The sequence below is a fragment of the Pseudorca crassidens genome, chromosome 14 (genome assembly GCF_039906515.1).
Source record: "Pseudorca crassidens isolate mPseCra1 chromosome 14, mPseCra1.hap1, whole genome shotgun sequence".
Classification (NCBI taxonomy): Eukaryota; Metazoa; Chordata; class Mammalia; order Artiodactyla; family Delphinidae; genus Pseudorca; species Pseudorca crassidens.
In genome coordinates, this window is record NC_090309.1 from 25252326 (window position 1) to 25324414 (window position 72089).

General features: G+C 39.2%; 1 long non-coding RNA gene and 1 pseudogene across 1 annotated transcript; one reads left to right on the forward strand and one right to left on the reverse strand.

Annotated features, from left to right (window-relative positions):
- Nucleotides 1-6149: 6149 nt before the first annotated feature.
- On the forward strand, nt 6150-14454 carry LOC137205797 (uncharacterized protein C2orf78-like; annotated as a pseudogene).
- Nucleotides 14455-14467: 13 nt separating this feature from the next.
- Nucleotides 14468-28196, reverse strand: LOC137206039 (uncharacterized). The gene is made up of 6 exons (XR_010934413.1): nt 27978-28196; nt 26495-26570; nt 25382-25512; nt 21976-22100; nt 19102-19148; nt 14468-18416 (listed from the first exon to the last, which is right to left on the reverse strand). It is a non-coding gene; the product is annotated as an uncharacterized lncRNA (long non-coding RNA).
- Between the last annotated feature and the right edge of the window lie 43893 nt (nt 28197-72089).

Consider the following 72089-nt stretch of genomic DNA (forward strand, 5'->3'; position numbering starts at 1 on the left):
AGCCAGGGCTCTATATGGCGAATTCAGATTTCTGGAAGCATACGGTATTAACTTTTGCTCACCTTTTTTAAAGGAACTTTGAAAGCAAGGAAACGAGTCCCAGGCATCGGCTGTTCAACTGGGAGATAGTCCTTCCACCTGTTAATATATTTTTTGTTAGGCAAATTTTATGTTAGGCTGTCTCCCTGCATAGGATGGATGTGCCTTGAAAATGGAAATCATACCCCTGTAGGGTAGGTCCCTCTTCTTTCTGCTTTGCATTTTGCTGCTCCACTTATTCAACCCCACCTAGTAATAACCTATACTTCCCTTGTTCCTGTTGTCCCATCTTGAAAGCAGATAAAAGGCAACAAAACAATGCAAAGGTCTCAACAAATAAGGGATATCTAAAACCAGAGCTGGCCAGAACTTCTGTATCTCTGATAAAACCTAGCCCGGTGCTGACTACTAAGGTATCATTAATACATGCGTGTTGACTGAAATAGTTTAAACTCAATTCTTCCACTTCACAGTTTATTTTCAGTCCTCATACAAAACCTGATAATAAAATTCCTTAATGCTAGGAATCACAGTGAAAAATAATATCTGAACTGACTTCTGTAAGATGAGTTAAACTAAGGTTAATTCAGTGAATCTGAAGCATAAAAAGTGAGGGCAAAAGTGGCACAAGGTGGGGTCATAGAAGCAGAGAGGATTCTAGACCACGCACAGTCTTAAAGGCCAACGGTTTGTTTTCTATTCTCAAAACAATGTTTTTGAGCGATGTTTATGAGCAATGTTCCAACTTGCTTTTACGGTTTCTTTTGTGAAGAATGGATTGGAAGGAAACAAGATATATGGACACTACTTAGGACCTAATTGCAACAGGCAGGCAAGTTCAGTATTAGGATGTTGAGGAAGAGTTGACAGATTCAGAAGAAATTCAGGAGATAAACTGAAGCGGGCTTAATGGGGTATGAGATGGAGGAAAGGAAGATCTTAGGAAATTAAAGCGTTTACCGCACACATGAGCAAAGTCTCAAAATTAATCATTTGAACGTACAGAGGTAGATCTCTCAAATGACACCGGTTAGGAAGCAACAGTACGCCCTTTATAATTCCGAGGGGCACACAAATCAACTGTTCGATGGAAAATTCGGCGGTACCGGTGCATTTTTTTCACTCAAACTTAGTTCCAGTTCCTCTTACTCACATTTTCTGTGCCAAAACAACACAGCTTGAGGAATTGAAGGGGATTCCATCCTGGTAACTAAGGAGGGTCCCCAACACTGACAGTCCCATCTTAAAAAGCAGTCCCTCTGCATTTTACCCGAGGAGCAATGGCCAGAGCCTCCCATTTAAAACGATGGGGGGAAATCAGAACATCACACACTGTCCCTTTCACCTACTGGAAACTGATCCGTGAGACGACCAGTACCCCCTAGCACAGCGCGGACGGGGCAGCGCGCGGGAGCAACAGTCACAGGAGACAGCACAGGAGACGAAGCCCAGACCCAGGGGTTCTGAGCTCCAACGGCAACGCCCAGGGGCCAAGGCGTATTACCTTTCCGGGATGTGCTTTCTGCCCTTCCTCCTGGCCGACGAACGTCCGGAAAAGCCGCGACGCTGACCCCAGCGCCCACGGGCACGATGCCGCCCACCCAACGCCAGGAGTGCCAAAGTCGCCAACCCGGCGCCCCCGGTGCCAGCACAAGGCCCCGAAACACAAGCGCCTTGGCACTAGCCCACGCAGCTCGCTGACCATCTTCTACTGCGCATGCGCCACCGCCAGTCCAGATGACGTCCTCACACCGGCCGACTGAGACGCTTCATTGGTAAAGAGGAGTCTGACGCCTGCAATTCCCTCCTTAGCCGGAAGATGGTAGCAGAGGTCCATTAGTTCGTGTGTGTACCCTTCAGAATTCCAATCATATGGGACATGGAAAGTTGTCCCACTCTCCCAGTATCTTGTGTGGTTCTTTCAGATATTTCCCAAGTGCTTACATTCACACTTGTATCTTGTATGTAAGTATTTCTACCTAATGGAGATCCTGTATTTTATACAAGAGCAGCGTACTATACATAGTCTACCATCTGTCTTGGATAGTGATTCTCCCAGTCAATTTTTGCGTACATCCATTCCATTCTCTTTAATAGCTGCGTCACATTACATAATTTACATGGCCAGTCCAATATTGATGGACTTTTGGTTGTTTTCAGTTTGGGGGCATTTTGTTTGTTTTTGTTTGTGTCCTCTGTTACAGATAGGCTGCAATGTGAACCTCTTTATACATGTGTATAGCTATATATAAATTTCTAGACATAGAATTTCTGGAATGAAAGAGATGCAAACTTAAAATATTGAAAGTTTTTCAAACAATCTAATCTGCCTGATCAACCTCCAAAAATATTCTATCAACTTATACTCCACTCACAGTGAAACATTTATTGGGTTCTATTATGAGCCTGGTATCAAGCTGGAGGTTGACAGTATGTATTTACATTTTAGACAACACCAAAAAATGCCTGAGAGAGATAAGAGTGGAGCTTAAGTATAACATTTCCTCACAGTATCAGGCATAGGGATCTGCACCTGTTAGAAAAACTATGAATCCTGCCACAAGTGGAACAGCAAAGAACAGCATGTCCTATAGTAGGTCTGAAGGTATAATAGCATACTAAATTCCATTGTTATTTATAATAACAAATGTTTTTTGTTAGTTTTACTTTTCAGTTTCTAATTTCTTAAAGTATCTTACATACACTGTGAGTAATCTTCACAACCATTTGAGCTGGGTTAACTGAGTCAGGAAGGTCAGAATTATTGAATGAATGAATGAGTGAATGAGTAAAACATCACTAGCTTTAACGTACCTGGGACAGTCATAGTCTAACCAAGTTTCAATCCACAATCATTTATTTACAATTCTGAAAACTTCCACAGAATTACAAATGGGACAAGAGTAGTAAATTACTATTTGGATAAAGAAAAAATACAAGTTAGCACAACCTAGTTTACAAACTTACAATTAGGCACATTCAATTTGGTGCTAAGTCATAAAATATTCTTTTGCAATTTATGAAAAATATCCAATAGGCATGTAATGGCCAAAAAGTACTAATGATACAAATATCTATAAACATGACAGTGTACAAATTGTGACATAAATCTATCAGAAACTAGAAAATCTATGTTGGTCCTATAGTTCCAGCTTGTTAAAAGATACAGGCTTTGGGTGGGAACACAAAAAAATCCAGACCTGGCCATAACAGGGTTGGCAGAAAGTATGGGAACTAGCAAAGAGTAGGCCTCTGGATGGGAGTGGGTCCAACATGAGATAAAACAATGCATTAATGGGTATGTAGTAGGCTGGGATGGAAAATATAGGAGCAAGGGATATTTGGAGAATCTGACAGCTAAGTATTTGACACTAACAAAATCTACCAGTATCCCATAGGGCCTCAGGTACCATGCAAGGGTTTGAGGGATTCCAGTATTTAATTAAACCAAAATGTGACAATGGGAGGAATTAAGGACAGCCTCAGGGGTAGATGAACTGGGGATGTTACACCAAGACATGTCTCAGTTAACCTGATGGGTTCAAAATGCAGGAAGTGGGTATACGGGACAAGACAATACCCTAACTGTAAGAATAAAGGTTTAGGTCAGGGTAGGGCCTGATGTTGCTAAGTGTTGAAATAGAGCTCTTTAGTTTCTTCCTCCTACATGTAAGATTCTTTAGAGGTTAAGATGATGCTCAACCTGCAAGCTAAAGTTAAATGGCTGGAACTAGGGAGAGAAAATAAGTTACATAGGCTCGGAACCAGGAAAAGCCTAACTAAGGGTTTGCCTAAATAGAATTGAATGTTGGGACTGAATATTTTAATATGTAAACATTTTACTGATACCAAAATGTGTCTTACCACACTTCCCCCAATCTCACACCACCCATCCTAACCTGCAGTAGCTATGGGTCCCTTGATTTCCATGGAAATACAGAGAAAAGAGACACTGATCTGGCTTGCAGGTATTTAGTAAGTTGTTAGCCTCACATCACATATTAGTATCATGTAAGTAGGCTATCTGAAGTAGGAAGCTCAGGGGAAAAACCTTGAAAAACACTTAAAAGCTTAAGCCACATCTCTGTACTACAACAACTTTCACAATTTCTTCTCAGGTAAGCATCATCCCCATCAGTGAAAAAACTCATATCTCATAATAGGAAAAACAGGCCTAAAAAATTAAATGTGTGTTTTTGGAGGTCCCATCTATGGGATATCTTCCTGGTACTAGAAAAGTCCCCAGAAAGATCAATCTTTTCACCCCTCCCTGAAAGCTTACCACCAAGGAAAATGACTAGATCCATAGATTTCCTCCCTCAAACCAGCTTACCTCACATATAAATCATTAGCAACTCAGCTCTTACTCACATCACCACAGTCACAAGAGTGGTTAGGGAGCAAAGCACCAACCACGGGAACTAAAACAGAGGCAACCCAGGCCAAGCTGGGCTGATGGCAGATGTCTGCTCCTTACGCTTGGGTGCATAACGCGACTCACCGCAATGCCTTTTTCACAGACCCTTTTTAAAGTTTCTCCACAAAATCCAGCAGGTCAAGTTCGTTCATGATGCTTCAAGATAAACGATCGTCAAGAGAAAAACATGCAGTATGTCTTACAATGTTTGAGTCCTTAAAAATATGACAAGGAAATAACCATGCAGACAAAACCAGAGCATTTTAAAAAATCTGTATTCTACAAACGTACCAGTGAATGCTATTAATAAGGTACTATGAGAGAAAACAAAATGAGAAATATATTTAAGACTGTTCCCTTTAGTGTACAGAATTCATGGCAGTTGCCGCACTATCGAGCTACTTACATCTATGACTGTCTGTTCTGGTAATACAAAATGAGGCCAAAGTGTGTCAACTTGTCTCCCACAGAAACCAAAAAGTCTACATGAATCTCTTTTCTCCTGTGCCCTTTCACCTTATCTGCTCCCAGTTCTCCATGAAATGTCCTCTTCCTTCTCTAATTATTCTCCTCTTCATTTTGCTTGGCCTTGCACCCAAGCATGCAAGACAGAGAATCCTAGAGGTCCAAGATTCTAGAGTGGCTGTTTGCAAGGGGGAGGAGATTACAGTAACTGCCACACTGTATATACTTCTGTGCAAAGAAAAAGGGACAGTATTCAGAATGTCTCTCACATATAAAGGAGCTGGATGGCAGGATACCTGTGTGGCCCAAGGAACTTCTAGTTAGCAAATTATGGGGAAAAAATTGCAGTCAAAGGCTGGAAGAGGAAAGGTTTGCAACCAGCTCTGTCTCCTAGCTCGCTGGTATTTGCGTCCAACGAGCAGAGTCTATTTTGTGAAGCATCAAGCACTGAAAAGAAGATTCCTGCTGCAGGAAGTTGACAGGAAGTAACATCCATGAGGGTGAGAATGCAAGATCAAGGCTTGTCCTAGAAACAATGCCCATAATGGAAAAAAAAAAAAAAAAAAGGAAAGCAGAAGAGAAATGTAAGTCGCAAGTCCAACCTGGCCCAGCCTGGCCCAGCCCAAGGAAGGTAGGAGTCAAGGAGACGAAACTGAAAGAGAAGAGCCTTGGACCACAACACTCTCCACAAGGTACACTCAACAAAGTTCACCCTACGCTTCAACCAAGTTACAAAAAGAGCTTCTTAATCCCTACTTTTGCTCCTTAAAAGCTGCTATAAGTTCACTAATTAGACAGGTATGATTTCAGAACAACTGTAATAGTTCAAACTAGATGGCTCTTGCCTTCCTAAGGATATTAATTAAATAAGATATATATATATATAGCTCTAAGTATATGATACATGAAATATAATACTCTCCAGGATATAGGTAACTGTTAGTAAATTATATTAATGAACGTCTGTAAGAAATGTTGCAATGATTTCCCTCATGTAAGAGCCTGGGGGAGGTAAATCTGTCTTCTAGGATTTCCTCCCCAGAGCTCAGAAATTTAGGTGTTGTTTTAGCTCTCCTACACTCTCTCCACCCAACCCCGCCTTCCTGTTGGGGATCGGACCTCCCTATTGGCTATCTCATACCTTGAAACTGCCTGCCTCGTGACATCATTCTCCTACATCATCACAAGTGACCAGTGAGCAGTAACCTGTGACCTTTGTACTGCACACATGCGCCGTTCAGCTGCAGCCACTCAGACATCCTCTGGTGTTGTCTCCTCATCCCTTGTATCTGCAGTTCATGTTTTCTCTTCTTCTCTGACCACGTCAGGTAAGAAAAGAAACTTTTTAAAGTTTTTCGTTAGGTTTATTTTGCCCCTAAATTTACTAGTAGATTCACAATAGCATGGAATAATGAGGGAAAGTACTGAACTAGAAGTCTGGAGACCTAATTTCAGTTTTGACTTTGGCATTTACTATCTGTGTCACTTTGGACAAATCATTGACTGTCTCACAAAGGCTGATATTTTCCTTATCTGTTACGTTAGGATACTACATTGGTTGATCACTCTGATCCCTTTCTTTTCTAATATTGAGCCTTAAAGGGTACCCATGTAGAAAATGAAATCAGAGACTTCTCAAGAGTGTTTCAACAGAAACACAGAAAAGCCAGGTGACACAGAAAACTAGCAATATACAGCAAGATGTTTCATCTCTAAAGGTCTCCCTCCACTAATATGTCGACTAGTTGAAAAGAGAAAATAGGGAGAGAGGATGGAGGGTACTGGGCTATAGGGAGGCACAGAGTCAAACGTAAAGAAGTTTAGGATTGTTTTCATCAGCACAGGCCAAGAGGAACCAAGAGATAGGATAAAAATATAAGAATGAAGAGGGAAAGCATAGAGGAGCTCTCAAGAAAAATGTAGTTTGCAATGGAATGTTGATGGGAAAAAAAGATTTTAAATTAAAGCAGAAACAGCATAGAGTGAATTCTGCTCAGAGCAGGGCAAAACAAAGTTGATTGTAGCAAATCCTTATTTTAACAGACTAAGAGGAAAGTAAGGACAGAACAGGGTATCACCAGGAAAGGCAGCTTACCAGAAAAGTCATACTCAGTTTTTTTTCTTTTATTGCCTCTCTGAATACAGTTGGCACTTGACAGTTTTGAATATAAACATTTTAGAAATACGTCCCAGAAATGATGCTTCCTATATACAAGAAACCAAAGTGGTTATCTAGGGTTCTGCTTTTCAATGTTTGATTCTTTCTAATTTTTCAACTATGTAGACGTTTTACCAATTAAAATTTTTAAATGATATCTTCGAAATTGAATCAGAAGGACTATTTCCTTTGTGTGATATGTAGCTTCTAAGGCAAGGTTGCTTTTCATCTTTACAGTTCTTTCCTTCCTAACACAGAGAGCACATTGATCAACAGCCATCGTTCGTTTTTAGATCTTAGCTACCTAAGAAGAAAAAGAAAAATTCAAGCGCCACATCTCTAATTCCAAATTGAGGGAATTCGCTGGCAGTCCAGTGGTTAGGACTCGGTGCTTTCACTGCCAGGGCCACGTGGCACGGCAAAAAAAAAAAAAAAAATCCACATTTATCTAGAACAATATTGTGGAGTCCTTTTGATGTTCTTACATTCGAAAATCTTTTTTAATTGGATTCTAGTGATGATGGTTTTTTTAGGTTTTGGGATGTCATCTTCGTGGATGTTGAAGATAATAATAAGATAATCTAAGTTCTAGGATAAATACAAAAACCTTCTTGATACTTTTTAAGCTTCCTTTCTGCTTATTGTATGTTTCTATTCTTTGAAATATATATTTCTACCAGGCTTAATACCTGTTATTGCTGGGTAAAAATATGAATGAGAACAATGATGAAATTCTTTTACACTTATTATTTTGCTGTCTGCTTTGTACCAGTTTTCATTGAAATACTTGTCTGCATATATTGTGGCCCCCTATACATTCACGTTGATTGAATTTTGTTGCTTGTTATGCATTTTTACTGATATATCTTCTCTGTCTGTATGTATTGGCTTGGAATTCATTCAAAATCACCTTCTATCGTGTTTTTTGGTTAATAGTATTCACTAAAATACAGTGGGCAAAATTCACTGTCATATTATTGCATGTATGGTACAGAATGTCATTTGTTAGTAAACTCATTATGCTTTGACACTTGCCACATACCCCAGTTTCCATAACTATGTATTTTACATTATGTAATATGTTTTTCATGATATTTCTTTGTCTTTCTAGAACTTATTGTATCTTCCTCCATATAAATCATACGTAATATATCAGTTTATTCATGTATTAATTATTACTGCTATTATTATTGGTGGTGGTGTTATAAGCACTTTACAGATGAGTAATCTGAAGTAATCAGATAACTTTTTTCTTTCCAAAAGCACTTAAGAAATTCACTTTCAGGTAATCATTTTGAGGTGGGATAAGAAACCAGGTTTGAAGAGGGTAAAAATGACTCTTTAAATTTACCAGTTGGACTGAGCTATATGTGAACTCTAGGTAATAGCGTGGGAACTGCACAAGCAAAGTGAGACACTGAAGAATACAATGGTAATAGCCGTACTGTTTTCTAACGGACGAAAAAAATGCCTGTATTATAAGTTCTATTTCTCTCGCTTTCTGGCGGCATCATGCTCAGAGTAGTGTCCTGGAGAGCAAGTCAGGATACTTAGGTTCTGAAACCTGGTAAGGATACTAACATAATGAGAGAACTTGAACAAGTCAACCCGACCTCTCTGCGCCTCAATTGCCTTCCTCATGAAATGAGATTGTGAAAACAGAGGTTCTCTAAGGACCTCCTAGTTCTAAAATGCTCCCAGTCTACGAAACAGCATAGAAGTCCATACTAGTGCAGGCTGAAGGGAAAGGGACACCTAGGGACACCTGAAAATGGGATGGAATCTAGCAGTGGTTTTGCAGACGTTACTACACTGGTGGAGGATATTCACCTTCCCCAGCTCTTTAATTCTTTGAAAGATCTTGATCAATCCAAAGGTCCCAACGTGACCAAAGCCAAAGACACCAGAGCCATTAAGGTGAATCAGGTGCAGGAAAAGCCAAGTGTCATAAAGGTTCCCTCTGCTCAACCCAGGAAGAACAAACATAAAGCCTCTGAGCCTATCATGGTGCTCCCAAGGCCAAAATCCAGCCAAAGAATCCAGAGTGCCTGTTAGGGGGAGAAGTGCTTCTATGCCATGCTGCAGTCAGGGACAGCGCTCCTGTGACCACGGCCAAGCATTCCAAAGGCAAACCTCAGAAAGCTGCATCCAGAAAAATCAGCAAAACGAAGAGCCACGGGCAGGAAAGGACCTCAAGGACCAGACGAAGGAAGAAGGCTGATGAGAAAAAGCAGTCAGGGAACAAAGTCAAGGCAGAAGAGAAGCCAACAATTCCCCAGACGAAGCGAAGGAAGCAGCAAACTGAGCTTATCCAAGAGAGCTTTAAAAAGCCTCGAACCTCCCTAGGCATGTGCAGGCTGGAGTCTGTGAAGGTTTTTCATGCACTAGGGGAGAAGAATGATAAAAAAACTGGGCTCTCTTCCTGTCGGGTCTTGGGAAATTCAAGCAACCCTAAACACCCCCAGCTATCCAGCCATGGAGGCATACCCCACCTGAGGGTAAGAGTCCTGAGAAAACTCAAGTCAAAGCCCAGAAACCAGACAGCAGTGCTGAAAAAGAGTGTCCATCTCCATCCCAGTAGGAGCTGCCGCCTCCTGGGAAGGTCAAGTTGATACCTCTGCCGTTTTCTGCCTGGGACAAGCCTCAATCTCGACCTGCTCCTCGGAGGCCACAGTCTCTGGCCTCACATCGGCCTGCTGTGGCTGAGTGTGCCCAGCCTGTTTCTACTAACTCAGCTCAACCTCCAGGATTGAAGAGGGTAGAAATGACTCTTTAAATTTACCAGTTGGACTGAGCTATATGTGAACTCTAGGTAATAGCGTGGGAACTGCACAAGCAAAGTGAGACACTGAAGATTCCAATGGTAATAGCCGTACTGTTTTCTAATGGACGAAAAAAATGCCTATAAATTCTATTTCTCCCGCTTCCTGGCAGTATCATGCTCAGAGTAGCGTCCTGGCAAGTAAGTCAGGATACTTAGGCTCTGAAACCTGGTAAAGATACTAACATAATGAGAGAAGTTGAACAAGTCAACCCGACCTCTCTGCGCCTCAATTGCCTTCCTCATGAAATGAGATTGTGAAAACAGAGGTTCTCCAAGGACCTCCTAGTTCTAAAATGCTCCCAGTCTACGAAACAGCATAGAAGTCCATACTAGTGCAGGCTGAAGGGAAAGATAGGGCAGGGAGAAGGTTGCTTCCAGCCTAGAGAACAATGTCTGAACCATACCACTTGGGTCTTCTGCCCATCTGTGCCCAACATGGAAGCACAGGCAGCTAATACAGAAGAGTGTAAAACTGCTCAGTCCTTGCAACCATCATAACGGTCTGATTTTTGGTTTCTCAGTAAGTATTGACACTAGAGGTATCCGGATAGCAAGAAACTTAAGATAATGCTGTTCCTCAAACATAGTGAGAATTTATCAATCTCCCTGATGTTTTCATTACCCTCTTGTTCTTACAGAAAATTTCCAAAATCCATCTCGACTTGGAACTCTGAATTCTCTGCAGCACTCTCTTCCTGGAGTGAGCAATGCAACTTCCCTAACAGGAAGTGTCTGCAACTTCTCCAGAGTCTCTGCTCCTGCCGTCAGTTCGGCATCAGCTACTGGTACCTCTTTCCAGACACTCATGGGTAGCGCCTACCTTCACCAACAGTCTAGCACAACTATGTTATCTGGAGTTACTGACCAGAGCCAGACCTCCACTTCAGCTGCTTCCTATCCGGGTGTTCTTGACTGGGACATCACAGGAAGCACTGAAAAGAATTCTCCTTCACTCGGAGACTGTACTCTGGCAGTCACTGACCAGCACACAGCTGCTTCCTCCATGTTTATGGCAGCCCAGTATGATAAAACTGCAGACACCAATAACATGGTCCCTCTATATCCATCACCTTCTGCCAGGCTTGCTCAGGGAACACCATCTCAGATTCCAAATCAGGGACACAGCCTGTCACTTCCCTACCAGGAAGGAAGCCAGGTATATTACTATAACCAAGGCACATTGGGGTCTTTACTGAATGGAGAACTTGGCTCCTGCCTGCAATCCTATGGCTCTGTGTCATACACAGGAAGTAAGGTCTCTGTGCAACCAAAAGTGGTTATGGTACTAAAGGAGATTCAGCCCACAAATATCCAACCACCAGCTTCCACTTCTGGAATCTACTACCATGTGTCTGCTCAACCCGTCACAGAAACAAGTTTTCAAGGTGAGTACAAACAGCAAGAAAGTTGAACAATGAGGTCAGCATTCAAAAGTGGGGTCAAATCTACAGCTGGGAAGTGGTGTACAGACAGGTAGAATTTAGATCCTGAGCCTTTAATAACCACTACCTTCGCTCAGGGCTCTCTGATTTTAGACTCTATATAAGAACACCTAGGGCTTTCCTGGTGGCGCAGTGGTTAAGAATCCGCCTGCCAATGCAGGGGACACGGGTTCGAGCCCTGGTCTGCGAAGATCCCACAGGCCGTGGAGCAACTAAGCCCATGTGCCATAACTACTGAGCCTGCATTCTAGAGCCCGTGAGCCACAACTACTGAAGCCCACGTGCCTAGAGCCCGTGCTCCACAGAAAGAGAAGCCACCGCAATGAGAAGCCCGCACACTGCAACCAAGAGTAGCCCCCGCTAGCCGCAACTAGAGAAAGCCCGTGCACAGCAATGAAGACCCAGTGCAGCCAAACAAATACATACATAAAATAAGTAAGTTCAAAAATAAATAAGTAAAAATAAATTTTTAAAAAAGAACACCTAATTCAGGTGGGAAGGTGGGAGGGACACTCTAAATGTCATCTATGCTGCATGTACAAGAACCCCGAGAGCATACCAACAGGTACCACATTTTTCACTGCTGTAGCCGATCGTTCCCCCTCTACTACCACACTGTATCACTCCCTTCCCTGATCTACTGCTACAGTCTCTTTGGAAGGTGTTTCAGAATTCTTGTTATCATAGTGACAGTTTAACTGTCCTCACTTCCCTAATTTATACCAGGATTTAAGACCTTGTGGTCCGGGATCCTGTCCAGAGCAAGCAGGCTAAGACTCTGTCCTTGTTTATTTATTTCATCAGGAAGGGCTCTATTCCCTCTCCTAGTTCATGGTGTGAAGTGTTCTTAGCCTCTCAGGAAAGTGGGGAGAATTGAAAGGACGCTATAAGAGAATGCTAGGCTTTGTAAAATATTTCGTTTCTTTAAAAAATAAGACTCATTTTTTATTTGACTTTGAACAATCCTAGGAAATACAAAGAAAGCCAAGAATCGGTGACATGAAATGATCACCAGTAAGAATTACAACAGTCACCCCTTATCTCGTAGCATAGGGCACTGTCCGTGATCCTTAAGAAGAGTTACTAGAAATGCCTTGCCCATCTTGCCCCTAAACACCAACACATCAATCATGTACCTTGAAAGGTAAATGAGTGCTGTGTTGGAGTTTAGGGGGAGCATCTCACTTACCAGGGACTGACTTCTACCTTGATTCCTTTGTAGGGATGGAGACTTCCCTGGTGACAAAAAATTCCCTGGGATTGCAACCTCCAAGCCAGACATCTGTGTGACACAAACTCAAGAACTCCCCAGGTCCTGCAGGAGCAGAAATATCCAGATACTTGAGAGTAACCCACCACCTGAACTTGGGGACATTTCAGGGACAGCTCCAGTCCAGAGCGCCAGTAGTCTCCTGGCCCTGCCTCCAGCTCCAAGCCAGGGACAAATAGAGAGTGAGCACTTGGAGGATATGAAAACCAAGCTTTCAACGCCTCTGGATGCCTACAGGTCCCAAGAGAAAACCAAGAGCCTCCACTACTCCCTTTAGAAATCCCTGATATTCACCAGCTCCTGGCCTGCACGGATGTATCCCCTTAGCCCAGAGGAGCAGCCTGCTTCTGAAAATGCTGATCTGGGAAAGAACAGCCTGAGTCTTGAGGACCTAGGGACACTTGAAAATGGGATGGAATCTAGCAGTGGTTTTGCAGACGTTACTACACTGGCGGAGGATATTCACCTTCCCCAGCTCTTTTATTCTTTGAAAGATCTTGATCAATTCAAAGGTCCCAACATGATCAAAGCCAAAGACACCAGAGCCATTAAGGTGAATCAGGTGCAGGAAAAGCCAAGTATCATAAAGGTTCCCTCTGCTCAACCCAGGAAGAACAAACATAAAGCCTCTGAGCCTATCAGTGGTGCTCCCAAGGCCAAAATCCAGCCAAAGAATCCAGAGTGCCTGTTAGGGGGAGAAGTGCTTCTATGCCATGCTGCAGTCAGGGACAGCGCTCCTGTGACCACGGCCAAGCATTCCAAAGGCAAACCTCAGAAAGCTGCATCCAGAAAGATCAGCAAAACGAAGAGCCACGGGCAGGAAAGGACCACAAGGACCAGACGAAGGAAGAAGGCTGATGAGAAAAAGCAGTCAGGGAACAAAGTCAAGGCAGAAGAGAAGCCAACAATTCCCCAGACGAAGCGAAGGAAGCAGCAAACTGAGCTTATCCAAGAGAGCTTTAAAAAGCCTCGAACCTCCCTAGGCATGTGCAGGCTGGCGTCTGTGAAGGTTTTTCATGCACTGGGGGAGAAGAATGATAAGAAAACTGGGCTCTCTTCCTGTCGGGTCTTGGGAAATTCAAGCAACCCTAAACACCCCCAGCTATCCAGCCATGGAGGTATACCCCACCTGAGGGTAAGAGTCCTGAGAAAACTCAAGTCAAAGCCCAGAAACCAGACAGCAGAACTGAGAAAGAGTGTCCATCTCCATCCCAGTAGGAGCTGCTGCCTCCTGGGAAGGTCAAGTTGATACCTCTGCCGTTTTCTGCCTGGGACAAGCCTCAATCTCGACCTGCTCCTCGGAGGCCACAGTCTCTGGCCTCACATCGGCCTGCTGTGGCTGAGTGTGCCCGGCCTGTTTTTACTAACTCAGCTCAACCTCCTGCAGTGAGTTCATCCCAGCCAGCTCCTGCCTCTTTGCCAGGTCCTGCCAAACCATCTCAGCCAACTATGACTAACCAACCCAACCGGGTTGGACCGACCATACGCAGCCTAGTGTCCCTCAGTCTGCTGCTCCTAGGCCTGCACCCTACGGAACTTCATCTTGCACTTCTCTCCAGCGGGAGCCTATTCCCCCTGCTGTGAATAAGTGCCAGTCCCCACCCAAGCTCCAAACCCCTTTCTACTCCAAGACTTCAGCGAGCAACCAGTTCCATGGAGGGAACCCAATGTTCCTAAGCCAGTAATGTCAAAGCCCATTGAACACGAGCAGAGGCCAGAGCGGGAGGCCATGAAGAGATGGGCTCAACAAGAACGTATTGCTGCCAAATACACCTCATTGGGGAAAGTGCAATTTTTCATTGAGAGGGAAAAATGGAAATTGCTGACTATTACGGATATGTAAAGTCAGAGCTGCTAGGAGTGTTGGTGCCACCTTGGGGACCAGCTGCTCTTCCATATACAGATAAGACAGGTATAAATTTCTCTATTTATTTTATTTTAAAACAATAAAACTGAATAAATAAATGTAATAGAATTCATAGGTGAGTAATAAAACTTTTGAATTTTGAGATGCTGCTAACTGTGGTGTTTTTTGTTTTTGTTTTTTGATGGGGTTGGAATCAAAGTCTGCATGAGAAAGGAAGGACTGAAAGTTGGATGGGAGAATGAAGGAAAGGGGTAAAAACAGAGGAAAGAGAAAGGAACTTGGCCCAGGGCTAGGAAGGCCAAAAGACATTTATGGATTTATAAAAGGAAGCAGGAGTGGGGATGAAATGGCAGAAGTAAAAAGCATGGTGAGTGGTCAGGGGTGAAAAAACAAAATTTGAGTAGAATTGAAGATGACAGAAGGTGAGTCTAGGTTTACTAGGAGAAACAGAAAAAGTCTCTTGGGGAGGTTGGCCTTAAGTCTCACAACCACCAGATAGGTATTTAAGAAAACAGGAGGTTCAGCACACATCTCTGAAAGGTTTGAGTTGCCTTATCCAGGTGTGATTATAGTGGGGGATAGGGAAATCTACCAGAGAGGTGGCTAGGGCTCAGAGTTATCCTAGGGGCAGCTGACGACAGGGGCACAGCCAAGGAACTGCTGCATCAGGAGGCCCACGAGCAGGGCCTGGTATGTAAATCACCATGTACTCCACACCTAAGCACCAGGGCAGCTAATGCACTACTCAGTTAATCCTGGCAACGACAGGCAAGGCCAGTATTCCTGTGCCACTTCACTTAGAGAGGTGCAGCAAAGGGCTGAGGTCACGTCGCACGTGGAGGTACAAGGCCTCAATTGCAGGCCCAAATGCCTCCAAAGTCCTCAGTATCTGCAAGTGCCCGCAGGCGGCCAATCTGGCTTTCAGAGCACAGCATCCTGAGGTTACTGGTGGATGAGATCAAACTTCTGGACAGGCCTAAATATTATCTTGAGGGGCTTCCTCCATTGACCAGGGCAATGCCGCCTTCTGTAAACATCACCATCAACTGAAACGCATGAGAAAAATCCGACGGAAGCGTCCACTCTCACGGGTGAGAGCGGTGGGGGCACGCACACTGGGCAGCCGCTCCAACAGCCACAGGACCCAGGTGCCCAGCGGTTCACGGGCTCCCTGGGAGGCCTTGTGGGGCAGGTCGAGGGAGTGAGGATGGGAGAGAGCGGCAGGGGTGGGCGTCAAAAGGAATGCAGTGGGGAGAAGGGAGAGATGGAGACAGTGGATAGTGGATAGTGACCATGGGAAAACTGGCAATTTTCATTTTCAACATTAATTTTTTGAGATGTCATTCACATGCCATAACACTCACCGTCTGAAACTGCAAATTCAGCGTCATTTCGTACATTCACAAGCCTATGCAACCATCACCGTCATCTAACCCATCACGTTTTCATCACCCCACAAAGAAGCCCCCATAACCATCAGCAGGCCCTCTTCATCCCCTCCTCCTTCAGTCCCAGCAACCATTAATTTCCTTTCTGTTGCTATGGTTTTGCCTTTTCTGGACATTTCATGACATAATACAAATGGGACCACTGTGTGTGGCTTCTTTCACTTAGCATAATGTTTTCAAGTTCATCCATGTCGTAGCATGTGTCAGTACTTCATTCCTTTTTATGACTGTATAATATTTCACAAATACACCACATTTTAAAAATCCATTCATCCATTCATGGGCATTTGGGTTTTTTACACTAATAATCTCCATTTATTGACAGTTTATTCTGTGCCAGGCAGCACCAGGCTAAGTTACTGATCTTATTTCACAGATAAAGAGGCTTGGAGAGTGTGAAGAGTTTGCCCAAGATTAAGAGCTAGCAACTGGGGGAACTGGGGTTTGAACTCAGGCGAACTTCAGAGGTAATAAATTCACATGACAGAACATTAGAAAAGGTCCACAAGGGTATTCAACGAAAAGTCACCCTTTTCCCCACATGCCCCAGCCACACATTTCCCTCCTCAGAGACATCAGCTTTTGCCATGCTGTGGATCCTTCCAGAGAACTATTTATACCTCAACGTGTATGTATCACAATTTATTGACTAACCTGTCCCACTGATTTGAAATGTCACTTTTATGGTATAATAGATTCTTATACATATTTATATTACTTTTCTCAGAGCTGTCCTGGCTCGTTTTTGCCTATCTTTTATGTTTTCCATTTCACTAAAATCCTTTTTATCTTCAAAAAAATTTTTCCTTTTCCTGTTTGTTTCTCTTAAGGCATTATGTTCATTCACTCGTATGATTTTATTTAAATGATTTACTTTTGGCGGTGTCGGGTATTAGTTGCAGCATGTGGGCTCTTCGTTGCAGTGCTGGGGCTCTTCCTCGCGGCTCGTGGGCTCTCTAGTTGTGGCGCGTGGGCTCCACAGCACGTGGGCTCAGTAGTTGCGGCGTGCGGGCTTAGTTGGCCTGCGGCATGGGGGATCTCAGTTCCTCAGCCAGGGATCGAACCTGCATCCCCTGCATTGGAAGGCAGATTCTTAACCACTGGACAACCAAGGAAGTCCCCACTCTTGTATTATTTTAAATTTAGTCCTCATTTCTGAATTTTTTTTCTTTTATTTTGAATTCTGTCCTGAGTTCTATCATCTTACCTAATATTCTGGTTTATGCTGTTCGTTCACCTTTTTTTTTATTATGGTAAAATATACATAAAACAAAATTTAGTATTTCAACCATTTTCAAGTATATAATTAAGTGACATTAAATACACTCACAATGCTGTGCGACTATCACCCACTATTCAAATTCAAAATAATTATGTCTAAAGATTGAGCAGGACCTCAGAAAGATGGAGGCAGCAGCATAGTTTCTGAATCTCTCCAAACCCTTTCATGGAAGAAGATCAACTAAAACCAAACACCCATAGGTGGCATTTATCAGCATTTACCTTTTCCAGAACTTTTTCACCATCCCAAACAGAGACTCTAGAGCCATTAAACAACAACTTCCCATTCCCTCCTTGATCCATGTTCTTTCATCTTTTCCACTGTTTTTCTTAGCATCTTTTAGCCCACTTTGAAATAATAGGTTACAGTTTTGATCTGTTTTGTGGACCTGTCTTTTCCAACTTGATTTTATTGTCTGAAGAGATGCTATTCTGCTCCTTATTCTCTTTTTTCTTACACTACCTCTGTATGGGATATGATCCCAATCCTTTTCTTTTATTGATTTTTGGATGAAAAAAGTTTTAAAGCACTTTGAAAAGGAGGTGTGAGGCCATGTGGAAACGTGTTCCTCATGGCTGTTTCATCAATGCTTCATTTATACTGTTTTGAAATAACTCTTTTCCAGGAGGCATAAACCAGTGGGCTTTATCATTGGACAGAGTGCAGAGAAAGGACCCCACGAAAGCTGATCACCTTAGCAAAAATGATTTAGTTATGATTTCACCCAAGATTGGTCACCAACCAGCCTGGGAAACTCAATGAACCAGAGACAAGGTATAATGCCATCTTTCCTTCTCTCTGCCTCAGCTCTCACGGATTGGTCACCTACATGTTATTCGTAATTATTAGTTGGTTTCTGTTCATAATTACTATCAGAAGACACAGCACTTATGAGTCTAATTACATTGCCCGGCTACGCACCATTCTTCTTCATTTTGGCTTCCTGTTCACCAGCAGGAACCTGATTTATTTTTATTCTCCCTTCACCACAGCCCAGTAATTTTTGTGAATGACTCTCAGTCTCGCCAGAGTCTGTATCTCTCACTCTGCCCCAACATCCCACCCCATCATTCGCTCCCTGAAGTGTACTCTAGAAATTTAGGTATACTGGATATTTTAACACTGTTCACCATCTGTTATGAAACCAGAAGAAGAGCAGCTCTCTTATGGAACGACGGAGAATTTGTAAGGATAAAACACCAGTCTGCAGGAGAAAGGGAAGAAGAGAATGATGGAAATAGTTTCCGGAAAACTATTTTTACATTATGTTTTGTTTGTTCCTGGTAAATAAATTGAAATCTTCTAAACATTAAAAAAAATCTAAACCACTAAATTCAATAATACAGGAATATAACTTTTAAAACATTTTTCTTTGGCTGCGCAGCATGTGGGATCTTAGCTCCCCAACTAGGGATTGAACCCACACCTGCTGCACTGGAAGCGCAGAGTCTTAACCACTGGACCACCAGGGAAGTCCCAGGAATATAACTTTTAGAGGAGAAGTTATAAACCCCTTGGTATATGAACTGGAGATTTTTAGTAAGAAGTCATATATTTTAAATGACTTGGAGCTTTAAAGAAAGGAAGGAAGGAAGGAAGAAAAAGGGACTTCCTTGGTGGTGCAGTAGATATAATATCAAAAATAAAGTAATTAATTAAATAACTTTAAAAAAGAAAAAAAATGCTGAAATCCACTGACTAATTATTCAGGCTGTTATATCTCGCTATTTCCAGATACATCCCTTTCAACACTTTTGGTAAAACGTTATCTTATGTCAGAACAAATGAATTACAAACTTTTCTCTTTGTCCAAAATTTGAGAAATTCTCCTACACGTCTACCTTCAAATTTTATAAAAAGGGAAAAGTAGTGACAACCCTTCTACTTACATCCAATTGCATCATCTGGCCACATGCCTTCTACATCAATCAAATATCTACAAAACAACAATATTCGAGTCATTTGTAAATAAAAAGAAAAGAAAATCAAGGTTTTGCAAAAAAGGTCCAATATCACTTTACAAATATAGATATAAAAATCCTAAGAAAATATCAGCACATCTAATCAATAATTATTAAAGAATGATATACACCAGGACCACAAAAAGGCGTTATTCCAAGGATGCAAGGATAACGCAACTTTAGAAAATTTATTAATATAATTATTTACATTGATACAACAACTTAATTAATAAATGAAAGAGAATAAAATACAGGACCAAACTGGCAGATGTTAAAAAGTTATCTGATAACGTGCAACAGTCAGTTTGGGTGAAAATGCTCTGTATGCTAAAAACAGGAGACTTAATATGACAGAGTATTCATCAAGAACCAACAAATAACAAAAGATAGATCAGGACAAATATTAACATCATATCTAAAAAACCCTATCTAACCAACCATAGGAGCCAGAGACTTAGGAATCACCATCACTGACAGCTATTTCTCCCTCACCCTCATCCTCAGCCCACCACCAGTGCTAACAATGATACTGCCTACATACCTCTAGAATCTGTCCACATCTTTCCACCAAAATGACCACCATACCCTGGTCCAAGCCATCATTATGTCCAATTTCTACAAAAGTCTCCTAACTTGTTTCCTCGCTTCCACTCTTTCTCCTTGCAGTCTATTCTCCACTTGGTAGCAAAATGATAGGTTGAAAATGCAATTGGGTATGTTCCATGCACTCACCTTCAACAACAAAGTTCAATGGTTTTCTATTAAAGTCTGAAACCTGAAACATAAGCCTGCACGATTGAGCTCCTACCCATACTTGTAGCTCCATTATAATCACATGCTCCCCCAACAGCCCCACCTTCCTGGCCAGTTCCTCCAACACACCATATGCTTTCCTCTTATAGGGTCTTTTGATATTCCTTATGCTCAGAAATCTCTCTACAGTGTCCCTATCTACTTAATACCTACTCATCCTTCAGATATCAGCTGAAACATCCCTAAATAAACCTTCTCTAGTCTCCATGATGAGATCAAATCCTCCCTAAAATATGCTCTCATGGTACCATGTTCCTCGCCTTGGCACTTGTCAGAGATGTAATTCTACATGCAGCATATGATTCTTGAATATCTATTCCCTCTCTGGACTGTTAGAATTCACAAAGGGCAGGTCAAGTCTTTTCACTCACAAAATTTCACAAGTCTTTTTGTTAGCACCCAGCACAGTGCTTAAACATAACACATGCTCAATAAGTATTTCCTGCATGAACAACCATAAATTGGTACAGTGTAGCAACAACCACAAAAAGCATAAGGGCACCAACTCTTTGATGCAGAAGTCCCATTCTGAGTGAAGTTAACTGAGACAAAGCATATATATTCAAAGGTGTTCACACAGCAATGTTCATTACTTCGACATTTTATAGTATCAAAAACTTCAGACTTTTATATGTTCATCAGTGAGCAAAGGAACAGTGCAGCCTTAAAAAAAATAAACAAATGGGACCTAATGAAACTTAAAAGCTTTTGCACAGCAAAGGAAAGTAGAAACAGGACAAAAAGACAACCCTCAGGATGGGAGAAAATATTTGCAAACAAATCAACAGACAATGGATTAATCTCCAAAATATATAAATAGGTCATGCAGCTCATTACTAAAAAAACAAACAACCCAATCAAAAAATGGGCAGAAGACCTAAACAGACATTTCTCCAAAGAACACATAAGATGGCCAAGAGGCACATGAAAAGCTGCTCAACATCACTAATCATCACTCAACATCCTGCTGCACTTGATTCTTTTACCATAATTAACCCACTTATAGTCACTACATGTTTATCTTCCTAGATAAGTGTAAGTTGCTACTGAACAAAGACTTCTACTCACCACTGTATCCCCGTGCCCTAACAACAAACCTATAAGCCTCTCGGTGTTTACTGAAACAATTTATTTTCTGAGTCTCTACCAATTCTAGGGAGTGGATAGTATAGTCTCCTCCTCATTATCAGTGAGCCTGACATCTGTGGGAGGGGCTTATAGCAGAGGAAGTCACCAATGGATCATAACTAAGGTCCTGAGACTGCAATGGCAGAGAGCATGGTGAAGTTAGTCCACTACATGCAGAAGACCCACAGAGGAGTCAGCATATGCACTGGACTACACTTGGTATAACATGTGAACAATCAAGGTTTACAAACGTGTTCTCATGCACTAGTAAGGATCTTCTAGCCCACACGGAACAGACAGAACACACACAAAGGAGCCTGGAGGAAGTGAGTAGGCCAGCAGCTGCGCCCTAACATCTTAAGAGGTAACATTTCTGTAACTACAGTTTACACAAATCAGATCATTTGCCTCCTTTCTAGACACCCTGGTTATCACAGGCAAGGCCAAGCCTCTCAAGTTTTAAACCTAAAGTACAGGGAAGATTTGTGAATAGGGCTGCAGATATTTAAGAGCTAGTACCTGCATTAAGCAACCAGGTTATAGAATGAAAAGTCATCTTGAAATTCCAGTCTCTCCCTCTCTCTCTCACCTCCTATCCCCTATCTTCAAATTTTTAGAAAAGAGATAAGCTAGTTCAGTTCATATATCTCACAAAAATCACTTTCCAAACTAAACTAAATTGTTAGTGACGATAAATAGGAAAAGCACCGTACTCTATTAGCACCATCTGACATTTCCACCTTAATGTTACCAAACACAACAGGCCTAATGTCAGAACTATTAAAAATGTTCAAAATCCCCAACCCCACTCAAAATGCATACCAAAGTTCAGGTAAAGGAAAAAAACCAAAAACAACTCACCATTATCTTTATTTTCTTTCAGAAACCCATTTAAATTCCCACTGGAATTTAACACTAGTGTCGTCATCTGGCACCTGATGCCCAATTGTACAAATTTTTAAATAAGGAATAGTTGCTGGTAAGTCCTATAAGGCAAAACCATGACAATATGTATTATTTCCTTTGTAGGGAAAGACTAAAAAATTAGAGAAGGCAGAATACAAACAAAGAGAGTACATTAAACTTAGTATGTCAGTCATTCTGATAAGAGCCATTTTTCCAAAGCTGCTTTAACCAGTAATTATCACTTGATTTTCATTAAAACTGCAGAATGGACAGTTACCAGGCATGCAAAAGGAAAAGCAAATCTATGTGAACGAATGGACATGTAACTCAAAATGATATAAACAGTTCTACCTACATTTATGTTCTATCTTACATTTCAAGGGCCATAAAGAGGCTGTGATTTAAGCAGAAGAGTAGAATAGAGTCAGAAGAACTTGGATTCGAATTAGGAAATAGAGGCAATTTCAGGCATTGTTGAGAACTGGTATTCTTGGGGTGGGAGAAAGTAGACTATCAATAGAAGACAGAAAAGGATAAGTGAAAATTCTCTAGTTCTGAATTTAAATGGAAAGTAACAGTATGAACCTATGACATATTTTTAAAATATTAAAAAAAAACATAAATATTTCCTAGCTCTGACCACTGAAAAAGTCTAGAAACAACTGATGTCATGTTAAAAGTACTCAGGAGTCACTGAGAAGCTCCAACTGGCCAAAGATAGGGCTTCAGTTAGAATAATAACTGTAACGCAGTCCACGATGATATGAATAAATAAATTTTACGAAATTGGTCACCACTGAAGGATATTTGTGAATCAACTCATTAGTTTGAAAACTCTTAAATAAAAGAAGAGAATCATGCCTCTATAACTGGGCAACCAAATAGTTGATGAGGGGAATCTTCTCCTCATACAAATATACCCAGCTAATAAGTGAAAAAAAGAACAACAGAATTCACCATTCTTTGAAGCCTCAACTGAATTAATGGATGAAGGTATGAATCATCAATGACTGCTAATACCACAGAAAGACACAATTATATATGTCTCCATGGAAGAACACATCATCACCTATGAAACTGTCTTGCCAAAACAAAACATGCAAGCTTCATACTGATCAACTACCAATTTACAGGAAATAAAAGGACTGAAGAATATGTTAACAACACATGGACTGTAATCATCAAAATCTAGATGGAACAAATTACCTGTTTTCTTTAAAAAAAAAATTCAAGGAGGAAAAAAAAGTGAGAGAGACATGGAGGGAGAACCTAGAGATTAAATAAGACTTCAGAGACCTAACAATCCACGGCAAAGTGTGGACCTTATTTGCATCTAATTCAAAATTCTTAAAAAGAATTTTTTATGACATTTAGGAGACAACTGCAAATTTGAGCACTCACTGGGTGTTTACTATTAAAAAATGATATTAAGGAATAAAAGTCCTATATTTTAAATATACATACCAAAAATGTATACCTGGGGCTTCCCTGGTGGCACAGTGGTTGAGAATCTGCCTGCCAATGCAGGGAACACAGGTTCGAGCCCTGGTCTGGGAAGATCCCACATGCCGCGGAGCAACTAGGGCCGTGAACCACAACTACTGAGCCTGCACTCTAGAGCCTGTGCTCCACAACACGAAAGGCCGCGATAGTGAGAGGCCCATGCACTGAGATGAAGAGCGTCCCCCGCTTGCCGCCAGTAGAGAAAGCCCTCGCACAGAAACGAAGACCCAACACAGCCAAAAATTAATTAATTTTAAAAAATGTATAGGTGTAATTACATGTTGTCTCGGAGCTGCTTCAAGATAATATGGAATGGGGTGAAACAGGTGGGGGTATAGATAAAACATGACAGCCATCAGTTGGTAAATATTAAAGCTGGATGAGTTCGTGGGTATACAAGGAACACTCACAGTATTTTGTATACTTTTGTATATGCTTAAGATTGTGATAATTGTTTATAAACAAGACAACACTGTAGAAAACAGTCTGGCGCTTTCTCAAAGGTTAAGCGTAGAGCTACCGTATGATCCAACAACTCTGCTACTACCTACGCTGCACATCTAACAGAACTGAAAGCAGGGATTTGAACAAATATCTGTACACCAATGATCATAGCAGCATGATTCACAATACCTACAAGGTGGAAAACAACCAAGTGTCAATCAACCGTGGAATAACAAACTATGGTCTATATACACACAATGGGATTTATTAAGCCAAAAAAGGAATGGCATTTTGTTACATGCCATAACATGGATGAACCTTGAAAACACTAGGTTTAGTGAAATAAGCCAGACATAGAAGGATAAATGTTGTAGATTCCACTTACACGAGGTACCTAGAATAGGCAAATTCATAGAGACAGAAAATAGAATAGAGGTGTCTAAGGGCCGGTGGGAGGGATAATGGGGTTGTTACTGTTTGATGCTTACAGAGTTTTTGTTGAGGATGATGAAAAAGTTTTGGTTATAGACAGTGGTGATGGTTACACAACACTGTGACTGTATTTAATGCCACTGAACTGCATATTTATAAATGGTGAAAATAAATATGATTTATCTATATTTTACCACAGTAAAAAAACAGGAATAACTGAGTTGAAATTTCAATTCTTCCTTGTCCGAGAGTCAGTTTTATCGTCCATAAAATTAGTAATTGTAGTTGTCTATCCTCTGAGCTTAGTGCAGAGTAAGCCCTCAGTAGGAGGTATCAGTACTACTTCCACTTCAGCAGCAAAGGATTGTTGTGAAGATTAACAAAGTCAATGGATATGAAAGAACTTTCTAAATGGCAAACTGCTATACAAATCTTAACAAACATTAGGTGTTACTGTCTCTCAAGGCCATGGAACAGGTCAGAAGAAGGATAATTATTTTGCACTGGTATGTCCTACATGGGCCAAGAGAATGCATGTGTTTCTGTATTATATCAGAAGATATTAGGAAAAGAAAGCATAAAACTTAGAGAACAAGTGTCTTTTACCCTGATGCTTAAACATGCTCAGGCAACTGCTTAAAATAAGTGCTAAAGACATAATGAACATACCTTTCTTTCCTTTTAGGCTACTACTATTCTACCTAAAAGTTTATTTCAATTTTAAAATATAGAACATGGAAGCTTATAGAATTTCTTAAGCATATCTAGAGCCTACTGCCAAATACTATAGTTCAATTCATATCTTTAATCTCATTTTGAAACAGCAATTACAAATGTGTATTTATGGAAACCACTAGCTTCCCTTTTTGAACCCACGAGAGAAGGCCAGGATTCACCTTAGCATAAGATGATAACTACTGAATTACTCTCAATTATTACAGTATCAGAAAGAAGGTCATTTTCAATTACGGGTTCCATTTACCTCTGGCTTATAATAGCCGCGAGTATATGTTAAGTCAATAATCAGCCCAAGTTCTTCATTTTGTTCCTGGAGTTTGTTAAAAACGATCCAAGGGGGAAAATCATTCTTCTGGAGCAAGATTCTTTTCAAAACTGTGTCAGAAAGAATAAAATAAGAAAGCACATGTGTTTAAAATCCTTTATTATCTTATCCATTTATTCAAACCCTGTGATGCTAACATATGAGATTCAAAGTAAAGTTTCCTCCTCTGGAGTTTACAAGCGATATTATGATCCTTTCTTCCAGAGAGATTAGACGGAAGAAAATAAGTTCACTTCTATACATTTATTTCTATGTTTGTTTATTTCATTTTGGTCTCCTAACCAGACTGTAAACCTCCAGAAGGCAGGGACCACATCAATTTTGCCTACCACTGTATTGCCAGCTCCAAGCAGAGTGCCTGAAAATAGACACAGAAATAAATACTTCTTGAATATCTACATATAGGAAGGATGGCTTTCACTGCTAAATATTCTTTCATGTATTTGGCTTATACATGTACCCTGTTCCATTGATCTCTTTGGTTATTCAAGTGTCAGCAACACACAGTGTTTGTTAAATTAGTAGACTAGTTTTAGAGCAGTTTGAACTTCACAGCAAAACTGAGCAAAGAGTACACAGTTCCCACTTATACCTGCTCTCCTTCATCCCACACAGCCTTCCCTGTTATCTACATGCCATACCAGTGTGCTTCATTTGTGAGAATTCATGAACCAACGCTGACACATCATTATCATTCAAAGTCCATAGTTTATTGCATTCATGGTACAAGTAACTGACTATTTCTTATTTCTAGTATGGTCATCCCCAAACATCTACATACTGAGATACATATTACTTTCTTATAAATTACTTTATTCTTTATTTATAATTAGGGCATTCCATTGGTTTCTTTTTTTTTAATTAAGATCAAAAGTAGGTTGTATTCATCTATGAATTCCATTTCTGGATAGTAAAGGAGGTATTAAAAAGTATTTGCTACAAAAAGGGAAAATGGAGTATGACAGGGTTGAGAGCCAGGTCTATATGGTGAATTCAGATTTCTGGAAGAATACGGTATTAACTTTTGCTTACTTTTTTTAAAGGAACTTTGAAAGCAAGGAAACGAGTCCCAGGCATCCGCTGTTCAACTGGGAGATAGTCCTTCCACCTGTTAATATATTTTTTGTTAGGCAAATTTTATGTTAGGCTGTCTCCCTGCATAGGATGGATGTGCCTTGAAAATGGAAATCATATCCCTCTAGGGTAGGTCCCTCTTCTTTCTGCTTTGCATTTTGCTGCTCCACTTATTCAACCCCACCTAGTAATAACCTATACTTCCCTTGTTCATGTTGTCCCATCTTGATAACAGATAAAAGGCAACAAAACAATGTAAAGGTCTCAACAAATAAGGGATATCTAAAACCAGAGATGACCAGAACTTCTGCATCCCTGATAAAACCTAGCCCGGTGCTGACTACTAAGGTATCATTAATACATGCGTGTTGACTGAAATAGTTTAAACTCAATTCTTCCACTTCACAGTTTATTTTCAGTCCTCATACAAAACCTGATAATAAAATTCCTTAATGCTAGGAATCACAGTGAAAAATAATATCTGAACTGACTTCTGTAAGATGAGTTAGAACTAAGGTTAATTCAGTGTATCTGAAGCATAGAAAGTGAGGGCAAAAGTGGCACAAGGTGGGGCCATAGAAGCAGAGAGGATTCTTGACCTCGCACAGTCTTAAAGGCCAACGGTTTGTTTTCTCTTCTCAAAACAATGTTTCTGAGCGATGTTTATGAGCAATGTTCCAACTTGCTTTTTAGGTTTCTTGTGTGAAAAATGGATTGGAAGGAAACAAGATATATGGACACTACTTAGGACCTAATTGCAACAGGCAGGCAAGTTCAGTATTAGGATGTTGAGGAAGAGTTGACAGATTCAGAAGAAATTCAGATAAACTGAAGCGGGCTTAATGAGGTATGAGATGGAGGAAAGGAAGGTCTTAGGGAATTAAAGCATTTACCGCACACATGAGCAAAGTCTCAAAATTAATCATTTGAACGTACAGAGGTAGATCTCTCAAATGACACCGGTTAGGAAGCAACAGTACGCCCTTTATAATTCCGAGGGGCACACAAATCAACTGTTCGATGGAAAATTCGGCGGTACCGGTGCATTTTTTTCACTCAAACTTAGTTCCAGTTCCTCTTACTCACATTTTCTGTGCCAAAACAACACAGCTTGAGGAACTGAAGGGGATTCCATTTTGGTAATTAAGGAGTGTCCCCAACACTGACAGACAGTCCCATCTTAAAAAGCAGTCCCTCTGCATTTTACCCGAGGAGCAATGGCCAGAGCCTCCCATTTAAAACGATGGGGGGAAATCAGAACACCACACACTGCCCCTTTCAGCTACTGTGAACTGAGCCGCGAGACGACCAATACCCCCTAGCACAGTGCGGACGGGGCAGCGCGTGGGGGCAACAGTCACAGGAAACAGCACAAGAGACGAAGCCCAGGCCCAGGGGCTCTGAGCTCCAACGGCAACGCCCAGGGGCCAAGGCGTATTACCTTTCCGAGATGTGCTTTCTGCCCTTCCTCCTGGCCGATGAACGTCCGGAAAAGCCGCGACGCTGACTCCAGCGCCCTCGGGCATGATGCCACTGTCTCACGTGACCCCCCAAGATACCGCCCACCCAACGCCAAGAGTGCCAAAGTCGCCAACCCGGCGACCCTGGTGCCAGCACAAGGCCATGAACCACAGGCAGCTAGGCGTTACCCCACGCAGGTCGCGGACCTCCTACTACTGCGCATGCGCCACCGTCCGTCGAGATGACGTCATCACGTCGGCCTACTGAGACGCTTCATTAGTAAAGAGGATTTGATGCCTGCAATTTCCCTCCTTAGCAGGAGACTGGTAGCAGAGGTCCATTAGCTCGTGTGTGTACCCTTCAGAATTCCAATCATACGGGACATGGAAAGTTGTCCCACTCTCCCAGTTTCTTGTGTGGTTCTTTCAGATATTTCCCAAGTGCTTACATTCACACTTGTATCTTGTATGTAAGTATTTGTACGTAACAGGTATCCTGTAGTTTATAGAAGAGCAGCACACTATACACATACTATATACATAGTCTACAATGTGTCTTGGATAGTGACGCTGTTATCTTTCTAAAATATAAACTTGGCTGGATTGCTCTGTTGCTTGAACATCTTCACGTAGCACAGAATACAGCCCAGTTTGTTAGCATAGCACTGAGAACTCTTTATAAACAAATATCAGTCTGTCTCTCCAACTGAATTATAAGTTCAAACTATGACTTACAAGGACCTACATCATCCACCTCCCTCCTTTCCCCTGCCAGCCTCCCTGATTCCATTCTCTACTGCCTTGCCCTCACTGAATTTCCCCTGTCCAGCCACACTGGCCACCTTACTCTTCCTCAAACATGCCAAGCATAGTCGTGCCTCAGGGACTTTTCTTACGAGTCCCATGGTGAGTTTGAGAAAAACTGAAAGAATTCGAGTATCAGGTTCTAGTAAATTGTTAAATGTATCTTGCTTAAGTTTTTGTTCATTAATTTATATCCAACTACATAAAGCAAATTTGAGGAAAAACATATTAATAAATAAATAAATAAATAAGAATGAGGTCTCCAAATATTTTCATAGGAAGATGTCCACCATATATTAAATTATAAACCAGAATGTCTAAATACTATACCATTAAATCACATGTACAGTCAGTTCTGCATATCCAACGGTTCCATATCCTGCAGATATGGAAGGCCGAATATACTACACCATTTTACATATGGGACTTGAGCATCCGAGGATTTTGGTATCCATGGGGAGTCCTAAAACCAATCCCCTGCAGATACCAAGGGACCATTGTATATGCTTATATCTGCATTTTTTACGTCTGAAAAAATATGTGCTAAATTATTACTGGTGGTAACCTCTGAGTAGGGGGCAAAATTGCCTTCCACTTCATACATTTCTCTGACTGCATTTTTTGCATTCAGCTTACATTAGCTTACGTTACTGTTGTAAACAAAACAATTTAAACATGGTCTGCCTCTTGGGGTTGGCAACTCACCTGCAGATGAGGTAGGCAGTCCTATTTCAACCATGGGTACTTTGGACACCAATAAGTCTGTCTATAAAACAGGGAATATGGAATTAAGTAAGCGAAGTAGATACACTAAACACAAGTTACACAATTTTCTGAAGAGTAGCGTTTATTAGTTACCAAAACACGACCACTATCCTGAAAAGGAAAAACTCTGAAGAAAAGAGTATTTTGCAGGAACGTACTATGAAGAATTAACTACTATAAAGTCAAAATTCATTGTCTCTGGGAAATTTTGCATAGCCTCCAATCAGATGTAATAGTGTGGACTGGAGAATGCCCATCAGGAACTGATCTGACTATAGAAAAAGGGAGCACACACACACAAAAAAAACAGGCTAACAGAAGAATAGAATTTGTTTTTGAGTGAAACAAATGGAATGCCTTCACTTTTAATGCTCAATATTAAAAAGAACAAACGTTTTCTGAAGGGCTCTTGGGGTCCCAAACACCTCCATTCCTTCTCTCATTCACTGCTCCTCACAGGCCACGGGTCTATGTGCTTGTTGAGTTCTCGGGTTAACTAGCACTGTTCTTATTTCACAATGAAAAAGTAAGGCTTGAGATGTAAGTCCAAGCTGCACAGCAGGCAAACAGAAAAAAAGACTAGAATCAAGTCTCAGATTTGTCCAACTATGCCACAGTGTTTCGTGGTCCAGCACTTAAAAAAAAATTATATGAGAAAGTAAATAAAAAACAAAAACATGTAGCTGATCTCTGCAAAAGTTATGTCTGTGACTAGGTGGTGTCTGGCATGTGACATCTCCTGCCTGGATTACTACTGCCCTACAATTCTAACAATCTCTTCTATTTCAAATGATCCTCCACTTGGAAGATGTTATCTTTCTGAAATATAAACTTGGCTGGATTGCTCTGTTGTTTAAAGATCTTCACTTATTACAGAAAAAACCCAAGTTTTTAGCATAGCATTGAGAACTCTTTATAAACAAATATCAGTCTGTCTCTCCAACTGAATTATAAGTTCAAACTATGACTTACAAGGACCTACATCATCCACCTCCCTCCTTTCCCCTGCCAGCCTCCCTGATCTCATTCTCTACTGCCCTGCCCTCACTCACTTTCCCCTGTCCAGCCACACTGGCTTGCTTACCTTTCCTCAAACATGCCAAGCACAGTCGTGCCTCGGGGACTTTGCACCTACTATTCTTTCTGCTTCAGAACACACCCTCCCACCCCATCTCCATTCTCCCAGAACACACCCTCCCACCCCATCTCCACTCTCCCAGAACACACCCTCCCACCCCATCTCCACTCTCCCAGGTAGCCAATGGCTTGTTTCTCACTTCAAGGCTCTGCTCAATCGACATCTTAATAGAGGGGACTTCTCTGATCACCTACCACATTCCCTCACCTCTTCATCTTGTTTTGTTATTCTCCAAAGCATTTACCACCACTTGACACTTCATATATTTATTTATTTATTTATCTCTCCCTCCCACTAGAATGTAAAGCAGGTAAGGGCAAGAATTTTGTTCTCTTCCTACTTCCTAGAACAGTGCCTTCAACTTAGAAGTTGTTATACAAATATTTGCTGAAAATGAATGTATGAATTCTCTGCCCTTTCACACTACCCTCTAGTCACACCAGAGGCTGCCGCTCCAGAGCACAAGTTCAAGCCCTGTGCCTTCTGTACCTGTCCCCAATACCTGGGCTGTCCTTTCCTCATTCCGGCAAAATCCTCTTTCCCCAAGCCCTGCTCAAACGCTGTCTCCTCAGTCAGGCCTTCCTCAATTTCTCCTCTATATTCTGGCTGCACTTGATTCTTTTATTATAATTAACCCATTTATAGTCACTACATGTTTATCTTCCTAGATAACTGTAAGTTGCTACTGAACAAAGACTTCTACTCACCACTGTATCCCCGTGCCCTAACAACAAACCTATAAGCCTCTCGGTGTTTACTGAAACAATTTATTTTCTGAGTCTCTACCAATTCTAGGGAGTGGACAGTATAGTCTCCTCCTCATTATCAGTGAGCCTGACATCTGTGGGAGGGGCTTATAGCAGAGGAAGTCACCAATGGATCATAACTAAGGTCCTGAGACTGCAATGGCAGAGAGCATGGTGAAGTTAGCCCACTGCATGCAGAAGACCCACAGAGGAGTCAGCATATGCACTGGACTACACTTGGTATAACATGTGAACAATCAAGGTTTACAAACGTGTTCTCATGCACTAGTAAGGATCTTCTAGCCCACGCGGAACAGACAGAACACACACAAAGGAGCCTGGAGGAAGTGAGTAGGCCAGCACAGGTAACATTTCTGTGACTACAGTTTACACAAATCAGATCATTTGCCTCCTTTCTAGACACCCTGGTTATCACAGGCAAGGCCAAGCCTCTCAAGTTTTAAACCTAAAGTACAGGGAAGATTTGTGAATAGGGCTGCAGATATTTAAGAGCTAGTACATGCATTAAGCAACCAGGTTATAGAATGAAAAGTCATCTTGAAATTCCAGTCTCTCCCTCTCTCTCTCACCTCCTATCCCCTATCTTCCCACCTCCATCTCTATTCCTTCTCCTCTACTCCCTGTTTTATGTATATATGTGCATCATTTTATATATACACGGAATATTTACTGTCTGTTAGATTTATTTAATAAAGTGCACACTCCTCAGGCTAAATTTAGAAAGAGGACAAAATGAATACTTTCTCATGGGGGTCAGGGCGTTCCAAAGACAAAAGATTCCTCAGTCTTAAAACATGGCAAACACCATGTTCCTTCTGATAGTTAGATGCTAGAAAAAGGCAAGTGGATCCTTAAAATTCACACGCTATTAAGACCTACTATCAACAGAGTAGATCTTAAAGCAGAAACAAGAAAACACCAGCCTTTTAAGTTCTTCCTGTCTGAAGATAAGAATAAGAGGTGGGAGTGTTCTTCCTCACCTGCACCCAAAGTGTAGAAGCAGCAAAAATATCTTAAACATATATGATGAGGAAGCCACTCTTGTGGTCCACTCTGTTCTGTTTTGCTTCTAGGGATCTGTCTCACTCCGAACCTTTGCTTTTTGTTTTCTCTTTTATATACGCTAAGACCCTGAGAGTCTTAACCTTTTCTTCCACCTCTCAACAAATAAAAAGGACAAAAGAACATTTTAATTTTTTTTATGTATTTTCCATTCAAATTTTTAGAAAAGAGATAAGTAAGCTAGTTCAGTTCATATTTCTCACAAAAATCACTTTCCAAACTAAACTAAATTGTTTGTGACCATAAACAGGAAAAACACCGTACTCTATTAGCACCATCTGACATTTCCACCTTAATGTTACAAAACACAACTTGACACTAATGTCAGAACTATTAAAAATGTTAAAAATCCCCAACCCCACTCACAATGCATACCAAAGTTCAGGTAAAGGAAAAAAAAAAAAAAACAACTCACCATTATCTTTATTTTCTTTCAGAAACCCATTAACAGCACATTGGAATTTAAAAATAGTGTCATCGTCTGGTATCTGATGCTCAATTGTACAAATTTTTAAATAAGGAATAGTTTCTGGTAAGTCCTATAAGGCAAAACCATGACAATATGTATTATTTCTTTGTAGGGAAAGAATAAAAAATTAATTAGAGAAGGCAGAATATAAACCAGGAGAGTACATTAAACTTTGTATGTCAGTCATTCTGATAAGAGCCATTTTTTCCAAAACTGCTTTAACCAGTAAGTATCACTGGATTTTCATTAAAACTGCAGAACGGACAGTTACCAGACATGCAAAATGAAAAGCAAATCTTTGTGAATGAATGCACATGTAACTCAAAATGATATAAACAGTTCTATCTACATTTATGTTCTATCTTACATTTCAAGGGCCATAAAGTGGCTGTGATTTAAGGAGAGTAGTAGAATAGAGTCGGAAGAACTTGGATTTGAATTAGGAAATAGAGGCAATTTCAGGCATTGTTGAGAACTGGTATTCTTGGGGTGGGAGAAAGTAGACTATCAATGGAAGACAGAAAAGGATAAGTGAAAATTCTCTAGTTCTGAATTTAAATGGAAAGTAACAGTATGAACCTATGACATATTTTTAAAATATTAAAAACAAACATAAATATTTCCTAGCTCTGACCACTGAAAAAGTCTAGAAACAACTGATGTCATGTCAAAGGACTCAGGAGTCACTGAAAAGCTGCAACTGGCCAAAGATAGGGCCTCAGTTAGAATAATAACTGCAACGGAGTCCACAGTGATATGAATAAATAAATTTTACAAAATTGGTCACCACTGAAGGATATTTGTGAATCAACTTATTATTTTGAAAACTCTTAAATAAAAGAAGAGAATCATGCCTGTACAACTGGGCAACCAAATAGTTGATGAGGGGAAACTTCTGATAGAAATATACCCAGCTATTAAGTGACAAAAAGAACAACAGAATTCACCATTTTTTGAAACCTCAACTGAATTAATGGACGTAGGTATGAATCATCAGTGACTGCTAACATCACAGAAGGAGAAAATTATATGTCTACATGGAAGAACACATCATCACCTATGAAACTGTCTTGCCAAAACAAAACATGCAAGCTTCATACTGATCAACTACCAATTTACAGGAAATAAAAGGATTGAAAAATATGTTAACAACACATGGAATGTAATCATCAATATCTAGATGGGACAAATTACCTGCTTTCTTTAAAAATAAAATTCAAGGAGGAAAGAAAAAGTGAGAGAGACATGGAGGGAGAACCTATTGATTAAATAAGGCTTCGGAGACCTAACAATCAACGGCAAAGTGTGGACCTTATTTGCATCTAATTCAAAATTCTTAAAAACAATTTTTTATGACATTTAGGAGACAACTGCAAATTTGAGCACTCTCTGGGTATTTAATATTGAAAAATGATATTAAGGAAAAAAAGTCCAATATTTTAAATATATATACCAAAAATGTATGGGTGGGGCTTCCCTGGTGGCACAGTGGTTAAGAATCTGCCTGCCAATGCAGGGGACACGGGTTCGAGCCCTGGTATCGGAAGATCCCACATGCCGCGGAGCAACTAGGCCCATGAGCCACAACTACTGAGCCTGCGCGTCCGGAGCCTGTGCTCCACAATAGAGAGTCCACGATAGTGAGAGGCCCACGCACCGCGATGAAGAGTGGCCCCTGCTTGCCGCAACTAGAGAAAGCCCTCTCACAGAAATGAAGATCCAGCACAGCCAAAAAATAAATAAATAAATAAATTAATTAATTTAAAAAAACGTACAGGTGTAATTACATGTTGTCTCGGAGCTGCTTCAAGATAATATGGAATGGGGTGAAACAGGTGGGGTTATAGATAAAACATGACAGCCATCAGCTGGTAAATAAGAAAGTTGGATGAGTTCATGGGTATACAAGGAACACTCACAGTATTTTTATGCTTTTCTATATGCTTAAAATTTGTGATAATTGCTTAAAAACAAGGCGACACTGTAGAAAACAGTTTGGCACTTTCTCAAAGGTTAAGCGTAGAGCTACCATATGATCCAACAACTCTGCTACTACCTACACTGCACATCTAACAGAACTGAAAGCAGGGATTTGAACAAATATCTGTACACCAATGATCATAGCAGCATGATTCACAATACCTACAAGATGGAAAACAACCAAGTGTCAATCAACCGTTGAATAACAAAATATGGTCTATATACACACAATGGGATTTTCTAAGCCAAAAAAGAAACAACATTTCGTTAGGTGCTATAACATGGATAAACCTTGAAAACATGATGTTTAGTGCAATAAGCCAGACACAGAAGGACAAATACTGCAGATTCCACTTACACGAGGTACCTAGAATAGGCAAATTCATAGAGACAGAAAATAGAATAGAAGTTACTAAGAGCTGGTGGGAGGGATAATGGGGTTGTTACTGTTACAGAGTTTTTGTTGAGGAGGATGAAAAAGTTTTGTTATTGACAGTGGTGATGGTTACACAACACTGTGACTCTATTTAATGCCTCTGAACTGCATATTTATAAATGGTTAAAATAAATATGATTTATGTATATTTTACCACAATAAAAAAAAGAGGAATAACTGAGTTGAAATTTCAATTCTTCCTTTTCCGACAGTCAGTTTCATCGTCCGTAAAATTAGTAATTGTAGTTGTCTATCCTCTGAGCTTAGTGCAGAGTAAGCCCTCAGTAGGAGGTATCAGTACTACTTCCACTTCAACAGCAAAGGATTGTTGTGAAGATTAACTAAGTCAATGGATATGAAAGAACTTTCTAAATGGCAAACTGCTATACAAATCTTAACAAATATTAGGTGTTACTGTCTCCCAAGGCCATGGAACAGGTCAGAAGAAGGATAATTATTTTGCACTGGTATGTCCTACATGGGCCAAGAGAATGCATGTGTTTCTGTATTATATCAGAAGATATTAGGAAAAGAAAGCATAAAACTTAGAGAACAAGTGTCTTTTACCCTGATGCTTAAACATGCTCAGGCAACTGCTTAAAATAAGTGCTAAAGACATAATGGACATAGTTTTCTTTCCTTTTAGGCTACTACTATTCCTACTGAAAGTTTACTTCATTTTCAAAATATAAAACATGAAGCTTATAGAATTTCTTCAGCATATCTAGAGCCTACTGCCAAATATATAGTTCAATTCATATCTTTAATCTCATTTTGAAACAGCAATTAGAAATGTGTATTTAAGGAAACCACTAGCTTCAGTTTTTGAACGCATGAAAGAAGGCCAGGATTCACCTTAGCATAAGATGATAACTACTGAATTACTCTCAATTATTACAGTATCAGAAAGAAGGTCATTTTCAATTACGGGTTCCATTTACCTCTGGCTTATAATAGCGGTGAGTATATGTTAAGTCAATAATCAGCCCAAGTTCTTCATTGTGTTCTTGGAGTTTGTTAAAAAAGATCCAAGGGGGCAAAACATTCTTTGGAGCAAGATTCTTTTCAAAACTGTGTCAGAAAGAATAAAATAAGAAAGCACATGTGTTTAAAATCCTTTTTTATCTTATCCATTTATTCAAACCCTGTGATGCTAACATATGAGATTCAAAGTAAAGCTTCCTCTGCTGGAGTTTACAAGCGATATTATGATCCTTTCTTCCAGAGAGATTAGACGGAAGAAAATAAGTTCACTTCTATACATTTATTTCTAGGTTTGTTTATTTCATTTTGGTCTCCTAACCAGACTGTAAACCTCCAGAAGGCAGGGACCACATCAATTTTGCCTACCACTGTATTGCCAGCTCCAAGCAGAGTGCCTGAAAATAGACACAAAAATAAATACTTCTTGAATATCTACATATATAAAGGATGGCTTTCACTGATAAATATTCTTTTAAGTATTTGGCTTATTTATGTACTCTGTTCCGTTGATCTGTTTGGTTATTCAAGTGTCAGCAACACACACTGTTTTTTAAATTAGTAGACTAGTTTTAGAGCAGTTTGAGATTCACAGCAAAAGTGAGCAAAATGTACTGAGTTCCCACTTATACCCTCTCTCCTACATCCCTCACAGCCTTCCCCATTATCAACAGTCCATACCAGTGTGCTTCATTTGTTAGAATTCATGAACCAACGCTGATACATCATTATCATTCAAAGTCCATAGTTTATTGCATTCATGGTACAAGTAACTGACTATTTCTTATTTCTAGTATGGTCATCCCCAAACATTTACATACTGAGATACATATTACTTTCTTATAAATTACTTTACTCTTTATTTATAGTTAGGGCAGTACATTGTTGTTGTTGTTTTATAATTAAGTAAAAAAGTAGGTTGTATTTATCTATGAATTCCATTTCTGGATAGTAAAGGAAGTATTGAAAAGTATTTGTTATAAAAAGGGATAATGGAGTATGATGGAGTTGAAAGCCAGGGCTGTATATGGTGAATTCAGATTTCTGGAAGCATACGGTATTAACTTTTGCTTACCTTTTTTAAAGGAACTTTGAAAGCAATGAAACGAGTCCCAGGCATCGGCTGTTCAACTGGGAGATAGTCCTTCCACCTGTTAATATATTTTTTGTTAGGCAAATTTTATGTTAGGCTGTCTCCCTGCATAGGATGGATGTGCCTTGAAAATGGAAATCATATCCCTCTAGGGTAGGTCCCTGTTCTTTCTGCTTTGCATTTTGCTGCTCCACTTATTCAACCCCACCTAGTAATAACCTATACTTCCCTTGTTCCTGCTGTCCCATCTTGATAACAGATAAAAGGCAACAAAACAATGTAAAGGTCTCAACAAATAAGGGATATCTAAAACGAGAGCTGGCCAGAACTTCTGTATCCCTGATAAAACCTAGCCCGCTGTTGACTACTAAGGTATCATTAATACATGCGTGTTGACTGAAATAGTGTAAACTCAATTCTTCCCCTTCACAGTTTAGTTTTATTCCTCATACAAAACCTGATAATAAAATTCCTTAATGCTAGGAATCACAGTGAAAAATAATATCTGAACTGACTTCTGTAAGATGAGTTAGAACTAAGGTTAATTCAGTGTATCTGAAGCATAGAAAGTGAGGGCAAAAGTGGCACAAGATGGGGCCAGAGAAGCAGAGAGGATTCTAGACCACGCACAGTCTTAAAGGCCAACGGTTTGTTTTCTATTCTCAAAACAATGTTTTTGAGCGATGTTTATGAGCAATGTTCCAACTTGCTTTTTAGGTTTCTTGTGTGAAAAATGGATTGGAAGGAAACAAGAAATATGGACACTACTTAGGACCTAATTTCAACAGTCAGGCAAGTTCAGTATTAGGATGTTGAGGAAGAGTTGACAGATTCAGAAGAAATTCAGGAGATAAACTGAAGCGGGCTTAATGGGGTATGAGATGAAGGAAAGGAAGATCTTAGGGTATTAAAGCATTTACTGCACATATAAGCAACGTCTCAAAATAAATCATTTGAATGTACAGAGGTAGATCTCTCAAATGACACCTGTTAGGAAGCAACAGTACGCCCTTTATAATTCCTTAGTTAGGCTTTTCCTGGTTCCGAGCCTGTGTAACTTATTTTCTCTCTCTAGTTCCAGCCATTTAACTTTAGTTTGCAGGCTCAGCATCATCTTAACCTCTAAAAGAATCGTACATGGAGGAGGAAGAAACTAAAGAGCTCTATTTCAACACTTAGCAACATCAGGCCCTACCCTGACCTAAACGTTTTTTCTTATAGTTAGGGTATTTTCTTGTCCCGTATACCCACTTCCTGCATTTTGAACCCATCAGGTTAACTGAGACATGTCTTGGTGTAACATCCCCAGTTCATCTACCCCTGAGGCTGTCCTTAATTCTTCCCATTGTCACATTGTGATTTAATTAAACACTGGAATCCTTCAAACGCTTGCATGGTACCTGAGGCCCTATGGGATACTGGTATATTTTTTTAGTGTCAAATACTTAGCTGTCTGATTCTCCAAATATCCCTTTCTCCTTTATTTTCCATCTCAGCATACTACATACCCATTAAGGCATTGTTTTATCTCATGTTGGACCCACTCCCATCCAGAGGCCTACTCTTTGCTAGTTCCCATACTTTCTGCCAACCCTGTTATGGCCAGGTCTGGATTTTTTTGTGTTCCCACCCAAAGCCTGTATCTTTTAACAAGCTGGAACTATAGGACCAACATAGATTTTCTAGTTTCTGATAGATTTATGTCACAATTTGTACACTGTCATGTCTATAGATATTTGTATCATTAGTACTTTTTGGCCATTACATGCCTATTGGATATTTTTCATAAATTGCAAAAGAATATTTTATGACTTAGCACCAAATTGAATGTGCCTAATTGTAAGTTTGTAAACTAGGTTGTGCTAACTTGTATTTTTTCTTTATCTAAATAGTAATTTACTACTATTGTCCCATTTGTAATTCTGTGGAAGTTTTCAGAATTGTAAATAAATGCTTGTGGATTGAAACTTGGTTACACTATGACTGTCCCAGATACGTTAAAGCTAGTGATGTTTTACTCATTCATTCAATTATTTTGATCTTCCTGACTCAGTTTACCCAGCTGAAATGGTTGTGAAGATTACTAACACGCTACCTAATGCCACCAGATCACCTCATTGAAAGCAGAATGAAAGGCAACCCTCTGCTTTATTCTTCAGATATCTAGATGGCCAAAACCTTCAACAGACCCCCTGAACACAGATCTAGTTAGTCTTAGGTGTAATGTCACTGGCTCTCAGTGCAGAGCGTGAGCCGCAATGAAAACATTCTTTTCTTAGTGTCCATTGTTGGTACACTTACTTACCTGACCCCTCTCTACACCAGGCAGAAACTGGACATTCCATGCCGTCTTGAAAATGTATAGACTCCCCTGTACACTACTGCGCTTAGAGAAGTAGTGAGGACACGTCGTAACTTACCTAAAGCCTTAAGTCCCGTAGATCATTCACTCGTTGCACAACTCCCTGGTTCAAAAATAATCCGGGAAGTTGCCACAGTGCTCCTTTTGTCTTTTTCAGTCGCTGGAAACTAAACGTACTTGTGCAGTTTTGAACTTTCGGATTGGGAATGTATGCACATGGTAGCACTTCCCAGCTATAAAGAAGGACTGCTTACGCCCCAAAGCTGCCTGAAATATAGTGCTACTGCCAGTCTTACGTGCTGGAATGCTCCTCTTAGGAAAAGGGTGTTTACTTGAGAGCAATAGGGTGCTTCCAGTTCCTTGCTTGAGGCATCCCATAGACGCCAATACCTAAAGGGAAAAAGACTCTGCCAGCCAGGCTCATACTAAGGTCCATGTATTGCATGCACAATATTAGGGGCACAGCATTTGCCATGAAAACGTAGTCCATGTAGTGCCTTCATGTTAGTGAGCTTTTCAGGACTCCTGGACTCCTGCGTCCTCCGCACCTCCCTTGGAAGGACACTGCGCCCCGAATATCTCTTTCTGGGAGACTTCACAACCTTCAGGGCTCTGGGGCCTCCGAATCATCTCTTGAAATGCGGCGTGAAAGGTGACACACTGCTTTCTTCGTTGGATAGCTCGATGTCCCAGCTTTCTAAAGTCCACCCAAACACAGGTCCAGCAGGTCTTTTAGGTGTACAGCCAGGGGCTCCCAGCACTGAACCAGGGTTGCAATGTAGAAACACTCTCTTTACGCTTTACATTGGGAACACTTACTTTCCGTCTCCCTATGCCAAGCAGACAGTTGACTTTCAAAGCAGCCTGACAAAGGCACAGTTTTCCCCTGAAACACCAACTAGCCTTTTATAAGGTGTACGGGTGTTGAGGCCTAACCCAAGGCAGTAAGTACGTCATGCCACTCGCCCCAAGCAGAACTGCCTTGGGATGAAATTTGAACAGGGAAGGACAGGGTGCTGCTTGAGACTCTTTGCCTTTATCAATAACTGCACGTAATATGCTGTATGCAACTTTGATATTGGTAACCTATTGAGAAAAGCACTATTTTCCCCACTGGAGAGCAAGATACTTGCGGCGTCAAAGTTTACTGAAAAACAGTGTTGTTGCCTGTCTTCCCTTCACAGCTAGAATGCCTTTGTGGAGAAAAGAGAGAGTTCCTGGAAAAACAGAGTGTGTCCTGTCCTTCCAGGAGGCATCCAAGAACCCTCATCGCCAAAGGGAAAGCGAGACCTCTCCACAAGGTTCAAAGTATCGCTCAGATGTTCCATTCACGAATTGAGGCGTTCAGAGGTTTTCCATTGAGTTTTGGAGAAGTAGTGCTGGATCTCTAGTATGCTTTTCCTATGGCACCTGCATCCTCACTATGTCCCAGGGAACAACACTGTGTACAGGATCACTCTTCTTGGCTGACTGTGCAGCACTACACTACCTAAGGCCTCCAGATCACCTCTTTGAAAGCAGAGTGAAAGGCAACCCTCTGCTTTCTTCTCCAGATATCTAGATGGCCAAAACATTCAACAGACCCCCGGAACACAGCTCTAACTAGTCTTAGGTGTAATGTCAGTGGCTCTCAGTGCAGAGCGTGAGCTGCAATGAAAACACTTTTTTCTTAGTGTCTGTTCTGTGTGCACTTACTTACCTGACCTCTCTCTATGTCACGCTGACACTAGACATTCCATGCAGTCTTGAAAATGTATAGATTCCCCTGAACACTACTACGCTTAGAGAAGGTGCAAGGACATGTCGTAACCTACCTAAAGCCTTAAGTCCCATAGACCATTCACACATTGCACAACTCCCTGGTTCAAAAACAATCCGGGAAGTGGCCAGAGTGCTCCTTCTGTCTCTTTTCACTCGCTGGAAACTAAACGTACTTGGGCAGTTTGGAACTTTTGGATTGGCAATGTATGTGCATGGTAGCACTTCCCAGCTATAACAAAGACAGGTGCAGCCTCAAAGCTGCCAGAAATATAGTGCTACTGGCTGTCGTACGTGCTAGAATTCTCCTCCTAGGAAAAGCCCATTTACCTGAGAACAATAGGGTGCTTCCAGTTCCTTGTATGAGGCCTCACAAAGTCTCCAATACCTAAAGGGAAAACGACACTGCCAGCCAGGTTCATAGTAAGGTCTATGTATTGCATCCACAATATTAGGCGCACAGCATTTGCCATGAAAACGGAGTCCATGTACTGCCTTCACGTTGGTGAGCTTTTCAGGACTCCTGCACTCCTGCCTCCTCCGCACCTCCCATGGAAGGACACTGCATCCCGAATATCTTTCGAAGCAGCCTGACAAAGATGCAGATGACATGATACTATACATATAGAATCCTAAGATGCTACAAGATAATACTAGAACTAATCAACGAATTTGGTAAAGTAGCAGGATACAAAATTAATACATAGAAATCTCTTACATTCCTTTACACTAATGATGAAAAATCTGAAAGAGAAATTAAGGAAGTACTTCCATTTACCATTGCAACAAAAAAAGTAAAATACCTAGTAATAAACCTACCCAAGGAGACAAAACACCTTTATGCAGAAAACTATAAGACATTGATGAAAAAAATTAAAGATGATAAAAACAGATGGAGAGATATACCATGTTCTTGGATTGGAAGAATCAACATTGTGAAAATGACTCTACTACCCAAAGCAATCTACAGATTCAATGCAATCCCTGTCAAACTACCAATGGAATTTTTCACAGAAATAGAACAAAAAATTTCAAAATTTATATGGAAACACAAAAGATCCTGAATAGCTAAAGCAATATTGAGAAAGAGAAATGGAGCTGGAGGAATCAGGCTTCCTGTCTTCAGACTATACTACAAAGCTACAGTAATGAAGACAGTATGGTACTGGCACAAATACAGAAATATAGATCAATGGAACAGGATAGAAAGACCAGAGATAAACCCACGCAAATATGGTCACCTTATTTTTGGTAAAGGAGTCAATAATATACAATGGAGGAAAGACAGCCTCTTCAATGAGTGGTGCTGGGAAAACTGGAAGCTACATGTGAAAGAATGAAGCTACAACACTCCCTAACACCATACCAAAAAAAAACCAAAAATGGATTAAAGACCTAAATGTAAGGCCAGACACTATAAAACTCTTAAAGTAAAACATAGGCAGAACCCTTTATGACATAAATCATAGTGATATCCTTTTTGAGTCACCTGCTAGAGAAATGGAAATTCAAACAAAAATTAAAAAATGGGACCTAATGAAACTTAAAATCTTTGGCACAGCAAAGGAAACAGTAAACAAGATGAAAAACAGCCCTCAGAATGGGAGAAAATATTTTCAAATGAAGCAACTGACAAAGGAATAATCTCCAAAATATACACGCAGTTCATGCATCTCAATACCAAAAACACAAACAACCCAATCCAAAATGGGCAGATCTATATAGACATTTTTCCAAAGAATATATACAGGTTGCCAACCAACACATGAAAGAATGCTCAACATCAGATATCATTAGAGAAATGCAAATCAAAACTACAATGAGGTATCACCTCACAGCAGTCAGAATGGTCATCATCAAAAACCTACAAACAATAAATGCTGTTGAGGGTGTGGAGAAAAGGGAACTCTCTTGCACTGCTGGTGGGAATGTAAATTGATACAGCCACTATGGAGAACAGTATGGAGGTTCCTTAAGTCTCTGAAAATAGAACTACCATACAACCCAGCAATCCCACTACTGGGCATATACTCTGAGAAAACCATATTTCAAAAAGAGTCATATACCACAATGTTCATTGCAGCTCTATTTACAATAGCCAGGATATGAAAGCAACCTAAGTGTCCATTGACAGATGAATGGATAAAGAAGATGTGGCACATATATAAAATGTCATATTACTCAGTCATAAAAAGAAACAAAATGGAGTCATTTGTAGTGAGTTGGATGGACCTAGAATCTGTCATACAGAGTGAAGTACGTCAGAAAGAGCAAAAACAAATATTGTATTCTAACAGGTATATATGGAATCTAAAAAAAAAAAGGAAATTGTTCTGAAGAACGTAGGGGCAGGACAGGCATAAAGATGCAGACGTAGAGAATGGACTTGAGGACACAGGGAGGGGAAAGGGTAAGCTGGGACGAAGTGAGAGAGTGGCTTGGAGTTATATATACTACCAAATGTAAAAAAGATAGCTAGTGGGAAGCAGCCACATAGCACAGGGAGATCAGCTCGGTGCTTTCTGACCACCTAGAATGGTGGGATAGGGATGGTGAGAGGGAGACGCAAGAGGGAGGCAATATGAGGATATATGTATATGTATAGCTGATTCACTTTGTTATAAAGCAGAAACTAACAACCACGCAATTATACTCCAATAAAGATATTTAAAAAAGAAAAGAAAAATACTCCCTGCAAACGAAAATCCACGATTGGATAGCTTCACTGAGAAATTTTACCAAACATACAAAGAAGAACCTTTACTGATTCTTCTCAAACAGTTCCAAAAATTAAAGTCTATGGAATACCCCCAAAGGCATCCTAGGAAGCAACCATCACCCTGTTACCAAAACCAAAGACACTACGAAAACAGAAAATTACAAATCAATAACTATGATGAATTTAGATGAAAAAATCTTCAGCAAAATACAAATGCACAAAATCCAACAACACATAAAAAGGATCACACCATGATCAGGTTGGATTCATGCCATGGCACAAGGATGGTTCAACATACGCAAATGTTGAATCAGTGTGATACACCACATCAACAAATGAAAACACAAAAACTGCATGATCATCTCAATAGAAGCAGAAAAAGCATTTGATAAAATTCAACATTGATTCATGATAAAAACTCTCACTAAGGAGGGTATAGAGAGATCATATCTCCACATAATAAAAGCCATCTATGACAAAGCTTCAGACAAAATAATACTCAACAGTGAAAAGCTGAAAGCTTTCCTACTAAACTCTGGAATAAGACAAGGATGCCCACTCTCTCCACTTTTATTTAACTTAGTGCTGGAAGTCCTAACCACAGCAATCAGACAAGAAAACGAAATAAAGTATATCCAATTTGGAAGGGAAGAGGTAAAATTGTCATTAAATGCAAATGAAATGATACTTTATATAGAAAACACTAAAGACTCCACACAAAAACTATTAGAACTGAGGAAAATTCAGCAAGGTAAAAGGATACAAGATTAACATAGGGAAATCTCTTGTATTTCATTAACTAACAATGAAATATCAGAAAGAGAAAATAAGAAAACAATCCCATTTAAAATTGAATCAAAAATAAAATAACCTAGGAATAAATCTGACCAAGGAGGTGAATTACTTATTTGCTGCAAACTATAAAGCATTGATAAAGGTATTTTGAGATGATTCAAAAAGTGGAAAGATATTCCATACTCTTGGATTGGGAGACTTAAAAATGGCCATACTCCCCAAAGCAATCTACAGATTTAATGCAATCACTATCCAATTACCAATGACAATTTTCACTGAACTAGAGAAATAATCCTAAAATTTATATGGAACCCCAAAAGGCCCAGAATTGCCCAGCAATCCTGACGAAAAAGAACAAAACTGAAGGCACAGCTCTCCAGACTTCAGACAATACTACAAAGCTACAGTAATTAAAACAGTGTGGTATTGGCACAAAAATAGGCATATGGATCAATGGAACAGAATAGAGAGCCAAGAAATAAACCACACACCTATGGTCTATTCATCCATGACACAGGAGTCAAGAATATATAGCAGAGAAAAGCAGTCTCTTCACCAAATGGTGCTGATGAATCTGGACAGCTGCATGTAAATCAATGAAGTTATAGCACTCCCTCACACCATGCACAAAAATAAACTTAAAATGGCTTAAAGACCTAAATATGACAAGACACCATAAAACTCCTAGAAAGCAAAACATAGGCAAAAGGCATAGACAAAACATCTTCTGCTATAAATCATAGTGATAGTTCAGTTTCTCAAGGCAAAATAAATTAAAGCAAAAATAAACAAATGGGACCTGATCAAACTTATAAGCTTTTGCACAGCAAATGAAACCATAAACAAAATGAAGAGATAACTTACAGACTGGGAGAAAATATTTGCAAATGACGAGGCTGAAAAGGGCTTAATTTCCAAAATATGCAAACAACTCATACAACTAAAGATAAAAAAACAAACAACCCAATCAATAAATGGGCAGAATACCTAAATAGACATTTCTCCAAAGAAAACATACAGATGGCCAACAGGCACACAAAAAGATGCTCCACATCACTAAATATTGGAGAAATGCAAATCAAAACTACAGCAAGGTATCACCTCACACGTGTCAGAATTGCCATCATCAAAATGTCTGCAAATAATAAATGCTGGAGACATTACATAAAATCTCTAATTCAAAAAGGTACATGCACTCCAATGTTCATAGCAGCAGTATCTACAACAGCCAAGACATGGAAAAAACCTAAATGTCTATCAAATTATGAACGCATAAAGATTTGGTATTTATATACAATGGAATATTACTCAGCCATAAAAGAGAATGAAATAATGCTATTTGAAGCAACATGGATGGACCTAGAGATTATCATACAAAGTGAAGTAAGTCAGACAGACAGAGAAGACAAATATCATATCACTTATCTGTGGAATCTTTAAAAGGATTCAAATGAAATTACTTACAGAAAAGAAGGAGACTTACAGGCATAGAAACAATGTTATGGTACTAAAGGTGAAGGGAGGGAATAAATTAGAATTTGGGGAATAACAGATACACACTACTATATATAATATAATTAAACAACAAGGAATTGCTGTATAACATAGGGAACTATAGTCAATATCTTGTCATAACCTATAATGGAAAAGAATCTGTAAAAGAATATATACATGTATATATGTAATATATGTATAACTAAATCATTTTGCTATTTACCTGAAACTGACACAATGTTGTAAATCAAGCATTCTTTAATTAAAAGAAAATGTAAATGGACTAACTGCTCCAATTTTTATTTTAGACACACAGGGTGGCTGATTGAATAATGAAAAAGACTCATCTACATGCTGCCTGCAAGAGACTCACTTCAGAGCTAAAGACACTCACAGAATGAAAGTGAAGTGATGGAAAAAAAGATAAAGATATCTTTCATGCAAAGATAAATAAAAGAAAGCGGGGATAACAATACTCATATCAGACAAAATTGACTGTAAAATAAAGTCTATAATAAAAGATAATGAAGAGCATTATATTAATGATAAAGGAGTCAATCCAAGAAGATGATATAACATTCATAAACATGTATGCACCTAATTTAGGAGCACATAAATATATAAAGCAAATATTAATAGACAAAATGGAGAAGTTGACAGTAGTAGAATTATAGAAGGGGACTTTATTACCTTATGTACATCAATGGATAGATCATTCAGACAGAAAATCAATGAGGAAAGAGTGACCTTAAATCAGTTGTTCCCAAGCTTTTTGGCACCAGGGACCAGTTTCGTGGAAGACAATTTTTCCATGGACCGGGGGTGGGGTGGGGGGGATATGGTTTGGGGATGACTGAAGTGCATTACATTTATTGTGCACTTTATTTCTATTATTATTACATTGTAATATATAATGAAATAATTGTACAGCTCACCATAATGCAGAATCAGTGGGAGCCCTGAGCTTGTTTTCCTGCAACTAGATGGTCCTATCAGGGGGTGATGGGAGACAGTGACACCCAAAGCATGTTGCTTATGTCCAGTCTACTCCATAATCTCATTTTGGTTGCTGTCACTGCAGAAAACCCTGCTTCACAAAGATAGGATGTTCAAAATGAAAGCAGGTTTTTCAGTGCTTTTGTGCAATGCAATCTCAGGGTATTCTGCCTTGACTTTAATCCAGACATGGAGATTTGAAGTTGTCTCAAACATACTTTTAAGGCCACCATTATTTGCAATCTCAAGCAGTTGATCCTCTTTAGCACAGACAAAGTTGATTCAGCTGGCTTATTCACAAATGGGTCGTGGATCCATGCCTTCCCAGTTTGGAGGTCTTTTGTAGTTGGGAAGTAATGCTCAAGCTCTTTTGAAAGCTGAGATAGGTGATCATGCACCAGCTGGGAAAAAGAAGGCCTTGGCTCAGTCTCTTTCAAAATCTCTTGCTAATGTTTGAAATATGTCAAAAATCCCAATGTTCACTTGTTGCCCCCATAATTCCAGTTTGGCTTTGAATGCAGCCACTTTATCTGCTGACTTGAACACAGTTATCATTCTCCCCTGAAGTGACAGATTGAGCTCATTGAGCAGGTTGAATATGTCACACAAGTAAGCAAGTTTTGAGATCCATTCTGTTTCACTGAAATGTGCTGCCAGTGGTTACTGTTTTTTGAAAAGAAATCTCTGGAGCAGCTCTCATAACTCAGAAACTCAGGTCAGTGATCTACCTTTAGAAAGCCATCTCACTTCTGTGTATAAGAGAAGACATGTGTGCTCTGTGTCCATCTCCTCAAAGAGCTGAGTGAACAGACATGAGTTAAGGGCATGTACTTTAATGTGATCATTTTAATCACATCCTACAAAACGTTGTTAAATTCAGGTGACATTTTTTGGCTAGCCAGCATTTTTCTATCGATGAAACAGTGCATAGACTCACATTCAGAAATGACCTCTTTGACCTGTGTAGTGAAACCAGAAAGCCGTCAGTCATGGCAGCTGCTCTGTCCATGCATATACTGACATAAAATGACTAGTTCAGTTTTCCTGATATGTAATCATTCAAAAACTTGAATAGTTCCGCAGCTGTGGTGTTGGTTGACAAAAAAAGTTCACATAACATATCCTCATGCACATCCTCCTGAAAAATATATCACATAAAAACAAGCATTGTTGCCTTGATGTCAACATCAATAGACTCGTCAACCTGTACTGCGTACCATGGTGATTCATAAATCATTTCTAACAATTGTGCCTCAATGTCCTCTGCTATTTTATCAATTCGTCGAGTTATGGTGCTAAGCCGAAAGAAGAACGTGCCACCATTTGAACTGCAGCGTCTCCTAAAAGTTCATGACAAATATCCTTAGCAGAAGGCAGGATCAACTCTCACCAATAGTAAAGCGCTTCTTAGCTTTAGCAATGCAGTTAGCCACTAAGAATGATGCTCTTCGGTGACACATTTGATGAAGTGGTGGTCTTCAATAATTGCTTCTATACTTCGTGTTCACATTATTTTTCTTTTGAAAAACTCCAAAGGCTTCTTTTAATGCAGGGTGCTTGGTCTCCATGTGGTGGAGCAGTTTTGAAGTTTTCATGGCTTCGTTGGATAGCCAGTTGCCACATATTATACAAAGCAGGCTTGGAGATGTGGATCACCTGTTGCAATGAACCCGTAATTGAAGTAGGACTCTTGGTATTTTCTTTTAAATGCAACTTTCTTTTTGCTGGCAGTCTTAGAGTCTTCTGCTGTCTCATTATTGGGTCTTTCCCCCGTTTCAAAGAAGCTCTCCAGCTATGTTTGTATTTTACTCATTTTGGCTAGGGTTAGCTTGTGGGCTTACCAAAACTCTGACTTACTAAAACAAGTGCACAGTGCGGGAAAGAGGCACAGACAGAAGTGGTAAATAAAATAATGGGAAGGCCACACATGGACTAAAATAAGTTGAATTCTGACTTAAAGCCTTTCACTAGATGCAGCTTAATTGTCACTTGCCACTCACTGAAACGGTTTTGATATGAGTCTGCAATCAATTGATTTATTATGGTCTCTGTGCAGTCAAACCTCTCTGCTAATGATAATCTTTATTTGAAGCCCCTCCCCAGTGCTAGCAACAGAATAGAGACCAAAGGAAAAAAGATCAATGAAACAAAGAGCTGGTTTTATAAAACGATAAGCAAAATTGATAAATATTTAGGCAGGCTCACTAAGCAAAAAAGAGAGAGGACTCAAATAAACAAAATCCAAAAGGAAAGAGAAGGGGCTTCCCTGGTGACGCAGTGGTTGAGAGTCCACCTGCCGATGCAGGGGACACAGGTTCGTGCCCCGGTCTGGGAAGATCCCACATGCCACGGAGCGGCTAGGCCCGTGAGCCATGGCCACTGAGCCTGCGCGTCTGGAGCCTGTGCTCCGCAATGGGAGAGGCCACAACAGTGAGAGGCCCGTGTATCACAAAAAAAAAAAAAAAAGGAAAGAGAAGGTTACAACCAATATTCCAGAAATACAAATTATCATAAGAGAATACTACAGATGGTTACATGCCAACAAATTGGACATACTAGGGGAAATGCATAAATTCCAAGAAACATACAATATACCAAGACTGAATCAGGAAGAAATAGAATATCTGAACAGACTAATTACTAGTATTGAAATTGAATCAGTAATTTAAAATCTCTCAACAAACAAAAGTACATGATGAGGAGGATTCACAGAAGAATGTTACTAAACATTTAAAGAGGAGTTAACATCTATTGTTCTCCAACTATTCCAAAAAATATTGAAGAGAAGGGATCACTTCCAAACTCATTCTATGAGGCCAGCATTACCATGATACTAAAACCAGACAAGGACACTATAAAAAAAGAAAACTACACACCAGAAATCTCTCATAAATATAGATGCAAAAATCCTCAACAAAATATTATCAAGCAAAATTCAACAGTACAAAAAGTATCATACATCATGATCAAATGGGATTTATTCCAGGGATGCAAGGATGGTTCAATTGCCACACAAAAATTAATGTGATACATCATGTTAACAAAAAGAAGGATGAAAAAAACATGATCATCTCAATAAATGCTGGGAAAGAATTTGACAAAATTCAACATTCATTCATGATAAAAACTCTCAACAGGGTTTGTATGGGAGAATATACCTTAACATAATAAAGCCCTTATGAAAAGCCCATAGTGAACATCATACTCAATGGTGAAAAGCTGAAAGCTTTTCCTCTAAGATCAGATGTAAGATAAAAATGCCCACTCTTACCACTTCTTTTCTATTTAACATAGTATTGGAAGTCCTATCCACAGCAATCAGACAAGAATGAGAAATAAAAGGTATCCAAATTTGAAGGTAAGAAGTAAAATTGTTATTGTTTGCAGATGACATGATACTGTATATAGAAAGTCCTAAAGAGTCAACCAAAGTACTATTTGAAGATATGGGTGTATATGTATAGCTGATTCACTTTGTTATAAAGTAGAAACTATCACACCATTGTAAAGCAATTATACTCCAATAAAGATGTTTTTTAAAAAGTACTATTTGAACTAATAAATGAATTTAGTAAAGTTGTAGGATACAAGATTAATATACAGAAACCTGTTGTATTTTTATACACTAAGAACAAAGTACCATAAAGAGAACCCCTAATCCAATTTATAATCAAATAAAAAAGAATAAAATACCTAGGAGTTAATTTAAGCAACTAGGTGAAAATTATAAGAAAATTGTAAGACATTGATGAAGGAAACTGAAGATAATCCATGTTCATGGATTGGAAAATTAATATTGTTTAAATATCCACACTACCCAAAGCATTTACAGATTCAGTGCAATCTCTATCAAAATAACTATAACATTTTTCACAGAACTAGAAATAATCTTAAAATGTGTATGGAACCAAAAAAGACACTGAAAAGCCACAGCAATCTTTACAAAAGAGAACTAAGCTGTAGCCACATTATCTGATTTCAAATTATACCACAAATCTACAGTAATCAAAACAGTACGGTAATGGCACAAAGGCAGACACATAGATCAATGGAATAGAATAGAGAGGCCAGAAATAAACACATGCATATATGGTCTATTAATTTACAATAAAGGAGGCCAGAATACATAATGCAAAAAAAGAGAGTCTCTAAAGTAAATAGTGTTGGGAAAACTGAACAGCTACATGTAAAAGAATAAAACTAGAACATTTTCCCATACTGTATACAAAAAATAAACTCAAAATGAATTAAGAACCTAAATGTAAGACCTGAAACCATAAAACTTCTAGAAGAAAGCATTTGCATATGCTCTTTGACACTGGTTTAGGCAAAATTTTTTGTATGTGTCTCTTCAAGCAATGGAAGCAAATGCAAAAATATACAACTGGCACTTAATCAAACCTAAAAGCTTTTGCAAAGAGTAGGAGACCACCAACAGAATGAAAAGGCAACCTACTGAGTAGTTGCAGATATGTGCAAACAATATGCTCAATCAGAGGTTAATATCCAAAATATATAACAAACTCCTACAACTCAATATCAAAAGAACAAACTAATGGATTAAAAATGGGCAGAGGACTTGGACAGGCATTTTTCCAAAGAAGACATGTTGATGACCAACAGGCACATGATAAGATGCTTGACATCACTAGTCATCAGGGAAATCCAAACCAGAAACACAAGGAGCTATCACCTCACACCTGTTAGAATGGCTATTATCAAAAAGGCAAGAAATCATGAGTGTTGGTGAGGGTGTGGAGAAAACGGAACCCTCATGCACCATTGGTGGGGCTTTAAGTTGGTACAGTCACTATATAAAATAGTATGGATCTTCCTCAAAAAATTAAAAATAGAAGTCCCATACAATCCAGCAATTCCACTCCTGAACAAAAGACAAAGGCAGTATCAATCCAAGTTAACTAGAAGGCTTTCTTAAGAGACCTATGCCATCAAATCATACACAAGTTGCCCTTTTAAATTCTAAGAAGCAAAACAAAATTATGGTCAATTATGTATTTCAAGTTTTTCTAACTCATACATTAATTTAGGTTAAATTAATTCCAAGTATAACGACTTATTTTCTTATGCAGTCTGGAAACTCAGTACACACTGTGGTACATAGACTGCATGAGCAGTTGAATGGGTATGGGAGCTCATTTAACCATTTGTAATGGTTACAGAAGTGTTTCGTTGTTCTGGGGTTTTGGGTTGTTTTGTCAACTATTGGTCACATTTATAGTTTCATTTGATTTTTGGTCTTGAACTTCTCAATTATAAAATTATCACAAAAAATAATGATTTATAGATTTGCATAAGACCTTGATTCTGTTTTGTTTAAGTGAATATTTTCAGAATCCATGCATTAGTAAAGTAGTTCTGTTCATTTTAAGATAAAGAGTGTTGTGCCAGACTGTTGGGGAGGGAAAACGGAAACGGCTGGAAGCTGGCTAAATTGTTAGAAAAGAGATCAATTTTATGTAAATGTGAGTAATTAATCAGCAATCACCTCAAAAATAAATACCATCCTCTGGTATTTTTTTTTTTGGCTTTTCATGTGAAGAGCCATCCTCTGAGAGGGGAAAATTGCTCTCTTCTATTAAAAATAGACTGTCAGACAGCATTTCAGATCTGTCTTTTGCTTCTAATTTTCCCTAAGCTGTCTGGAGCGGAATGTATCCCCCTCCTGCCCCATTCTGAGAAGCTATAGGACTTGAGCTGAAGTTTGGCTAAAGAGTAAAGAGCTGTCCAGGGAGCTCAGAGCTGTGGACTAACATCAGGCAACCATGTCACAACAAATTATAGAACATTCAAACTATAAAAGAAAAGATTTAGCAAATCTATCTTACCTTTTGCCTGACCCAATATTTATTCCCTTTTCTTCTAAGACAGACTCTACAACCTGTTGAGCATAAACCTTGGTGATGGTGAAAGGCAGCTGCTCCATATTCACCTCGTTAATGGGGTGTGAACACGCCTTTGGAGTGGAATCTCAGAACATCTCATCTTCCCATCCTCAGGAACTGAGTCACAAATGGGTTGATTTGAGCCCTTCTGGTGGCTTTACTTGGAGAGATAAGCCTTAATTTACTGGGATTGCTGTCTGGTACGTCACCTATGATTATAGCTGCCATAGCTGTATTTCCCAGCATGGGGAGAGATCCTTAAGAAGAACAAAGCCAATGCACAAGAAAGAAGACTTAAAAGATGGAATGAAAATGAAAGGATCCTGATAGCATTTTTTGTGATCCTGGCATGGTTGCAGATGACCTGTTCAACCCACAGACCCTACCCATAACCTCATTCTATTTTCTCAAACTAATTTGAGTTTTGATTACTTGTAACAGCAACTACTAGAGAAAAAGTTTTCCAAAGGTTACACAGGTTTCTGAAGTTGACTTGTCTATTGGTTGTTTTTTTGTGTTTAATTAAACTTTTATGTAAACTTATGTGCCTGTAACTATGCAAGTCTTGGAGAATAAAAACGATAAATAAAGCTTAATTTTTTGCTTTCATAGTATTGGGGAAGAAAACATTTTTCTCAGCCCTCTTAGGGCCCCTGGCTGGGTCTGAAAATTAAACTGTCAGAGACAAAGTAACAGAAAAAAAAAGAATACAATTTGATTTAATATAAGTTTTACATGACACAGGAAGCTTCATAAGGAAATGAAGACCTGAAGAAACAGTTAAACCTGAGTATTAATACCAGGTTTGGTGAGGAGTGAACAGTCTGTGATAGGTCAAAGTATAAGTAAGTGTACTAAACTAAAAAAAACTTAGCAGTGTCTATTTTTTCAGATGTCTTTAGAGATAAGGATGCTCCTTTCTTCCCAGTATAGGGAGGACACCTCTCACATGATAGTTTTATGACCTACTTTAGGGATGTGTGTGTAGGGAAGGTCAGAGTAATCTTCCTGCTTCTGTTGTTTTCTCAAACTCCTTCAGCTTAAAATATTCAATATGCCAAAATGCCATATTTTGGGGTAGCATGTCCTTAACCCTCACTAACATATTACACAATTAGACAAGATAAATCAATGTAAGAGGATAGAATTTTGAAAAATGAAATTTAGGTTAGATTTATTCCATTGCTAAATATCTATATCTCAATTTTAATGTTTTAAAATATTTGAATTATGACTACTGTTATTATTAAATGCCAGAAGACTCACAGACTCTGCATAAAGTTTTTTGCTTCCTTAAACATGACTGTTTCATTTGAGAATATAAAATGAATATATATTAAATTTGTAACAAAAATATAAGAAAAAAAAATTGCAGGCTTTTTGTAAAATAAAAACACAAAATGTTTTATACAAAAATGTATGGAAATGAATACAGCACAGTTCTGGCAGATAAATTTAATGTCCTATTTTATTATTAAAGAAAAGATTTAATGTGGATTATTACCAAATTAGAAAAAAGTCTAAAGATGCAAGAAAATGTAAATAATGATATAAAAAGCTAATAAAATAGGGGGAAAAGAAGAATTGAGATATTCTGAACAAATTTTTAAAATATAAACAAGAGTAAACAAATATGACAATCATAATCAAAAAGCAAGAAAATTATAAAACTGAAATTAAAAGATACTAAATTTACAAGATTATTCACTTCAACCAATTAGAATAGCTCAATGAAATTGATGAAGCTCCAGGACAAGATAATTACTCCAAATTGAATAAAAAATCAGAGAAAACCAAATATACCAAGTATGGCTTCTGGCAGAGAGCAGACACTCAACAAATTGAATGAATAAGCAGAAAAGATTTGAAATATGTGTCAAAATACAGATTTAGGCAACTTCTAATAAGTGTAATTTCAAACTTCCAAGCGTTTAGTATCAGCCACACTACAGGAATTGTTTCAGTGTTCAGAAAATGACAGCAGTGTATGCAGTTTATATAAAGAAGCAGGTTTTATCTAAGATATTTATATAGGTGGCAAAAAAGAAAATCACAAAAAAAACACATATGGTTATATCTTAAATAAATGGTATGAGTATAATGTGTTTATGATTATATCTAATGAAAATGGATGGCTGGATTTCCACTAATTAAGAGACCATGTTTGGGTTGTCTGATTTTAAAGAGGCTGCAGGCTATAAACATTTGTTTGGGTATCCCAAGAAGCATCTCAAAGAGATGAGCACTAGTATAACAAAAGACAAAACGAAGGTTTGGGAGGCACATATGAATGCCAAGGTAGGAAAAAATGGATACTAGGGATAGAGAATAATAGGCCACCCCCAACACTCACAGGTAAAAAAGTCAAACTCTGGTTTCCAGTAAGTATTTCAAATCAGAAACTTTCCGAACTGCAAACCTTAATTTTTGGTCAAACTGCTTCTCACATGGTCATCTATGGTGTGGTCCCAAGTGAAGATCAACAATAATTTATAAACCATGATTAGTGTTTCTCCTATGCAATGCTGGCAGTATAATACTAGTAGACTGATTATTGAGTTATTAAGTTAAAAAATAATTCAAATATGAAAAATCATAATACTTAGAAATAAACATAGTTAAAACTTGTATGAATAAGGCTAAAGAAAAAAACACAAAAAGATTTGGAATTAGAGGGGATGTGACCAACATGGCAAAGTAGGAAGACACTGAGCTCACCTCCTCCCATTGGTACACAAAAATTACAACCCCTTACAGAGCGCCTACCAATCAGTACAACCTGAAGACTAACAGAAAATGTTTTCCATCTATCAATGAGAATGACATGAAGACCAGCAGAACAGATTTTCCTCAACTAAAGACATAAAGAAAGGTCCACAATGAGATGGGTAGAAGGGGTGGAGACACAGTACGGTCAAGAACCACAACCCCTTGGTAGGCAAACCAAAAGGGGAAGGATAATCATAATAACAGATGATCTCACCAAGAAGTGAGTGATCCAAGCCCCACATCAGGCTCCCCGTCCTATGCGTCCTGCATTGGGAAGACAAGCAATAAAAGAATATGTGAGATATACATAGATACATAGATATAAACAAGAATACTACTCATCCGTAAAAAAGAATGAAATCTTGTCATTTGGAACAACATGGATGGACCTAGAGGGTATTATGCTACATGTAATAAGTCAGACAGAGAAAGACAAATACCATATGATTTCACTTAGATGTGGAATATAGAAAATAAGTCAAATGAACAAACATAAAAAACAGAAACAGAAACAGAGTCTAAGATACAGAGAAAAAACAGGTATTGTTAGAGAGAAGGGTTAGAGGGATGAATGAGTTAGGTGAGCTAGATTAAGAGGTACAAACTTCCAGTTACAACACAAATGAGTCATGGAGATGAAATGCACAGCATTTGGAATATAGTTAGTAATAATATAGTATTTTTGTATGGTGACATTGTTTTAACTAGACTTAACCTGGTGATCATTTATTAACGTATAGGAATATTGAATCACTATGTTGTGTACCAGGAACTTACATAATGTTATAGGTCAATTATACTTCAGCAAACAAACAAACAAACTCATAGAAATGGAGATCAGACCAGAGGTGTGGTGTGGGGGAAGGAGAACTGGATGAAGGTGGTCAAAAGGTATAAGCTTCCAGTTAGAAGGTTAATAAGTAGTAGGGATGTAATATACAACAAGATTAATATAATTAACACAGTTGTATGTTATATATGAAAGTTAAGAAAGTAAATTATAAGTGTTCTTATCACATGGAAACAATATATTTTTTTATTTTTCTTTTATTTTGTGCTTACATAGATGATAGTTCACTAAACTTATCGTGGTAATCATTTCATGATGCATGTAAGTAAAATTATTATGCTATACATCTTAAACTTATACAGTGCTTTAAGTCATTTGTATCTCAGTAAAACTGGAAGAATATAAATAAAATAAAAATAGAGAAGAAGACTTGGTATTAAAAATACAGCAAAAAGATTTAGTTTTGTAAAGTTAACATTTTCCCCCAAATTTATTTATACCCATATTTTTCAGTTGAAATTCTAAAGGGAGATTTTAGAAATTTAATGTACATACTTAGATATTTCTGAAGGGAAAAAAAGAGCAAGAGTGTCTAGTAACATTTTGAAAAGAAAACTAGTAAAATGATTTGTCTTATAAAACAATAATTCTTTTAAAAAGAATTATTTTTATGGATTAAAAAATTTTTTAATCTACCAGTAATCTATATACACTATAGGAAAGGTCATTTAATCCAATAGCAAATTTTACATTTTTATATTTATATCAGTATAATTGATTTAAGCAACATGTTATTGTTTTATTAATTTTTTAAAGACCTTTACATTTTTCACATCTTATATTTGATAACAGCAACATAGGCATTGTTATAAGATTTTCATGTTCTGAATACTTTGAAAGGCTTAGAATAAAACATATATTTTTACATATATGTTTACATAATTTTTTTCAAGAATCAAAGTACAGACAGAAACCATAACCATGATTTTATTCTTTTTTTTTTCTCTCTGACCAAAGTACTCAGTTTCATCCAGAAATTTAAAGAAATATTGGCAACTCTCTCAAGGCTTGTAAGACCTTGAAGAGGGGGACAGAGTTATGAGATAAATGTAAATTGTCACTCTTTCCATATGTCCTTAAGCTTCGTTTTGCCTGCTTCATTTGATAAAGTTTGCACTTTCCATTCAGCTATGTTAAAGAGTCTACTTAGAAAACTTTAAAAACTGTTTCTGCCTCACGATATTATCCTACTTACTGCCCCTTTGGAGACAATGCAACAAATCACTTCTTTTTATGGGGAATCGCAAAGCAAAGCAATAAAGCATGTTGAGAAGAACTAAACACAGCATGCCCAGTCATCACTGCTTGGTTCTGCAATTTCAAATCTATAATTAGATATGTTTTTAGGTTTTTCCCAGCTTTAATGATCTCCATTCTGTTTATGACAAATGCTAGAGAGCCACCTCCTGGGGGAATTGCAGGGGGGAAAGATGAGCTGATGAGAGATTGTTTTATTTGAGATGCAATTTCTCATTTTCAGGTTTTTCAACATTCCAAACATGTCAGAAAAATATAGGTGCATTGTCTGTGGTTGTGTGTGGTGGACAGTGTGGGAGCAATGTGGCACAGCTTAGGGAGTTGTCAAACTGAAGCACTAAACAAGCAAAGTCTGGGTTGGAAGTTTTAATTAGAGTCTGCCCCTTTGGGCTATGCACTTCATTGCTGCACTTTGATTCTCATGAGGTGGTTAATAAACAGCTGGGGAAAGATACGTGTAGTTATGGTTATTCAATAAGTTGACCAACATTTATTGAGTGCTTAGCACACGTGAAGTGTTGTGCCAGGAACTATGAGGGACAAAACAACTCCTCATAATCTACTTGGAAAGAAACACTGTCAAAAGCAAAATCAATAATGGTGAAGCAGGCAATGAAAGCTCCTCAGGGAAGAATTCTCTGACCTCTCCAGCCTCAGTCAAACCTTTGTCCAAGCCTTATTATGATGCTTATTACATTGCCATGATTATTTGTTTGCACTCTTGTTTTATTCACAGTTCCTTTAGAACGAACTATTTTTATTCATATTCCATTTCTTAGTGTCTTACGTGGTCCTGACATGAAGTGTGTGCTCAGAAAATGGGACTGAGTGTGTGAGTTAATGAACATGGAATAGGACCACCTCTGTATTGGAGGAATGGTACCAATGGCTATTGGTAGAGAGGGTCAGAGAAGGAAGTCTGCAAAAGTGCATAGGGATGCACAAGGGAGTCTTTGTATCCACTCTAGGTGAAAGGGCACTGACTAAAGTATTGATGTAGGTGGAATACACTTTCAATGATGATATCATAACGGGTCTCTCTGCCTCCCTGAAAAGAATATTTCCTCAACAGGCCTTAAATTCCTTTGGAGTAGGGATATCTTTATTAAAATTGAAATCTTGTTTGGGAGACTTCAGACATCAACACCTTATAAATAAACAATTTATCAGAGACTTCCTTTTTGGAATATTCCCAACGGCGGAAGGGGAACTAGGCTTGACACATGGGAGATCTTGTTGAGGAAGCAGGTCTGGGCAGGATCCTCAGCACAAAGAAGTAGCATAAGAATATCACCTAGTAGTTAGTTTCTAAGAAAGAGATGAGAGTAAAACACAGCAATTGGGCAAGACCTAAAATACAAGCCTGATAAATGGACACATGGAGGTAGGTTGCTTTTTGTATTATTCCTATTCCTTTTATTTCCCCATGGAAAAGTGACCTGTAAGTTACAGCAGCCAGTAGAATCTGCAATTTAAAACCTAACTTGAATGAGAAGTGTTTGAGGAGTAAAGACAAATTTGATCCTCCCCATGGCTAGAGGGAATAATTGGTTCCATCTATACAACCAAGAGCAAAGAACAAAAGCACAAGTTTAGAATCCATTTTCCAATTCCTGAAGGGTAAGCTGGGACAAAGTGAGAGAGTGGCATGGACATATATACACTACCAAATGTAAAATAGATAGCTAGTGGGAAGCAGCCGCATAGCACAGGGAGATCAGCTCGGTGATTTGTGTCCACCTAGAGGGGTGCGATAGGGAGGGTGGGAGGGAGGGGGATGCAAGAGGGAAGAGATATGGGGATATATGTTTATGTATAACTGATTCACTTTTTTATAAAGCAGAAACCAACACACCATTGTAAAGCAATTATACTCCAATAAAGATGTTTTTAAAAATCTAGTTAAGTATAGAGTTTTATTACTATTAATGGCTCTAGTTAAGGTTGAAAAATTAGCTTAGTCTACTGAAAATGTTGCAAACTTGCATAGAAAATAACATAAATACCAAGCATCTAGAAGTTACAGGAAAATGAAAGAAAAGTTTCATTTTGAATGTTGTTTTCTATATGAAAGAGTAATCATAATAAACAAAGAAGTCTATATAAAGGACCAGCCTTTAGTTTTATTTTTTTAAAACTGGGTCTCAGAAATTCAAAAGATGCTTAGAAACATGCTTGCTGTATAACAAAAAATCATGAGACAGCTATGAGTTAAAGCATTATAACAATTAAATACCTTAATTTCTAAAGGATTGCTATTGTTTAAAGGATTTCTTTTTATGTCCAACAGTTCTGTGTTGACCTGATGTCTCTATCTGCTAGTGGACAAGTTACCTTTGGCATACTCTAGTGCTGTAGGTAAGCATGAAGTACCTTTATCTAAGAGGCTTCTGGCTTTCTTCACTGCAGATGACAGACAAAATATCTGTGACCTTTGGTCAGGGATACATGGGGGCCCTATCATTTGCAGGGTTTGTACTTAACTCCTGCTTAAATACAGAGACATGGGAAGCTATCTCTGATAAAACTTTCTGATATATATTTTTCATTCCCATTCTATCCTTGCAGGTAACTAACACAAGTTAGTAAGAAAAAAAAGAGCTTAATTAAATAAGGAAAACATCAGTTTAAATAAGAAATCAGTAAAAAAACACCTAAAATCCTAATCTCACAAGTACCCAAATCTCTTGAATCCTAGAGCGCCTCAGAGACATAAAAGAGATTTGGGTTCAAGGCTCGCTCTTTCTCCTCTTGCTCCTCCCTCCTATCCACCTGCAACAGAATATGCTTCAGGAAGCAGGAAGTAGGCTATTAGGTTAGTGGGTATTTAAGTGTTTGCTAGAGATGCGAGGAACTCAGGCAAAACCCTGACACAGAAGTGAGAAGGCACACAGAGAATGGGGTCTAAGCTTTTGGAACCCAGTAGACAGTAGAACTGGGATGGAAGGAGATGAATAAAAGGAATGAAGAGTTGAGAGGAAACTCCAGACCACAGTGAGAAAATTCATGGAGTCCCTGAGGTGGGCTAATAATTTGGCACACCTTCAAATGAATGTGCCTGCTTTAGCTCACCCTGATGTAACATAATCCATTCTGGCTAAACCTCATAGCTCTTGATAACATATCAACAAATTACGCTTAAGTTTATATATACAATTTCACTGTACACTCAACCTCCTTTCTTTTCTCAGTTACAACTCCCAAGAAAGCCAATGACAGCTCTTGAAAACCCCACAGAGTAGAGAGCTAATTATAGGTTTCAGCAAATTCCTTCAAAAGTCTACCTTTGTGACTTGATGATCATTGAAAAAGCTAAGCAGATAAGATGTTCTTTTGAATAAAGCAAACATTTTTGTATCATATTTTGATGTGTTCATGTGATAGGAAAACATTCTCCAAGTTCACCTCAGTTTTTGTTCTTCCAGCACTTTTCTGTTGGCTCTTCTTGTTGATTACAGCCAGTTAACTACTTATATCTGGTTCTCATTGGAATCAGCTCACCACATTTGGTGATTCTTCCCAGTTTCAATTGTTCTTTAGCATTTCCAGTCCATCGTAACTATCTTACAGTGTCATTTTATCACCACGTTCTAGTCTTCACTGGCTCACCATTTTCAGTGCTTGGTAATGAACAGGCATGAGTGTCTGAGTAATCATGTGAAACCACGACCAATTAAACTTTGAGGAAGCATACCAAAGAACTTCTTACATGCAGATATTTATTCAATTTTTAAAAATGAAGATGAGATAAATTTACCACTAATAAAAATTTTATACACCATTTGTATTTAAAACATAAGAAATTTATTGCAAGTCATTTGCATATTAGGCCTACTATGATTTTAGTTAATACAAATTATCACCTTAACATAAGGCATGAATCAATTTCAGACTTGCAGTTCACCTGACTGCTGGCTTGGTCTCTGAGTTAGTGATGCAGCCTTGGGTTGCACCTGCAACTTAAATACTGCATTGTAGAAATAGAAAACAAAATGAGAAGGTGCTGGTGAGGAACACTTTCCCAAAACTTTCCATGAAGGTTCGTAGAAAGAGATTCCAATCTAGATTTCACTACTTGGGAATCTGAATTAATTGACATCATTATTCAGATTTGCACCACCGATTTTTTAAAAACATATTACCTGTCAAAATATTGCTTAAGTCAATCAACTCTGTTGTCCAAAATATCAGTTTTAATTAAATACTCTACCAAAAATATGTCTCATTAAGCCACCCACTTTTCCAGCCCACCTTTGGGGACACTGATTGATTTTTTTTTTTCAGAATGAACAGTTATGTATATTTCAAGCTAAAGGCAACATTCTTTTACCAAAGGTGCAGAGCCAGCATTACTAGACAGAGGAAACAGAGCACAAAGGTTAGAGCTAAAAGAACAGATCTGATATGGAGTAATGTGTGCTCTTCTCTGTAACATAACCATCCCCTGCAATTCATTTTAGAACATTTTCATCACCCCAACTAGAAACCCGAGTCTTTCGCTATCACCCCTTTATCCCTCTCTCCCGCACCCACCCCAGCCCCGGGCAACCATTAATCTGCTTTCTGTCTCTATGGATTTGCCTACTCTGGATATTTCAGATCAATTGGATGATAACCTTTCTGAACTGGCTTCTTTTTTTTGTTTTTTACATCTTTATTGGAGTATAATTGCTGCATAATGGTGTGTTAGTTTCTGCTTTATAAAAAAGTGAATCTGTTATATATATACATATGTTCCCATATTTCTTCCCTCTTGCGTCTCCCTCCCTCCCACCCTCCCTATACAACCCCTCTAGGTGGACACAAAGCACCGAGCTGATCTCGCTGTGCTATGCAGTTGCTTCCCACTAGCTATCTATTTTACCTTTGGTAGTGTATATATGTCCATGCCACTCTCTCACTTTGTCACAGCTTACCCTACCCCATCCCCACATCCTCAAGTCCATTCTCTAGTAGGTCTGTGTCTTTATTCCTATCTTACCCCTAGGTTCTTCATGACATTTTTTTTCTTAGATTCCATATATATGTGTTAGCATACGGTATTTGTCTTTCTATTTCTTACTTACTTCACTCTGTATGACAGACTCTAGATCCATCCACCTCACTACAAGTAACTCAATTTTGTTTCTTTATATGGCTGAGTAATATTCCATTGTATATACGAGCCACATCTTCTTTACCCATTCATCTAATGATGGGCACTTAGGTTGTTTACATCTCCAGGCTATTGTAAATAGAGCTGCAATGAACATTGTGGTACATGACTCTTTTTGAATTATGGTTTTCTCAGGGTATATGCCCAGTAGTGGGATTGCTGGGACATATGGTAGTTCTATTTGTAGTATTTTTTTTTTCTGGTACGCGGGTCTCTCACTGTTGTGGCCTCTCCCGCCGTGGAGCACAGGCTCCAGATGCGCATGTTCAGAGGCCATGGCTCACGAGCCCAGCCACTCCACGGCATGTGGGATCTTCCCGGACCGGGGCACGAACCCATGTCCCCTGCATCGGCAGGCGGACTCTCAACAACTGCGCCACCAGGGAAGCCCTATTTGTAGTTTTTTAAGGAACCTCCATACCGTTCTACATAGTGGCTGAACCAATTCACATTCCCACCAGCAGTGTGAGAGCGATCCCTTTTCTCCACTCCCTCTCCAGCATTTACTGTTTCTAGATTGTTTGATGATGGCCATTCTGACCAGTGTGAGATGATATATCATTGTAGTTTTGATTTGCATTTCTCTAATGATTAATGATGTTGAGCATTCTTTCATGTGTTTCTTGGCAATCTGTATATATTCTTTGGAGAAATGTCTATTTAGGTCTTCTGCCCATTTTTGGATTGGGTTGTTTGTTTTTTTGTTATTGAGCTGCATGAGCTGCTTATAAATTTTGGAGATTAATCCTTTGTCAGTTGCTTCATTTGCAAATATTTTCTCCCATTCTGAGCTTTGAAGTTTCATTAGGTCCCATTTGTTTATTTTTGTTTTTATTTCCATTTTTCTAGGAGGTGGATCAAAAAGGATCTTGCTGTGATTTATGTCATAGAGTGTTCTGCCTAAGTTTTCCTCTAAGAGTTTGATAGTTTCTGGCCTTACATTTAGGTCCTTAACCCATTTTGAGCTTATTTTTGTGTATGGTGTTAGGGAGTGTTCTAATTTCATACTTTTACATGTACCTGTCCAGTTTTCCCAGCACCACTTATTGAAGAGGCTGTCTTTTCTCCACTGTATATTCCTGCCTCCTTTATCAAAGATAAGGTGACCATATGTGCGTGGGGTTGTCTCTGGGCTTTCTATCCTGTTCCATTGATCTATCTTTCTGTTTTTGTGCCAGTACTATACTGTCTTGATTACTGTAGCTTTGTAGTATAGTCTGAGGTCAGGAAGCCTGATTCCTCCAGCTCCGCTTTTCGTTCTCAAGATTGCTTTGGCTATTCAGGGTCTTCTGTGTTTCCATACAAATTGTGAAATTTTTTGTTATAGTTCTGTGAAAACTGCCAGTGGTAGTTTGACAGGGATTGCATTGAATCTGTAGATTGCTTTGAGTAGTAGAGTCATTTTCACAATGTTGATTCTTACAATCCAAGAACATGGTATATCTCTCCATCTATCTGTATCATCTTTAATTTCTTTCATCAGTGTCTTCTAATTCTCTGCATACAGGTCTTCAGTCGCCTTAGGTAGGTTTATTCCTAGATATTTTATTCTTTTTGTTGCAATGGTAAATGGGAGTGTTTTCTTGATTTCACTTTCAGATTTTTCATCAAGAGTGTATAGGAATGCCAGAGATTTCTCTGCATTAATTTTGTATCCTGCTACTTTACCAAATTCATTGATTAGCTCTAGTAGTTTTCTGGTAACATCTTTAGGATTCTCTATGTATAATATCATGTCATCTGCAAACAGTGACAGCTTTACTTCTTCTTTTCCGATTTAGTTTCCTTTTCTTCTCTGATTGTTGTGGCTAAAACTTCCAAAACTATGTTGGATAAGAGTGGTGAGAGTGAGCAACCTTGTCTTGTTCCTGATCTTAGTGGAAATGCTTTCAGTTTTTCACCAATGAGGACAATGTTGGCTGTGGGTTTGTCATATATGGCCTTTATTATGTTTAGGAAATTTCCCTCTATGCCTACTTTCCAGAGGGTTTTTATCATAAATGGGTGTTGAATTTTGTCGAAAGCTTTCTCTGCATCTATTGAGATGACCATATGGTTTTTTTCCTTCTATTTGTTAATATGGTGTATAACATTGATTTATTTGCATATATTGAAGAAACCTTGCATTCCTGGAATAAACCCCACTTGATCATTTTGTATGATCCTCTTAATGAGCTGCAGGATTCTGTTTGCTAGTATTTTGTTGAGGATTTTTACATCTATGTTCATCAGTGATATTGGCCTTTAGTTTTCTTTCTTTGTGACATCCTTGTCTGGTTTTGGTATAAGGGTGATAGTGGCCTTGTAGAGTGAGTTTGGGAGTGTTCCTCCCTGTGCTATATTTTGGAAGAGTTTGAGAAGGATAGGTGTTAGCTCTTCTCTAAGTGTTTGAGAGAATTAGCCTGTGAAGCCATCCGGTCCAGGGTTTTTCTTTGTTGGAAGATGTTTAATCACAGTTTCAACCTCAGTGCTTATGATTGGTCTGTTCACAATTTCTATTTCTTCCTGATTCAGTCTTGGCAGGGTGTGCATATCTAAGAATTTGTCCATTTCTTCCAGGTTCTCCATTTTATTGGCATAGAGTTGCTTGTAGTAATCTGTCATGATCTTTTGTATTTCTGCAGTGTCAGTTGTTACTTCTCCTTTTTCATTTCTAATTCTATTGCTTTTAGTCTTCTCCCTATTTTCTTGATGAGTCTGGCTAATGATTTATCAATTATGTTTATCTTCTCAAAGAACAAGCTTTTAGTTTTATTCATCTTTGCTATCTTTTCCCTCATTTCTTTTTCTTTTATTTCTGATCTGATCTTTATGATTTCTTTCCTTCTGTTAATTTTGGGGTTTTTTTGTTCTTCTTTCTCTAATTGCTTTAGGTGCATGGTTAGGTTGTTTATTTGAGATGTTTCCTGTTTCTTAAGGTAGGATTGTAATGCTATAAACCTCCCTCTTAGAACTGCTTTTGCTGCATCCCATAGGTTTTGGGTCGTTGTGTCTCCATTGTCATTTGTTTGTAGGTATTTTTTGATTTCCTCTTTGATGTCTTCAGTGATCACTTCGTTATTAAGTAGTGTATTGTTTAGCCTCCATGTGTTTGTATTTTTTACAGATCTTTTCCTGTAATTGATATCTAGTCTCATAGCGTTGTGGTCGGAAAAGATACTTGATACAATTTCAATTGTCTTAGATTTACCAAGGCTTGATTTGTGACCCACGATATGATCTATCCTGGAGAATGTTCCATGAGCACTTGAGAAAAATGTGTATTCTGTTGTTTTTGGATGGAATGTCCTATAAATATCAATTAAGTCCATCTTGTTTAATGTATCATTTAAAGCTTGTGTTTCCTTATTTATTTTCATTTTGGATGATCTGTCCATTGGTGAAAGTAGGGTGTTAAAGTCCCCTAGTATGAACGTGTTACTGTCGATTTCCCCTTTTATGGCTGTTAGTATTTGCGTTATGTATAGAGGTGCTCCTTTGTTGGGTGCATATATATTTGCAATAGTTATATCTTCTTCTTGGATTGATCCCTTGATCATTATTTAGTGTCCTTCTTTGTCTCTTCTAATAGTCTTTTTTTAAAGTCTATTTTTCTTGATATGAGAATTGCTACTCCAGCTTTCTTTTGGTTTCCATTTGCATAGAATACCTTTTTCCATCCCCTCACTTTCAGTCTGTATATGTCTCTAGGTCTGAAGTGGGTCTCTTGTAGACAGCATATATATGGGTCTTGTTTTTTTTATCCATTCAGCCAGTCTGTGTCTTTTGGTTGGAACATTTAATCCATTTACATTTAAGGTAATTATCAATATGTATGTTCCTATTCCCATTTTCTGAATTGTTTTGGGTTTGTTATTGTAGGTATTTTCCTTCTCTTGTGTTTCTTGCCTAGAGAAGATACTTTAGCATTTGTTGTAAAGCTGGTTTGGTGATGCTGAACTCTCTCAGCTTTTGCTTGTCTGTAAAGATTTTAATTTCTCCATCAAATCTGAATGAGATCCTTGCTGGGTAGAGTAATCTTGGTTGTAGCTTTTTCTCCTTCATCACTTTAAATATATCCTGCCAGTCCCTTCTGGCTTGTAGAGTTTCTGCTGATAGATAAGCTGTTAACCTTATGGGGATTCCCTTGTGTATTATTTGTTGTTTTCTCTTGCTGCTTTTAACATGTTTTCTTTGTATTTAACTTTTGACAGTTTGATTAATATGTGTCTTGGTGTATTTCTCCTTAGATTTATCCTATATGGGACTCTCTGTGCTTCCTGGATTTGATTAACTATTTCCTTTCCCATATTAGGGAAGTTTTCAACTATAATCTCTTCAAATATTTTCTCAGTCCCTTTCTTTTACTCTTCTTCTTCTGGAACCCCTATAATTCGAATGTTTGTGCATTTAATGTTGTCCCAGAGGTCTCTGAGACTCTCAGTTCTTCTCATTCTTTTTTCTTTATTCTGCTCTGCAGTACTTATTTCCACTATTTTATCTTCCAGGTCACTTATCCGTTCTTCTTCCTCAGTTATTCTGCTATTGATCCCTTCTAAAGTATTTTTAATTTCAGTTATTGTTGTTCATCATTGCTTGTTTCATCTTTAGTTCTTCTAGGTCCTTGTTAAATGTTTCTTACATTTTCTCTATTCTATTTCCAAGATTTTGGATCATCTTTACTATCATTATTCTGAATTCTTTTTCAGGTAGACTGCCTATTTACTCTTCATTTTTTAGGTCTGGTGGGTTTTTATCTTGCTCCTTCATCTGCTGTGTGTTTTTCTGTCTTCTCATTTTGCTTATCTTACTGTGTTTGGGGTGTCCTTTTTCAGGCTGCACGTTCGTACTTCCTCTTGTTTTTGGTGTCTGTCTCCAGTGGCTAAAGTTGGTTCAGTGTGTTGTGTAGGCTTCCTGGCAGAGGGGACTAGTGCCTGTGTTCTGGTGGATGAGCCTGTATCTTGTCTTTCTGGTGGGAAGGTTCATGTCTGGTTGTGTGTTTTGGAGTGTCTGTGGACTTATTATGATTTTAGGCAGCCTCTCTGCTAATGGGTGGAGTTGTGTCCCTGTCTTGCTCGTTGTTTGGCATAAGGTGTCCAGCACTGTAGCTTGCTGGTCGTTGAGTGAAGCTGGGTGTCGGTGTTGATATTGAGATGTCTGGGAGATTTTTGCCATTTGATATTACATCGAGCTGGGAGGTCTCTTGTGGACCAGTGTCCTGAAGTTGGCTCTCCCACCTCAGAGGCACAGCACTGACTGCTGGCTGCAGCACCAAGAGCCTTTCATCCACATGGCTCAGAATGAAAGGGTGAAAAAATAGAAAGAAAGAAAGAAAGAAAGAAGAAAGAAAGAAAAAGAAAGAAAGAAAGAAAGAAAAAGAAAGAAAGAAAGAAGGACAAAAGAAAGAAACAAAGGGGATAAAATAAAATAATGTAAGATGAAATAAAATAAAGTTATTAAAATAAAAAATAATTATTAAGAAAAAAAATTTTTTAAGTAAAAAAAAAAAAATAAAGGACAGATAGAACCCTGGGACAAATGGTGAAAGCAAAGCTGTACAGACAAAATGTGACACAGAAGCACACACATACACACTCACAAAAGGAGGAAAAGGGGAAAAAATAATAAATCTTGCTCTCAAAGTCTACCTCCTAAATTTGGGATGATTCGTTGTCTATTCAGGCATTCCACAGATGCAGGGTACATCAAGTTGATTGTGGAGCTTTAATCCGCTGCTCATCAGGCTGCTGGGAGAGATTTCCCTTTCACTTCATTCGCACGGCTCCCAGGACTCAGCTTTGGATTTGGCCCCACCTCTGCGTGTAGGTCGCCTGAGGGCGTCTGTTCTTCGCTCAGACAGGACGGGGTTAAAGGAGCCACTGATTCTGGGGCTCTGGCTCACTCAGACCGGGGGGAGGGTGGGGCACGATGCGGGGCAAGCCTGCGGCGGCAGAGGCCAGCGTGACGTTGCACCAGCCTGAGGCACGCCGTGCGTTCTCTCGGGGATTTTGTCCCTGGATCCCGGGACTCTGGCAGTGGCAGGCTGCACAGCCTCCCCGGAAGGGAGGTGTGGGTAGTGACCTGTGCTCGCACACAGGCTTTTTGGTGGCGGCAGCAGCAGCCCTATCGTCTGATGCCCATCTCTGGGGTCTGCACTGTTAGCCGCGCTCGCACCCGTCTCTGGAGCTCCTTTAAGCCGCGCTCTTAACCCTCTCTCCTCCCGCACCAGGAAACAAAGAGGGAAGAAAAAGTCTCTTGCCTCTTCGGCAGGTCCAGATTTTTCCCGAACTCCCTCCCAGCTAGCCGTGGTGCATTAACCCCTTCAGGCTGTGTTCACGCCACCAGTCCTCTCCCTGCGCTCCGACCGAATCCTGAGCCTCAGCTCCCAGTCCCGCCCGCTCGGCAGGTAAGCAGACAAGCCTCTCGGGCTAGTGGGTGCTGGTCGGCACTGATCCTCTCTGCGGGAATCTCTCTCCTTTGCCCTCCGCACCCCTGTGGCTGTGTTCTCCTTCGCGGCTCTGAAGCTTCCCCCTCCACCACCCACCGTCTCCGCCCGTGAAAGGGCTTCCTAGTGTGTGGAAACCTTTCCTCCTTCACAGCTTCCTCCCACTGGTGCAGGTCCCGTCCCTATTCTTTTGTCTCTGTTTATTCTTTTTTCTTTTGCCCTACCCAGGTAAGTGGGGAGTTTCTTGCCTTTTGGGATGTCTGAGGTCTTCTGCCAGCATTCAGTAGGTGTTCTGTAGGAGTTGTTCCACATGTAGATGTATTTCTGATGTATCTTTGGGGAGGAAGGTGATCTCTGCATCCTACTCTTCCGCCATCTTCCCCCTCTCCCTCGACACTGATTGATTTTGAAAAGACTAGAAATATTCAGCAATTTCAGCATCTCTTATAGAAAGAGTTCATGAAAATATTTGAAAATTTCTCCACCCTTTCTTTCTGGTTCCCCAAATCAACAACTCCTGATCCTGACCCAAATGTGAGTACATTGATTCCAAATAAAGCTTAAATCTCTTGGAAATATAAACATTTTTTTCTTTAGCCCTGAGAGGAATTAGAAGCTGTTAATTCTGCATCCATTTTAAACTAAATTTAATATATAAACAATTTAGGTCTTCCCTGGTGATGCAGGGTTAAGAATCCACCTGCCAATGCAGGGGACACGGGTTCAATCCCTGGTCCGGGAAGATCCCACATGCCAGAGAGCAACTAAGCCTGTGCACCACAACTACTGAGCCTGCACTCTAGAGCCCATGAGCTACAACTACTTAGCTCATGTGCTACAACTACTAAAGCCCACAGGCCTAAAGCCCGTGCTGCACAACAAGAGAAGCCACTGCAATGAGAAGCCCACACACCACAACAAAGAGTATCCTCGCTTGCCACAACTAGAGAAAGCCCACAGGCAGCAACGAAGACCCAAAGCAGCCCAAAATAAATAGATTTTTAAAAAAGATGTAAACAATTTAGCTACCTCAGTGAGTGCTGACAAGGAACCAGTCACTTCTTACTCCCATACTGTCCCTATTTAGGCTGCCTAACCACTGGTTTTTATAAATAAAGAGGAGAAAAGGGAAAGAAAATAGAGATTTATCTCATCATTAAAATGGAGGCTTATTGAGTTGATCTGGTTGACATTTTTATTTTCTGATCACATGTTAAGCAAGATTGAGTACCACTATGATAAACTATCGATGGAGCTGGGGTTGGGTGGGGTTGACGTGATCTTGCTCTTAGTGTGTGTTTGTTTGGAGAGCATTTTGGTTCTTTGCAAAAATCAAGTCCTCTTGTTAAGATGGTTTACCAGTGATACTGTAATGCCAAGGATGCAAATTTGGTGTCTTGGGGTCTTTGTCCAGACCGTCAGACTTGCTTGTTTGACATTCACAGTCTTAAAAAAACTGAGCCAACACTTAAAGATCAGACGATATCATATAAAACTCTCATTTCTAGCTTTCTTGAAAAATAAAAATAAGATAACATTTGATAAGAAAACAATGGCCTGTATTTCCCCCAAATTCTAATTGCATAAAGTTGAGTAGCAGTTGTCTACCCCAGTCTGTGTTAGTCTCATATTCACAACTCTTTCCTTTAGCTGAGTTTCACTTGTCATTTAGCATCATGTTTGTGCTGCTGTTTTTCTTAGTAATAGTAAAATAAATCTCGAGAGTGGGAAAATGAAAGGCAGGCTAAGAACTGTTTTCTTTCCCCAAGATAAACAACTGACCATGTTTATTTGTGCAAGTGAAAAAATATCCATATGTTTAATAAGCAAACAAGGATCTGATTCATAAGAAAACTTAAGTTGCCAACCCATCATATTAATTTGTGTTACCCTCATGCCCTATGTAGGTGTTGGAGTTGGAACTCCTGAATTATTACATTCTCTTCATCAGTGGTTCTCAACAAAGGGGAGTAAAGGAATATCAGAATCATAGAGTGCATTTTTCAAAGTACACATCCTTCCACATGAGCATATCTGGGAAGCCAACCCCTCCTGGAGGCCTCATTTAATTGCAAAAGCTGTTGAGGAGATACTGATATGATTATCTGGTGGAGAA